General features: G+C 35.5%; 2 protein-coding genes across 2 annotated transcripts; both read left to right on the forward strand.

The window, feature by feature from the left end:
- The first annotated feature begins 10,773 nt into the window (after positions 1 to 10,773).
- LOC149780980 (uncharacterized) lies at positions 10,774 to 29,723 on the forward strand. The gene is made up of 3 exons (XM_089936257.1): positions 10,774 to 10,880; positions 29,123 to 29,581; positions 29,704 to 29,723. Exons 1-3 carry the CDS (start codon positions 10,808 to 10,810, stop codon positions 29,721 to 29,723), a joined length of 552 nt encoding a protein of 183 aa, XP_089792383.1. The 5' UTR covers positions 10,774 to 10,807.
- Positions 29,593 to 43,897, forward strand: LOC149780981 (uncharacterized). Its single transcript, XM_089936445.1, has 3 exons — positions 29,593 to 29,947; positions 37,645 to 38,715; positions 43,117 to 43,897. The coding sequence occupies exons 1-3, from the start codon at positions 29,764 to 29,766 to the stop codon at positions 43,851 to 43,853; spliced, it is 1,992 nt and encodes a 663-aa protein (XP_089792571.1). The 5' UTR covers positions 29,593 to 29,763; the 3' UTR covers positions 43,854 to 43,897.
- The last annotated feature ends 28,192 nt before the right edge of the window (positions 43,898 to 72,089 follow it).

Below are 72,089 nucleotides of genomic sequence, written 5' to 3' on the forward strand. Positions count from 1 at the left end.
TTAGCATCGGTGCCAGGATTATTTTGGTCTAAATATCGCGGAAACATCTTCCCGGATATAATTACTGTGGACCAGGAACACGATTAGATATTAGGCTCAATGATCAGGATCAACCAAATCCTGGTGAGGATCCAATAAATTTAATCGATCAGGCGTGTCTAGCTCATGATATTGCTTATCGAAGAAATGATTTACAACAACGACATATTGCGGATGTAAAATTAATTAATTCACTAAATTAAAAAATAAATCTATCAAAGAAAGATTAGCTAGTTGGATAATTAATGCTGCAATGAAAAGCAAATTAGTTTTAGGTGCGGGTAATTAAATATTATGGAAGCAATTTATTATTCTCCGGTTGGATTTTGGCGAGGTAAACCAGCGATTAAAAAACTCGCTAATGCTGCTCGGGTAAAACCGTCAATAGCCGCTGCGTGGTTAGCTAAACAGGCCGTTTGGAAAATTTATTTGCCACCACCTAAACGAATTGAATACGCTCATTTTGATGTTAGTGTTCCTAATGAAGTTCAGCAGGCCGATATTATGTTTTTACCGCATGATACCGTTAATGACCTCACTTACAAGTACGTGTTAACGATAGTTAATATCGCAAGCAGATACAAAGAAGCTGAACCGTTAATAACTAAAACAGCTACTGAAGTTGCTGACGTATTTAGAAGAATTTATCAGCGAGGACCGCTAACGTGGCCAAATTTACTTCAGGTTGATCCCGGAAGAGAGTTTCTTGGTGCGGTATCCTTTTTCATGAAACAAAATAATGGGAAAATAAGACGTGGAAAAGTTAATATTCATAACGACCAAGCAATTGTTGAACGATTCAATAAAACCCTTGCTGAACGATTATTTGGTTATCAGTACGCGAGAGAATTTATTCAGGATAAGGATCTCAAGAATGGGTCACAAGTTTGCCAAGTGTTATAGCAGCAATAAATAATGAACCAACAGAGCAATATCAATGAAACCAGTAATCGCTATCACAAAAAAAAGTATACCGATAGCGAGAAGAGACTTCTCAACACGACCAGTATTAGGTGATATTATTGTACGGTATTTATATAAACCAGGTGAGGCTGAGGGTGGCAGAAAAAGAGCAACAGATCCTATTTCGAGTACAACACATAAAATATCTACCGTGACAAGATCTTCAGGTAGACCAGCAATTTATGTACTTGATTCACTTGCTCCTCAGCGCGGATTTACTCGCGAACAACTGCAAGTAATTCCTGCTGATACTCAATTACCTCCTCAATCACTTAAGTAATCAATTCCACGTCGGTTACATTCTAAACACGCCAAAGTAACGTTTTCTCGTGTATGACCGAGTTGGTTATTTTTTCTGTCGACGGTAAATTGTCTTGAATCATAATTTTTTATAATTCCACGTCATAATACAATTACAGCCGAACAGCGATTATTTTGTTGTTGTCGAAGCGATATTATAAAATCTACATCCAGGTCAAACTCATAATTATTTTTTTTATCAAATTGTTTATAACTAAATAATTTTTTCTTTATCATGTAATCGTCATCGTCGCCGGTTACTGATCCATCTAAAACTATTCGTCCTAATTGAGATATTTTTCTAACCCTAGAAACAGCTAAATAAACTAAATTGGACCAGTCTATACGGTCATCAACAATCCAAACACGAGTATCAGTTATAGTTAATCCCTGCGAAGAGTGAATTGTCATGGCATATCCTAGCGTCCACGGAGATTTTTCTGGGTTAATTGTTTCTTCAACGAAATTAATGTCAACGGTAACAATATCATTTAACACTAAATTTTGTTTTTCTTGTCCTGGTACATCAACGTCAGTATTTTGTCGTCGAGTATCTGCTGGTCGATAACATAATGGTACCGGCAGCAACGGAAATTTTCCTTGATGTAACTGAAATAATTCCTGTTGGAGCGCATCACGAACAATTTTTATACTAGCAACTATTAAATCATTTGGCGTCCACGTTAATAAAAAATCTTTCACTCGTGTTTCTGGTATTATTTCACGCATTATTCCGCACTGAGTTTTATTTGACTGTAATCGAATTAATTTTTTTAATTCACTCAACCGCCCATCAAGAGAGCTGTAATCGGTATTAACTTCTTCATAATAATCAACAAAATTCTTTAACCGCTCATGAGGAGATTCCCCATCAATAGGTGATGGTTGACCGTGATCACTGCACATTATTACGGCAGTATTTTTCGTTGACAACCATTCAAGAAATACTTTTAATATATCAAATGAAACAGTACTAATCTCATCCCAAATAATAACTTTATTGATGTATTTATCGCCCATTCGTGAAGAATTCCACGTTCCACCGCTGTATTTGAAATAACTATGATACGTACACGAATTAACGCCACGTTGTTTCATTTCTCGTGATAATCAGTGCGTTGGCTTTAACACAGCAACATCAGAGTTTTTAAATAATTCTATCATTCTTGTTGTTTTACCTGATCCACCTGACCCGTTCACGTAAACGATTTTATACCTCGCGACGGGATCATGCACAGAGGGTTCTGTTGAAATTTCTAAAATACTATCAGAATAATATTTATCTTCCACGGCAACATCAGCTGGTATACAATAATTAAGGATAATTTCACTTTTATTCTCCACGCACCCCATGAACCATCTCCGGTTAATTTCGTTAACGCCGATAAATGTTTTCTGTCAACGTAAAACGAATCAGTAGCCACTCTAACTGCGTCATAAGGAAATTTATTTACCATCGAAAGTAAGTTTATACTCGTATACGCTAACATTGATGATCTTAAATGAGTATACCGTGGTGATTCTCCATCAATGTAACTGACAACGGTACCTAATTTTGTTCCGTCGCTGATATAAATATTTTCTCGGTTACAAAATATACCTTTGTCTGCGGTATCAGCGATTATAAAATCTAATTCGGCTTCATCCATGATTAATCTGCAGTAATGCCATTGATGATCATACGCGCCACCCTGAGTGAATTTACCAATTATTTTTCTACCTAAGTCCTTTGCGTCATCGTGTTCCGTTGGCAACCAAACTTCGGTTTCATTTTTATATGAAATAATTGATTCGCTAAACGTTAACATTGCAGAATCTAGCATGCATCGTAATAGCACTATTGGAGCCCATCTTTGTTCTGAAAAGTGTTTACCAAAACAAACATAACAAATTTTATGTAAATCATCAGCGAGTTTAAACGATACAACACGAGCAAATCCAGTCAAGGGAAAATCCGGCAACGGACCATTAATTGCTACACGGGTCATTTCGCCTGTAGGATGACCAAATTGTGTAAAGTATTTAGCGCACTCACCTGATCCTAAAAACTTCCAGGATAACACGCAGTCGTGTCAAATGATACCATATCAACGCAATTATATTCGGTATTCCATAATCCGCCGTGACCGTATTCGATACAACTCGATTGTACATCTTTGAGAAATTCCCACCGCGTCGGTTTCCATAAGTTTTTTTTCCCTAGCAGCGTGAGCAACAACTGATGGAACAGTAAAACAATTAATTGATAATTGTCCAGGATTTGTTGAATACTTCTCCGCTAATTCTTTCATTGTTTCATGCAATGATTCACTCCTGTACACGTCGCCGTTAGGTCGCACAAACTGATCATATTTTTCATCACTGGAAACTAACCAAACTGATACGGGATCGGATTTACTTATTTTATGAATAAAATAAAAAGTTTCTGCCGTAAAATTCTCTGCGGTAGAATTCTCTACGGTATAATTTTTTGTAGCAGAATTTACCGGATAAACTTTAACAGTACGATCTCGGAGAAATATTGTTACCGCGCTAGTCCACGCATGAGAATTAGGATCAACAATTACAATAGGTGCCCCTTTAGATCTGTACGCAGATGAATATAAAATCTCCCCCGATAGCGTTTTTACCACCATGGGAAATTTTAACCTCGTTGATAACGCAGCAACATCATTAACCGATGCACCAGCAGCAAACGACTCCTCCCACGCATTTATTTTTTATCTTCGTAAATCTGTTAGTCTGTTTCCGCGTTTAGCTTTTGTAAAATGTTCTATTACTCGTTTGGCTACACAATTTATTTTCACCGACATTTTCATCAATGAGAGTTTATCAACACCTGGTTTGTCACGAAATTGACAAATTCCGTAAACCACCGCGGTAACAGGATACGCGCGAATATAGTTTATCAATGCCAGTTAGTAACCCTTGTTTAGATTTTCCACTTACTACGACAGATTTTTTCCACCAATTACAGGATCTCGTTTATCACGTGTGATCCATACATCAATTTAATTATAAACAATAAATTTTATTCTGAATATAAATTTTTTATCACCTAACAAATTAATTATTTTTTTAGCTCGTATATCATTCATTGTGTTATCAACGGTGTTAGTTTTCCATGATGACCACACATGAGCCACACCGTCATCGTAAAATTCTTTCTTGGCATGACTTATTTCAGGTAAATCGTATTCGGCTTCATGAAGATCAAATAAACTCATTGTTATATTTTAAACAAATATCTAAATAATAATGAATCAATGCAAATGGTTCATGTTTGGTTCGTTTACTTGTTGCAATAAGTCATGTCGAGGTGAATTTTGTGGAGAACATTTAGCGTGTTTCGTAGAACCGGTCCAGGACCAACTAGATGCATCAAATGTAGTATCGGAATTCGTGGAAAAACACGAATATGCATACAACTCGGCGGAAAACGCTATCGAGAAATGAAAAGATACTATGATAAAAAATCACCTGATAGTGATATCGCTATCAGATGTGAAGAATATTATTTAAATAGGTTTTCAGACAAACTTTGATTTAGACAAATAAATAATTGTATATGGATACAGTATTCAACAAGCATCCAATCATTGACAGCTACGAAGCATCATGCAACGGTGTTGTCAGACATTGTAAATCGCAAAAACTTGTTGGTAACATTAGTAATGCTGGTTATCTTCGTGTTATAGCCGGAAAGAAAAATTATCTTAGTCATAGATTTGAATACGAGTGTTTTCACGGACCATTAAAGGATGGGTTCGTAATCGATCATATTGATGGAAACACACTTAATAATTCATAAATAATCTTCAAGCAGTAACACCAAGTGAAAATACTTTGAAAGGAAATGCTGGTTATAATGATAAAACAGCCAAGGGGATTAAATCGGTAAATCTAGATACCGGTGAAGAGATGATATTTCTTTCGATGTATTCTGCTGGTAAATATTTTAGTATTCACCGTGATTCAGTACGCAAAGAAGCAGAAGGAATGTATAATTCATCATTTTCATATAAATCTGGAGAGTGGATCAAATTTAGTTATGTTCCGATAACTAAATAATAACATAATTCTGCACCAAAATCAATTATATTTTAGAAAAGATTATCTATTTGGTATATATAATATACCAAATTCACATTTTTTTACTGTTAGAAATAAAAATTCAGTATAATGTATATACCGAATCATGAACGAAGAAAATATCAACGAAGTAACTAAATCCATTAGGTATTAAAAATTAAAGAAATATCGCTATCAGCCGAGTTAGATTCGGACAGGATCATTGAAGATTTTTATTTACTGGCACAAAACAAGCAAGAAGGTAGATATGTTTTATCGTCTGAATATAAATTTATAAAGAAAATTCAATCAGCAATGTATCAATCATTGCCTGACAACGATGAATCAGCGATAAAAGAATTTACAGCGCTAGCTAACCCTGTTGAAAAAATCCGATCGGAATTGTCTGACGAATACGAAGCTAAAAAAGTAATTAGTACTCGTGTGCGACAACTAAAAAAATGCTTAATGAAGAAAAGTAATAAATGTCATTTTTAATAAAACTAAAACAAAATGATAATTTGTCAGATTTTTATCGTTTTTTTTTTTTGTTCATTTTTTCAGGTATACAACTATGATATTCTTGCATGGGGGAACTTTCATTTTTCCTAATAATAATATTATTTACTGAAAGTTCCAACATGCAGTTATTTTTTTTATGATCGCACCAATAAGTTTATACCTAATGTTTCTCCGCGCAGATCAAGCAGATTTCCAGACTGATCCGATAGACGAAAATTTACTCTTGAAAATAAATTATTATGACACCGAAGATAAACCGGATTAATTGGCTCTTGTAGGATTAAAAACCCTGGTGGTATACCTTTTGGTGAAAATGACTAAATAAAACCTTGTTGTGCTTGATTTGACACCGACGCGTCCGCGCTGTAGCTGTTTTCGATGATATCGGAATTAAGATTAACTGCAACAACATTAGTTATATTTACAACTTCCGGTGAAATATGCCGGCCACCGCCAGATGGATCATTGTCACGCATTAAAATAGATGCTGGTGGTAGTGATTTTCTCCACGCATCATGTAATTTAGGAAATAATTCATCGATGGTGTCGGTGACGGAGTTTTTTTAGTTCATCTGCGTTATAACCAGGTAATATATAATTCACCAGCGTTGCCTCAGTTAGCGAATACTCCGTTAAAAATTTCTGTTTATTGTCTGATCTTTTATTAATTATCATTCGAATTAATTTTTCATTTAAATTTTTCATGTCGTATTCAAGCTGATTTAAAATCTTTACTTGTTCAATAATTTTATCGCATGAACCTGATAAGTTAAAAATACATTCCTGAAAATACTGCCGCAACAGCTGTAGTTGTTCCTTATGATACCGATTAATTCCTTTAAACCACTCAATAACATCATTTAGTTCAGCATCATCAATATATTCACTAGAGATCATCCATAGCATAACATCTTTTCCTCTGAAAATAAAATGTTTTGAATCTGATAATTCCATTTCGATTATAAAAACCATATATTCTCCAGCAGGACCAGAAGCTCTATTTCGTTCGTCCGTAACATAATCAGATTTTTTAGGTTCTGGTGGTACCGGTGGCTTTCTGGTTGAATTACTGGCCATCCTAATACGGTTCTTATTGAACTCGCATAAATATCAACGACGTAGTTAGAACTCACTTCGATTATTGAAGTTAACGTTGGTTTGTGCGCAGATATTTTTATTCCGGGTTCTTTATCTACGGTTATATTTTTTATTCTCAACGTTAATTCATTATTAATCTGTTCGATCTGGTAACTACCTGTTGGTAACCCAACAACGGTCCAATCGTGTTCTCCGTTGGCGTTATTTTTATTTGCAAAAACAAGAGAATTATTTGATAATAATCCACCGAATGATTTAGATCTGATATTGGGCCAAATGTAGTAAACTCGTAACTGTGCTAGCGCTATTAAGTCGATAGAAATAAGTATTGGGAAATTAATACTAAATTCTGGGTTAGTCGAACTCGCCGAGATCATCGTGGTTTTGTGTGGTGTGGTATTTGTTACGATCTGCTGAAGTAATTCGGTCATTATTATTATCTGTTACTTTAATCGTTTCGTAAATTTTTATCATCGTTACAAATTCAACGTCGGATATAATTCCGTCACTGAGACTTTCTGATAACAACGAAGATCATTTTGAATAAGCGGTTGTTGCCGTATTTAATTTATTTACCTAATCAGATAATTTTTCGCTGGTGCACGAAGATATTTTTCTGTGTGATCATATTAAGAACACCTGCAACAGTTGCAGCGCTGCTAACACAGATAGTTACTGTTATCGGTGCCATCATTGTTACCGCGGATAATGTTATTCCTGCACCAGCAACAGCCGCGGAAACCGAATAAACAACTACATCAATGATAACTAACCTGCGCTGATATTTTTTTTATTTTTATCGTGCATGTATCAATGATATTTTTCAGCGATAACTGCCACGCACGTGCCTGATTATACCTGCATTTGGATGCCATTTATTAATTTATACAGTAAATAATTGAGGTGTTTCGGAGATAAATTCCATAACCCACCAATATGGCATCGGTTGTGTTCGATCGTGTTCTAGCGTAAATATCTCTTCTTTGTCTTTATTCATCAAAATAGTTAAACATTCTGTTTGTCTGACGGCAGGACGTAGCCAATCATATTCTTTAGTTAAAATTCTGAATCTTGTTCTGGAGAATATATTTAACCTGTACACGCCAGTAACTGATGCGGTGCATTTGAAGGTATTATTTTCTGGTGTCCACGTTGCTGATCCTGTTGCAACGGTAAATACCATATTATTGATCTGCGATGAGGTTACTGTTGGTGGAACCTTAATGAAGCCCGTTTTCTCGATAATTCCAGGAATTAATACGCTGGTTCCTTCAAATAGATCAACGGTGGTTCTGATATCGGCTACTCTTTTATTAATTCCGGTTATTTTTTTATTTATTTCGGTGCCGTTTTCATTTATTTTTCTGGTATTTTCATCGGCCCGCGCGATTGTTTCTGTGGCTGTTATATTAATCTGTCTGATAGCAGCAGCTGTATCCTGGACAGCTTTGGCTGCATTTTCATTAATTCTTTTATCATCCTCGTTAGTTACTCAAATAGCTTCCTGAAGAGTATTAAAATTACCAACGTGAATGTCGTATTCGTTTCGTCGGATTATATCGGCTAGTTTAATATTACTCGTTTTTAGTCTTCCGTGTTGATCTTGAAAAATAACAACCTCGTCAGGATCTATTCCTGATATCGCTAAAGGATTATTGACGTCTTCTTTTGTTGCATACTTAGGTAAATCAACATCAACAGGAGATTTTTTAGCATCCGCGATAACAGAGTTCTTCCGTAAATGTCGACCATTACAATAACGATTGATTTAATTTATTAGAAGTGTTCTTAAGGACGGTTTTATGATACGGTTTATCTGATTTAGATATCGCTGCAAGAACATTAATTGCTTCACGGCCACATATCGGAGGATCAGTCAGTGTTTGTGTTGGTAACGTAGAATACCACGTTGGAATATTTAATTGTGATACATAATTTAAAAATTCACGAGGTGGAGCTAACCCGTATGAATCAGCGTAAATAATTTCACGCGGATTAATAGCGTAAGCAATCCAGTGGGTGCGAGGACCGACGCTGTCATCAAGATTTATAATTCCGGTTTCATATTTGTTTGGGCGCGCTGGTAACTGATCTCGCATAAATACTCCTCGGAAGAATTTTATTTTTAACTTTTTAGCGGCGTCAATTAAATCGAAATTGGACATCGGTGAAATATATTGTGTTTTTAAATTTTTCCATACCACGGAGGTGTTCCTGGTAATCTCAGGCCGCGTCCGTACCATGGTGGTGTTCCTGGCAGACGAAGACCGAATCCTTTTTTATTTACCATATTTTCCTCCTAGTGCTTTGTTTTTACCGCCATTCCTGATGTGGTTCCAACAGCACCTAACGCGGCTGCTTTTGCGATAGCAGGAGCAGCTGCAGATAACAACCTGGTAACGCAGCTAAAAACGAAAAGAAACCACCTATTTTAACCATATCTTTGATCGCACTCTGAGAAAGATCAATTTGAACACCAACATTAGCTGATTTAGCTTTACTTAATTGTTTATGTTGTGTTTTAGTTACTGATAATTTATTTGGTCCACCTTGAATCTGATTATATTTTAATGTTAATTTCACACCGCAGACTTTCGTGGTGTTCGATTGAAGTTATTTTTTATCTGACCTGGAGTCAGAGTTACACTCACGTGATCGTATGTCATTGTTTATAATAAACGTAATTGATCTAAATTCGGATTACATTTTTTCCACAGGAGCATCAATGATTCTCATTCTGCCAGCAACACCTTCAAGAAACATAGTTTTATCGCTAAGTATAACAGCAACCGCCCTAAAACTTTCATTACCTACGACCACTTTGGCTTTAAAATGTATATCAACGACTGATTGTCTCAATAAATTAAGATGTTCCAATGAAAAATAATTGATCGGATAATAATTTATAAAATCTAACTGCGATATTTGTAACCCGGTATCAATATTTTGATCTCGTCCCATATAACTTAACAGGCGATGATATCCACGTGCAACCGAATGAGTTGCAAAATTTAACGAGATTTCCTCAGATGGTTCCTGATGTCCGTTTATTCGCAACGATACAGTGCTGGCATTAAGATGATCAAATATCATATGATTAGTTTTTTGATTACCTAATCTGTCAGTTTTTTGAAGAGCAATAAAATATGTCTGGGTGCAGAAACACCTTGTTGTGATGCTATTTGCCAAGTAAAATTACCGTTGTTGATGACATTACTGATTTACCACCTTGATCCATGAAGGATATTAGTTTTTGTTCTTCAATGAGCGATGGTACCATTGATGGCATCCACAAAGTAAATTTAGATAAAATAACCTTACCGTTAGCAGCATTATCATTCTAGTGGTCATTGCTATAAGATGAACACCATCTTGAACAATATAACTTTTAGGATATTCACGCTCTCAGCCAATCACAGGTAAGAATGTTTCGACATATCGCTCATATTCAAACTCATCAGAGATTTCCAAGCTTATATAGTGACGTTGTCCACAATTTGTTAATAAATAACTAAGAATGACAAACATCGGACGACGGATGCAGTGCCGTCCCATCGGTATTTAGCTTTCGGCCAGGTGAGTTGCAAATGCGTAATATTTACTTACGACCTTTCTTTTTTCTCCTTTTTGTTGTTTAGAAACGTGCTGATATCTCCCAGCTAATTATTAAATTAAATAGTAGTTATGTATATGACATGAACTTTGACATGAAATTTTCTGTCTATCTTTTCCAGCCCAGTTCGCACGTCCTTATTGCTTACTGTGACAACTTAGAGTCAGTATTCTTTGGACAACCGTCCGTTAGAGCGAAACCATGGACACATCAGGAGCAAACGATGTTGTTTGTAATCTGATCCCAGCAGGGACTCTGGAATTAGAACATGAAGGTATTGATAGATGAGTCATAGATAACAAATTAGTTGCTCTAAAATCTAAAGAATGTATTTGATACACAAGTCATATATAAAACTTATACCTAGTATTTCCAAACGTACTAAAATGAAAAGAAGCAAAATGTAAGCCATAATTAAAATTTCCATAGATTTGAATCTACATAGCATAGTTCTATCTGTTTCGCTACATAAGGTATATCATACATAATGAATTATATTAACCTTACTGTATAATGATGTCACCAATGTTAACATGGGGCGCGGGAATCGGGGTTAAGGGTAGGCTTATAGCAATGACCTTTCACAACACTTTTCCGACCGTGCTTTTGGATGTAAATGAGAATAATTCTCAGCGTTATCCCAATACATATCTTGCGGATTGTTTGTTTAATATGCTTTGCATTAAATATCATGACCGAAATGGGTCCAAATAAAACTTGCATAAAAGAATGTTTTATTTTACAGTGAATTTTACTTCTTCTAAGTAGGAATTTCAATATATGTATACTTTTTCAGTATTCTGTCTCTAGTGTTAATAAAGGACCATATTGGAAACTAGTGCGTCCACGACATGACATGTACAAAAACTTATTAACATATTGTATGGACTGAGAAGGGTAGTTTTGAACAAATACAGCACAAGACAACTTCATTTGTACCATAAGCATCTTATGCTAAAAGTCATCTATACAATTAATTTCATGCATGCACGGTTTCCATAATTTGGAAACAAGAATGAAACGTTTTGTTTTCATGTTTATACACTACGAAGTAAGATACCTAACAGTCTCATTTGTTTCATATTTAAACAGATACTTGGTGTAAAACAGATCCCAAAGAAAATGCTTTGCATGTTCGATAATTCACTCCCTATGGAAATCGTGTCCATGTCCTATATAACCAGATATGTAGTCAGCCTAAATTTACGTTTATTTTGTCATTAATATCTAGGAACTTATAATATCATACATTATCTTAAATTCACATTTTCATATATTTCTTCAGCAGTGGCAAACTCAAAGGGGTGGAAGGCAAAGTTTTAGTAGACGTTAAAAATAGTTACCACTAGGCCCCAAAAATATCGTTATAAATGCGATTCAATTTGAGGCTTTCCTACAATATTTTATATTTAATTGACAGTTATTCTGACAGTCTAGTATATATTTCAATGACTGAGACAAGACAAACAGCTTCCTGAATTGGACAGTTTTATTATTTGTATATTGCTTCCCATTTCCAAGATAGCGCGATATAAATCGTATGCATAGAAAAATACAACTTGAAAGTGTTTAGGTAGGAAAATATTAAATATGTAGTTGACATGATCGCCTGTCGATATTTTCGGATTTGTCTGTGTGCCAATCCAACGTGAACGTTTCAGCTGCCGTACATTTTGAACATCTATCATTTCTTTGTTCTCTCTCTCTCTCTCTCTCTCTCTCTCTCTCTCATCGTAACCTGAAATTCATTACAGTCTTATTTTCGTAATGTATAGTTTTCTTTCATCGTTTATGTGTCGGATAGCACGATTAATGCAAGCACCTTTTAATGTCTATTTTTATGTCTGTAAGTATATTGTATATACCTGTGTACTTTATCTTTTTCCATGGTTGGGGATATAAGTTTGGTGCGAACCTGCTTTTTCTCTTCTTTTGTAAGTTAAAAGTTGTTTTTTGATATTTGAATTCAAGATCTAGCTTGTTTATAAAACAATATTAGGAAACAAACTTTTTACCCATATACTGAGCATTTTATTTCTTCTTAGATGTTGTTGTATACTCGCCCGCCAGTAATCATGCTACAACAAATCTGCATAATTGTATGAATCTTTATTAAAGTAGCACCGTAAGGATATATAGATTTTAAAAAATAATACACTATATCATCATGTAACAGTACGTTATATGCACACATGGAAAATACGGTGTCTTCAGAAAGCTGTTTGATACACTTGCAGTCGAATAGAATGTATGTATGTATGTATGTATGTATGTATGTTAAAATCGTATTTTATACTGTATGGAATGAGGTACTAACATTCAGCCGAGAAAGGCTTACTGGTGATTCATACATATGTAAGCCATGAAAAATAATGTAAGTGCGAAGTTATTAAAGTTTCGTGATTTATGATTATTAAGTGATTAGAAAAAATTGTTTATAGCATTTGCGCATTTAAGAACCTTTCTGTTGACAATGACTATTTTCTAGAGGTCCTTGGAAGTAGGGTAACATCGACTAGCATAGCCACACTTCCACAGAAATTGTTTGATTCGCTTATTAGTGAAACCCCTTGCGTGTAACGGTATCTATCCTGATCTAAACGTTACCTAGTAACCGCTTATAAAGTTTGGATGATGTTTGTTAGAGAGAAAATGATAAATCTGTCAAACATCTTGTCGACAATGTTACTCAGTCGAAACTGTAAACAATTAATGCAACTTGGACTGTCTGACATAATCCCATCGACGGTTCTCTGGTCCAAAAATAGTCATTTATTGAAGAAATGGCAATATCTGGTTATGGATCGACGGAGAATAGGAACATCGGTTGGCACATGAATCTAGATGGAAGGCACCACGAAAATCCAAATGTTGGGTGAAAGTGTAGTTTGCCACTCCTCACCACGTTGGTCACGGTCTGGATCCGCCAATGAAACCTTGCATCTTTATATCAGGAAAATAGTCATAAAGTTGCACCTCTAAACAGGTATAACCAGTTGCCTATTGAAAGAAGGGTAGATGTATCAGTTTTTATTTTTGGTAAGTGTTATGCATATTTAATTTAAATTGTATACTTGCGTTTTACCCTATACTGAGGGTAGACGTTTTGACTTACCTGACTTTTTCATATGTTTTCAGATATTTACTAAACTTTTAGTTCAAGGTCTAACATTGGTTACGATTCTAGAATATAATGGAATCGAGCTTGTTTACAATTTGATGGAATTTTCAACATTGTCAACATGTCTAGGGATTTTTAAAGCATTCTATTGCGTCTTAGGTCAAATAGATATTGGTATATGTAAATTGAATTTGGTAAACGAATTCCTTCATTCCTGTTTAATATCAGTCTTTGATCTGAGTTTATAGTTGTATATTAAACTTAACATTAAAGTATGACATTATCTAACTTGTTATTTTAGGATCATATATATTAGATCAAATTCAACAATAAGATCTGAGTGCGATTAATCGTCAGACGTTTCACTTTACATTTACTTGCCACATATGTATCTATGCCATTATGTATCCATACGAAGTAACATTTCCTGCTTTTATTAATATTAGGGTTTATTTTCGATGTCTATTGTATATGTCTTATTACGACATGTGCTACATTTGCAGACTTAGTTTGTTTATTGCAACCAATACTAATTTAAAAAAATTATCATATTATATTCTATTTACATGATGAAATTATATTTACTTTTTGTTGTATTACTGCGCACAGATTACATAATATTTGTAATTCCTTCATGGATGTTGTGCTCTTTTTACATACATGTATTGAAGGGCCAAAAGGCAAAACATTTTCATTTCTGCTACTATCTCTTCTCACATACATACAGCAACCTACACATTCTCAACAATTTTCTAAATGGATTCGTTTAATAATAATAATAATAATAATAATAATAATGATAATAATAATAATAATAAGAAGAAGAAGAAGAAGAAGAAGAAGAAGAAAAAGAAGAATGTACGGTACTACATTTTTATGGGAAACATGAAAGAGTTTTTTCGGTGTAATACTGTACGACCTTATGAGTACAGTATTACTCCGAAAAACGAGTTCAAAATTTCCCATACAAATGCAGAAATCTTTCATTATATACTAATTTCGTTTTCCTACCTAAGGCTTAATACTAAAGGAATACACTTCAGAAACACATTAATTGAATTTATGTTGAATTTCAAAATAAACGCACAACCGTAGATTCATCAATACATACTAACAATATTAATACGCGCATAGCAATCGCTCAGCGACGCGTTCGACATTAATTTCAAAATTTTCCTTTTGTTCTACTTAAAATTAAAATCTAGAGTCATATTTTGAATGAATGCGTATTGAAAAACGTTTTCCAGTTGGTCCGGAATGGATGGATTTTGTTTCTCTGCTGATCAAACTCAATTCTGCTTTTCAACTTGTGATGTATTGGATTTATTGGGTCAATTTAGTACGTCAAGGAGAACGTGATTTCAGCTCGAAATGTAGCCGAAATTATAGTACAATTTTGTCGTGTATCCGGTTTACCATGACATGCATCATGTCATTCGGATTTTCAGAACTTACTAAAAAGTACATTCTGGTGAAGTTCAATATGCATTAATGTACGTATATGTATTACCATTCTTTTTGCCAGCTAAAGATGACATTTGTATATCCTGTCACTTGCATGCTCTCTGTAGAGGAGACCCTAGTTATCTCCTGTATTATACAGTGTATGTTATCTATTAGTAGCCTAACAGTGTATCCAAATAGTTAAACGGGGAAAGCAGTTATTGTGTGAGAGTCCATTTAGCTAGCGGAAAAATAATTTTTCGCCGTCTTGGCTTATTGGCCTTGATGCTCTTAGTTTCGAACCAAAACCCTCAGTTGCAAAGTTGTCTCGAATCTTAGTGATTGACTAACTTACAAAATAGTATGTATCTGATAGATATGATATCCCTCTGCCTCAATATGCTTTTCTTCGCTATTTGTATAGACCCTAGAGAGTACTGGTCATACTGTGACAAATTCCTTTTGCTAATATTTTCCTAAATAACTTTTCAAATTATCAGAATGGTATTTTCAGTTACTGCGTCTCTCACTTTTGTTGTTGACGTTGCGAATAACAAGTTCAGTCGTTAGCTTGTTTCAAAATTATGTTTGTAACTCAGAACTCGTCTACATCGTTAACTATATCATGTCTACTTTCAAATGGACGAAACAGGTTGTTTAGTTCATTCATAAACTAATCTAATCAACCAAAAGCGTCTACGACATGAGTTTACATGATGCATAGTAGTTCCTAATACACGATGCGATTTTAGACACACGTGACTTGCAGTTTAACTGTATTCACTATCGAAAAATAGTACACGATTCTGACAATGTAAATTTAACGGAGAAAAATAATGAACATATAATAGTAGTAATAATAATAATAATAAAGAGCATGCTAATTTATAATCATATAACTCTGTTTATAACCAATATACATATCAAGACATTGTTTAACACTGATAAATTATTCTCAAAGCCATTATTTAAACTAGTGAGACAGAAAAGAGAAAGATATATTTGAAATAACCATATACTGAGTGAATATCTTTTCAGTTGAATCATAAACCGGATATAAAATACACAACATGGTGATCAACCAAGACTGAAACTACAAGAGACTGGACCCCCATTTTAAGAAAAGCGCACATTTCCTATTGAAGATAAGGATGCTGATATTCGAACTAACCTCGTAGAGTCTAATATATGGAGAATATATTTCAACATTAATTCCTTTTGCATGATACTTATCGTTCATTCCATTTTATCTCCAGTAATCATATGAGTTGTAAAAATACTAAACCTTTAAAATCGTAATCGTTATATGCGCAGATAAGCTTTAATTAGGAACATTATATTACCAAAAATTATATTTATTTATTTATTGTTGGCATTTTTTGTATGTCTTTTCACGTTTCAACGTCAAGGTGAACGTTAATAAAATAAAATTTGTCATGCGTTTCATTTTAAGATGCCAACCTCATTGTAACGTTTAATATTGATAGTTAATTAATCTGATGGCCTAAAAATACTAGGTCCCGAGAGAACTTTACAAACGTTACTATTTATTCTCTCTATATAACATTTTTGGGGTATAATAGCTGCGGAAGATGATCTCAGTTTCTTATTTCAGAGAAAACCTAGACATGTAAGAGATAATTATATTACTAAGGCTGCAACGTTAGTACAAAAGGTAGCGAAAGTGTGCATTATATAACACCCGAAACGATGGTTTAATGGAACTGATTCGAAACGCAGTCTTTTCTCTGATATAAACGTGAGGCTTGCAGTCAACAACTATTTATATGTAAGTAACAGACTGATCTATACACTCGTTATATGGAATATAATTATTTTTGAAGTTTTCCAAGTTACGTTTAATTGAAGTGAAACACAGAAATAACAATTCTACTGCATTATTATTATCGAGTGCAGTGTGCTCAGCCATTTAAAAACGTCATCATCAGCAAGTAGTAGAGCCTGCATTCCACCGGCGAACGTTATCAGTGGACAGCTGTTCACAGTGTATGACATAGTCTGTAGAGCTCCACAGCGTTTATGAAGAGTCAGTGGCCTCTCCCCATTGGACACGGTTGACCGCACAACGACCCTGTCCTGTCTAAAGCGGTTCCGCGTGGTCCGCAGATGACGTGGAAGGTTGAGGCCAGGAGGGAAGACAGATGGCTCAACTACGAGGGAGTGGTTTACAACATTTGTTGAAGACCACTTGACATTCCATGCCGAAATGGCTGTTATATCCTCCGGCAACGAACCTAACCAGATTGGGCGTCTTGATGTCAAGCGGACTGCTTGATGAGAGATAATGTCCATGTACAGTGGAAGTTTCTCACTGGCAGAGACTTTAGCCAACACTTTTGTGGTTGCTTTCTGGAGACGTAGATGTGGAGGAGGAATGTTGCTGAATACCGACAGCCATCTTAAAGGAGTAGGACGTAGAGTTCCAGAGATTATGCACATCGTTGTGTTGAGCTGGACATCAATTAACTTGGTGTGGGATGATCGAGCCCAGACAGGAGCGCAATACTCGGCTGTCCAATAAATTGCGCCCCAGGTTGAGCCAACCAGTTTGCGGAATATGTTTGTTTGAATGATACGTTTTGCTGCAGTTTACTTCAGGTGTAGAATGTCAGTGATATGTCCAGAGTCAAGTCAATATATGTTGGTGTCGAATGGTGTTTTTCTTGCTACCCATCGAGGAGGATGCAAAGCTAAGGGTTCGCATTTGCATTGTTAAGGTGCAAGACGCTCGAGACTGTCTTTATTGCGCTTTGATGTAGACGCCATTTCTTGAAGCAATCCTTGTTTAATACTCCCTCAAGCTCAGTAAATGAGCGACTTTGGATCTCAAGAGCAATGTCATCTGCATACTTGAACTTGCGCGATTGTGTTACAGGTAAATCATTGATATAGGCATTAAACAAACTTGGCGTAAAACGTACCCTTGTGGGAGATCATTATTCTGACGCCTCTACGAGCTGCAGCACTCTCTGATATGCACTCTGAAGCACCGGTCGTGAGAACTGTTTGGAATTTTTCAACAACAGCCCTGCATGCCAGACCGTGTCATATGCTGCTGTTAGATCACACAAAAAACCTCATTTTTAAGGTTCTTCTAAAAACCGTTTTAAGGTCAAGGACTTGCTCACAAGTACTTCCGTCAGGCCGGAAGCCTGCCTGCTCAACAGTTATGATATTTTCCAAGTCTAGACCAATTCTTTGGAGAATCTGGTGCTACGGTACCTTAAAACAAACTGAAAGCAAGGAGATCGGCCAATAATTCGCCGAATTGTGGGTATCTTTGCCAATCTTTGTATTACAATATAACGAGACATTGGTGTCGTATACATGGTTCTGCACAGATAACCAATGCATAATCCAGGTTTGACTAATAAATAAATGAATCTATCTTCTTCTTTCACCTTTCAAAGTGTCGATTTATATTGAAAGTTTGCTTCAAAGGAGATCAGAACATAGTTTTTGATATTTCTGTCGCAAAATATTAACAAGCGACACAAGGTCACTGAGTAAAACCGCCTTTACGTACTGACAAGGGGGCTGTGGTTTATTTACACATGTATTTGCCTTTGCGTGCGACAGCAATTCAAACTGCCGTGAGAGCTCCCTAAATAAGTTTACAGTAATTGTCTGGTCCGTATAAATATCCTTGCTAAAGGCGTTGATTATATTTGCACTTATCTTATTTGAACAAGCGAGCAGTTCAGTTGTGTTTTAATATCGTTCGTTCTATGGCTTGCAATGTAATTTCAATTGCAGAGGTTCGTTTTTAGAATATTTAATATAAGAAAGGTACGCGTTTCGCCAAGGAATCCTTTCATATACTTTATTTACTAATTATATTGAATGCAATTGAATTCAATGTTCGTTGCTATAATATTACCATGATTTGCCTGACCATAACATACACTGAATAAAGTAAATCTGCAGATTAAAGGAAAGCCGTTATAGAGAGTCTAACCAGTAATATAATAAGATGCTTCCTCTCCTCCTCATCCATAATATCTCCCCATATAGCTTTTTCAGTAACCGCTGTAATGGGTTTAAATAACTGTTCTGTACCTTTAGCAAATTCAGCTTGTGATTCTTGATGTTCTTGAAGTTTTTGTCTTACAGAATCACGAACAGGAAGATATTTCTTTATTGCCTCTAATCGCTCTCGAGCTAATCTATTGGCATATGCTTTCTTCGATGTTTGCCATTATTGATATAATAATGATTTATAGCAGCAGAGAGGGTGCTGCCTCCTACTTGGCACCGACGCGATCGCGTATTTTCCTGAGAAACATGTGAAGGAAGAATGTTGCTGAATACCTGCAGCCATGGTAAAGGAGTAGGACGTAGAGTTCCAGAGATTATGCGAATTGTGGTGTTGAGCTGGACTTCAGTTAACTTGGTGTGAGATGGTCGAGCCCAGACAGGAGCGCAATACTCGGCTGTCGAATAAATTCCGCCCCAGGTTGAGACAACCAATTTGCGGAGTAGGTTGTTTCGAATGGAAAATTTTGCTGCAGTTTTCTTCAGGTGGTTGTAGAATGTCAGTGATCTGTCCAGAGTCAAGTTCAATGGATGTTGTTGTCGAATCGTGTTTTATTTGCTACCCATCGAGGAGGATGCAAAGCTCACGGTTCGCGTTTGAACTGTTAAGGTGGAAGACGCTAGAGACTGTCTTTATTGCGCTTTGATGTAGACGCCATTTCTTGAAGCAAGCCTTGTTTAATACCCCCTCAAGCTCAGTAAATGAGAGACTTTGGGTCTCGAGTGCAATGTTATCTGCATGCTTGAACTTGCGCGACTGCGTTAGAGGTAAATCATTGATATAGGCATTGAACAAACTTGGCGAAAAACAGACCCTTGCGGGATTCCATTAGTCTGACGCCTCTACGAGCTGCAACACTATCTAATGTGCACTCTGAAGCGCCTGTCGCGAGAACAATTCGATAGTCTCAACTTTCCAGCGCGACAATGCTCTGGAATTTTTCAACAACAGCCCTGCATGCCAGACCGTGTCATGCTGCTGTTAGATCAAGAAAAAACAACTTCAGTTTTAATGTTCTTCTGAAAACCGTTTTCAACTAGCGTTTTCAGGGTAAGGACTTGATTACAAATGCTTCTCTCATGCCGGAAGCCTGCCTGCTCAACAGTTATGATAAGTCTAGACCAATTCTTTGGAGAATCAGGTGCTCCAGTACCTTAAAACAGACTGAAAGCAAGAAGATCGGCCGATAACTCGCCGCATCGTGGGTATCTTTGCCAGGCTTTGTATAACAATATAATGAGACATTGGTGTCGTATACATGACTCTGCATAGATAACTAATGCATAATCCAGGTTGACTAACAAAATAATAAATCTATCTTCTTTTTTCACCTTTTAAAGTGTCGATTTCTATTGAAAGTTTGCTTCAAAGGAGATCAGGACATAGTCTTTGATATTTATGTCGCAAAAAATATTGACAAGAGACGCTAGGTCACTGGGCACAATTTCCTGTACGTACCGTGAAGAGGGCTGGGGTTTATTTACAAATGTATTTGCCATTGCATGCGACAGCAATTCAAACTGACGTGAGAGCTCACCAAATAAGATTAATTGTCATGTCCGTATAAATATCATTGCAAAAGCGTTATCTTTGCACTTATCTTAGTTGAACAAGGGAGCAGTTCAGTTGTGTTTTAATCTCGTTTTATGGCTTGCAATGTAATTTCAAAATCAGAGGTTCGATTTTAGGATATTTAATATAAGAAAGGTACGCGTTTCTGCAGTGAATCCTTTCATATACTTTATTAACTAATTATAATGAATGCTTCGTTGCTATAATATTACCATGACTTACTTGACCATAACATTAATATTGAATAAAGTAAATATGCAGATTAAAGGAAAGCCGCGATAGCTCAGTTACGAGAGAGTCTAACCGTAATACAATAAGATGGGTTCGATATCCATGTATGCCAACCCAGTCCGCTGCCTCTGGTGTCCATTGGGGAGGGAATGAGGTCCCATTTCGACACATGGTAGAAGATATAGTCTTTATTCATTCCAATAGCCAAAATGAATTGTGATTACACATTTTTCAATCAATTGAATTGATTCTTATAGCAAAAACACAAGAAGATAACATTGTCTTTAACATAAATATCTCCTTAGGGAGAAACACATAATCGAAAATATTAAATGAAATAATATGAAGAGAAATTTAGAAAATATGAAATTTATATTAAAGTAGCAATTGGTCAAAATATTTAAAAGATGTCTAAATATAAGACGGTATTTCTTTAATTAAACGTTTTTTAAATGCAAGGAGACTAATTCTTGAAAATTCTAGTACTCTGGGTATTCACAAGTTCCTTGAAGATTTAATAGAGAAAAGAGTTAAGACTCTTTCCCGAACCTATGTAGTTCTCGAAGCTTCCCTTTTGAGACACGGTATTTTCATCACCACATCTTAAGCCACAGTCTAGGATTCAAATGTCATGTATCTATTGTCCTGTAGTGACATTTGGTTATTTCTTTGGAAAGGGTTATTAGATATTATCCTGGTTTGGGCTGGCTGCATGCCACATTTGCTTTTTGATGTCGATAATCTTACCCGTGAGCACGATTACTGGATTTTTTTGAGTGACATCATTTCTCGTAGGAGACCGGTATTCGGGTATGTTTATTTCTGAGTTTCTCGTGGATGACTGGTGTCCAGCAACATTTGCTGGTGCATTCGAGTAAAACACGGAATAAATTTCTGGCGTTGGTAATCTGTTTTCAGGTCGAGTGGTTGATGCAGTGTTTGTGTCAGATTTAGAAGAAACATCAACTTGTTTCTGGATAGACATATTGGCATTATGATTTGGTGGGGGCTTTTCCACGAACAGAATATTGTACTGGAGCGTTGTTGTCATTGTCTGTGACTTCCTTCACTAACATCATCACCAGTTCCGCACTACGGGAGTAGTAAGTTGCTGTGACGGGTATATCAAGGATGTTCGTGGCAACGCCGACCTGATAGCTGTCATTGATGTAGTTGGCTCTGTCAAACAGAGCCACGATAAAATTGTTGATGAGGGTGACCTTGGCCGCCTCTGAGTTTGCTGTTGTCGTCTGTTTCCTAGAAGATCCGGTAACACAAGTGCCTTTATGCAGAGGGCAGGCTTGCAAAGAGAAGGAGACTATTGTGTATGATACCCCTGGCCTATTTTACTCAGGTGAGTGGGATACCTTTCAATCAGGCACGTTTGACTGCATGGTCCGGTAGCTTCATCTCGCTGTCAAGACGACTTTTCTCCGCAAACCTTTTAACGCTTCTTGTTGCCGTGGGACAGTTGTTAGTCTATAAGTGCAGCAGTCCTTTTGTCGCTAAAGTCGTGCAAGACTATGGCTTCGACCATCGATACCGTTGTTCAATATAGTGCCACCGCCTACTTCGGGGCTGTGCTGATCAGACCTTGCAAAATGTCACCATGCCAGTCACCATATTGAGCAAAGCGTGTTGAGGATCATGTCCCCTCCATCGTACCGGTATTGTGCGCCTAGGGGACATCATGATAGGTAATTTTTGGCACTACTTCTATTACGTCAGCCGAGTGCAGGTTTGACGCTAATGTAGAGTCCATTGTTGAATGTTTTATCTAAGAGGTGGCTGTTTGGTTTGTCAGCATGAAGCGCATGCTGGCAGCCATGGTGAGGCAAAGGTCGGGAGCTCGCCGTGGTTCACGGCCGTGACAAATCTGTAATGCATATAGCTGGAAATGGCCCGTTTACTGGTGCTTGAGTTCACAAACGAGAAGCTCAAGTGAGGCTCATCACCGTAGTAAGAGTGAATTACGATGGCGCTATGTGGTTTTCTAGTGGAGGACGGTGTCTTAAGGCCCGACCTACTTACGCAACGAAAACTATGCGCAGGCTCGAGTGCGCGACACCATCATAGTAGGCTAACGTTGCGATCTGTTTGGCATCGGATGGTTACGATCCTTAGCGTGAAAGCTCACCTTGGTGTCATCGACATTAGGGCGGCGACATAGCGCTGAACTTCTTGCCGATGGCGTCAATATTGTAGGTACGTGACAAAGGTTTGCATCGCGATGACCTCCCAGGCGAATATGAACAGGTTGTTGACCAGGAGGCTGACAAATGTGTAAATATTGGGTCAATTTTAGTAGACTCACATTGAAGCCAGCGATATATTTAATCCGCGACCTCGAGGTAGGTCGATCATCATCCGAAAAATCACGTCAAACTCTTCTCACTTTTTAGAAACTTCAACCATCCGTTGCCGGTCGCCGGTTTTACTCCTGTGTACTCGTGGTACACCCACTGTTGCCTTTATTATTATGACAAAAGTTTTGGTGGGAGAGTCTCGTTGTGACCACCTCAACTCCAAATTCGATCATTTACTGTGGACTCCATGCTAGGAATTCTTGACATATATGCATGGCGGATTTTACTCATGGATAGAGGCAGTTTTGCCGCTCAGTACACCAACACCACGACAGTTTCTTCCATTCCCTCCTACACGGTGCTCTTCATGTCTTTGAGCTCTTCACGCGTCTTGTTTTCGGCGGACTTTGCCTCTGCCTTGTTTAGAGTGCAGTCTTTGTTTAAATATCGAAAACCGTGCTTGAGTCGCTTCGACCTGAGTATCTCACACTTTGTGGAATATATTCTAATCCACCAGGCCTATTTTGTCATCCGCGTTCGTTATAATAGTAAACAGTATTGTGACAAGTTGTACACACGCTGCAGAAAATTGCTAGGAAAGTTGTTGATAATAGGCATGCTCTAGTTATATATCCATGCTCGAAACTTTGCTAGGCATGTGCTGGTTCGTTTCATGGTGGCGAAGCTGTGGGATACTGGTAGAGTCTGAAACGTTATGCCAGTGTAACTTTAATATATTGGACTGAGTGAGCGGTAGTAAAGCTTTAGGTAATGTACACCGAACAGCTTACAATTTCCTATAAGAATATTTTGCTTACATAAATTGAACAGTGTCACTCTAAAGTTTGCTATTCACTAACTTTATAGTAACCAAAACTGATTTTAGTTGAAGAATATGCATAATCCAGTGGGAATAGTATTATGTCTTTATTGAATAAATATTGATCCCAAGAGTAATGTACAATATCCTTTTGGACTTACATCCCCTATAAATGTTGTGGATAGCAGAATAAAACGTTCATATAGTGTTACGATCTTATTGCTCTAGACTAAGTAATCAAAAAGTGTGAAAACGAAAACGTTTTGTAAAATTTAAAAAATATTTTATTTCCCCTTAATAAAGAGTGAAATTTTGAAAAGAACATAGAGTTTTGTGAACTAAATTCTAAATAGGCCTAACCGTTCTATCACTAGTCCTGACGTATGGAGTCCAGGCTGATACGAATGAATTCCAATTTTGAACGTGCTGACGTACTAGTAGATTTTCATGTCGCGATATGTTAACATTCTTGATGTATAAACTTGATATAATGCAAGATATCGTTTAACGAATTCGCAATCATCCCAAAATAATTATTTTAATCACAAATATATTGAGTACTTTGTAATTATATAGAATAATTAAATAAACAAATACTCTCAAATATTAACTAAAACACAAATTGTATTGATTACTCTAAGACTGATGTTAAGATGTGGAAGAACCAAACTCTGTTTATTTCATGATTGTACAAAAACGTTAAACACAATAACAGAACCGGGCTTTGAGGATAATTTTCCATCTAAATTCATTTCCAGAATATTATAAGTTGTAAATAGGATCAGGTCTCTTAAAATAACTTTAGCAAAGAACATATAAAACAGCAGGCACACAAGGAATTACCAATGTCCTAATTGAAACTCGTGCATATTTACCTTCATTATTAATGATCTGAATACGTAATCTAAATTCATAGAGAAATAATAACTATCTAATGCATTGTTTACAAAGTAACACAATTTCGTCAGGCACGCCTAAATGTCAGTTAATAATCTAGGCCACACACACACACGCATGCATGCACACACACACACACACACACACACACACACACACACATACATAGATACATACATACATACATACATAAATATATAACATATAATCATTCAGAAATACCAACACAGTACAAATTAAATATGCTATACACACCCTTTTGCAAAGAAAAAAAGAATGATCAATACAATAAAGCTGTCTTTTACATATTAGTCAAATATACATATAGTTCAAATTACATCAGGTGATATCTTATGAATGATACAAAATAAATAGAAATTAATATGATGTTTACATACATTTAAAAGTGTTTCTGTAATTAGATTACCGTGTCAGTTGGTGTGCCCGATGTCAACATTGTATTCTTGTAACACCAAACTCTATCTTAAGAATGTCTGATTTGTTTTTCATTTTCTGTACGAAAGTAAGGGAGTTGTGATGAATGAATGCAATAATCGGTGTAGGAGCTGATGTATTATACACTTTTACGTGTTTCAGAGCCAATAGCAATACCAAACATTCCTTCTTGATTCCTGGCTATTTTCTCTGATGCTTGCTTAATTGTTAAAAAAAAAAGGCACACTGCATGATCAACATCAGTTTTGTCATTTTGAATGAATAATACACCAATCCTTACATCACTTGCATCAACAAGCATTTTAAATGTTTGACGGAAATTTTGACCCCAAAGAACTATTGCATTCTTAAGCATGGTTTTTGATTTATTAAAAGTCTACTGGCATTTTTTAGACCAATGAAATTTGGTTTTCTAACATAACAAATCGATCCGGGTTATAGCAAATATGTAACAATTTGAGGGAAAAAAATCCCATAATATCGAGCCATATAAAAAATGGTATCTGTTACTTTCTTCTTATATGCATAGATAATTCAGAAATGGACTTGATCTTAACTATATCGGTTAAACTTGACCGTGTCCCACAATATGTACTAAAATGTAAGACAAGTCCGTAAAAACTCACTCTAAACTAAGTAAATGGTACAATGTGCATTACAGATGTGATCAAAAAATTTCCTATATATGTGACTTACAAACACCAACTTCATAGGGCACGGACCATTGGTCTGAAGTTGGTCTCAGTTTTCTAACAATAATCCCAAGTTTTACAAAATAAGAAACTGGAACTTCTGTGGCTTCAGTTTCGCTAATTATTCTCTGATGCAAATAAGATCTTATTCCTGTTGGACAATGAGGGAAAGTCGATGTCGCCCTGATTAAAATAATGAGAATAAATATTAAAATTACGATCACTGTGATCAGTATCAGGAGATCTAAAGCAATACTTTCCTGATCAACATCATTCGCACAAGCTCTTTTTGCCTTAGCTTTATTAACTGTACAATCAGCTCGATCTAGGTCATTGCCTACTAATGAACAAATACCCTCGGTGGATAAAGATGTCATTATACCGACCTTTAAGGGTCTTGAGCCCACGTAGGATGGCAAATTTACCTTATGGAGAGGAATATTAATAAGGCCACATTCTAATCCCTAAATAAGAACACTCTGAGTAGAAGAAGCCTTGTCAAATAAAGGCATAATATCTGATAATAAACGTATCTGGGAAGTTCATGTGTCCCTAAATATTTTAATTCAGATAAGCTTGGCATAATCACTATAAGAAACAGAACCTTTGGCCATGAACGGTTCATAATTTTCCATTATCAAATCAGGCTGGGGTTTGTTTGATCTAAAACATGTGATGCTTTCAATACGTCAGAGTGGCCTTGACGTCTTAGATATAAAATCATTCTAAAGCTCTTTCTCTTTTCTTGTGCCTTGTCTTCAATCTGTAGCAATAATAAATAGCATGCCCTTTCTCCTTGTAATATGCACTTAAAGGAAGAGAAGGAGATTTCTGATCATTGTTGTCAGACGTGGGATACTTAAAAGCTGGGCCAGAGTAAGATTCGGAAGTGTTCACATGAGACTGCGATTGTATTCGTTTTAGTAGAAACAGCCGAATGGAAGACTTTCTGACAATTGACATTTTGTGAGACTATGAATAGTCGTTCGCTGTACGAATAACATTTACTAACGTTTCGATGTTTTGCTCATCAAGATAGGCCTTAACATGAATATGGACGCAATTCTGAATCCCCTCTTATCGTCATTTTCATCAACCTTCATGGCGGAGCACCATCTATCAATTAACTTTCTTTTGTCATGCAAATTCAACATGGGTCTGTACCGTTTCTTTTTAATAGTTCCTTAACCACGTCATAATTAGTATTTTGTAGTACCAACAGTGAAGTGTAGTTTTCACGAGGTTTGTCAACTGTTAAGTGTAGTTTTCACAAAGTTTGCATAATAAGAGTCCAGTGTTCTCTTGAAAGCACTACACTGTAATGTCCTCAATATATTGTGATGCCTTTCACTTGCTTTGTTAAAGCATCATCAACACCATCAACTTTGTGCTCAACCACTGCAAGGAACGATTTTCTTACATTCTCATCCAATGTTTCTCGCGAAATCTTAACACAATGCACTAAAACTATTGAGAGGAAAAAGGTTGTAGCAATACCGTCTAAATCTAGTGTGATACAGTTACCAAAGCGTATGGTTTTATCATGTGGCATTTTCCCCAAGCAGTGTTCGGGCAGTAGTTAGTTAAACCAACGTGATGAGTATGACGAATAGGATACAATGTAGAATGTAGACGTTTACAGTACTTGAAAAACTCTGGGCATCACATACATTTAGGAATGTGACCTAAAGCTAAGACGGACATATACATATTAGGTGAAAGATCCGTTTTTATCTTTAATTTTTTTTCTTGATTGTATTTTTAATTGTGTAAATCGCAGATGTTTTATACCCCTACAAATTACATTCTGATTATTTGGACACGCAAAATGGATACAAAAATGTTTGCAAGAATGAGATAATTGTCTATATCGGGGTTGACTGCATTATATTTTCCATGAAAAATGTTTTACTGAATGTTTTCTCTTCACTTCCATGGAATGCTACTATAGATTTAATATTTCACACTCACTACTATATGTTTGTATCACAATTTATTTTGAAAATGAGAGAGGGACAGCATTATTTACATCATGGAATCGGTTACTAGAGTACAGTTAGTTTATTTGGACTCTGGACAGTATTGTTTTAATAAGCCATATGTAACGTCAAACTAAATATATTTTAATTTACTACAATACCGTACAGAACATGAGGACTATGTGATTACTGGTTCAATGTGACGTCCGTCATAAAAATCATCGTCTTCTTTTCTTTCAAATTCGTCTTATTTGGCTTCTTCTTATTCTTCTTCTTTTTCTAATAATAATAATAATAATAATAATTATAATAATTAATAATAATAATAATAATTATAATAATAATAATAATAATGATTATAATAATTAATAATAATAATAATAATAATAATGATAATAATAATTATAATAATTAATAATAATAATAATAATAATAATAATGATTATAATAATTAATAATAATAATAATAATAATAATAATAATAATAATATTAATTGATAATAATAATAATAATAATAATACTAATAATAATAATAATAATAATAATTAATAATAATAATAATAATAATAATATTAATAATAATTAATAATAATAATAATAATAATTAATAATAATAATAATAATAATAATAATAATTATAATAATTAATAATAATTATAATAATAATAATAATAATAATAATAATAATAATAATAATAATAGTGATAAGAAGAAGAACACGAATAGCAAGGAGAAGAAGAAGAAGAAGAAATTAAAGGACGATGACGACGCCAATGACGGATTTGGTGGTGGTTTAATTATTGTTTAAAATCAAAAATATAATGAAATGCATCATATTGTGTTATATAAGAGTCATTTTCTTACTTTAATATTTGCATTTTAGTATTTTGTGGTCCGTGCTGATAACGTACGTGTATTGATATTATATCTTATGTTCACAGACGACCCTTACCACGAGTACAGAGGTATTGTTGTGTCCGGCGACAAAATATTAATCGTAGATAAGAAGGCTTCCAATATCCGGCTTCACCGACGCCAGAATGGGAAACTACTGGCAACATCTGATAAACTCGAATCACGACCCCTTGGAATCTGTCTTATAAATGACGTGGACATCTGTGCAATTCTGTATAACAGGAATATTGAAATCATGTCATTACAGTGTACATGTGACAGAGAAGTGATAAGACGCGTCAGGACATTACATGTGAACCCAAGCTTTGATTACTGCCATGCAGCAGTCAAATACAGAGATAAACTTATCATCTGTGGTGTGAAACAGTCTGATATATGCTGGTGCAGTGTGTCCCTTATTGACGGACATGCTGACACAATATACCAGGTGTGTAAAGGGTTCTTGAGTTACTTGGCCACAAAAATCAACATGATTTATGTCTCCTGTTATGCTGGCTCCCCGGAAACTGGTGTATATGGAATAGATATTTGGGATCCTAGTAAACATACATTTATATACAAACATAATGACCTAAATTATCCCAATGGTATAACTGTGGATACAAAGGGATTTATATTTGTATGTAATTATAAGTACCCAATTCCTTTTCTGTCGGACCCGAAGAGCATGGAGGACCATCCCTGTATACATCATCTAACAGACAGAGGTCAACTAGTGACTATATACAAGAAGGAGATGCCATTAGATCTATGCAGCATATTCTGGGATCATGATCAAGAGCTTCTGTACGTCGCAGGCTTGGATAGTAATGTGATCACACGATACAAAACCGAGTATTCACATCAACAAGGTACTTCATGTTTCTAATTTGACCGAGACATATATTTACAGAATTATAACTTTATCATAGAAACAAACAAATGTACAATATATAAAAATAATTAAATTTCAAATCAAAATCTGAATGGAAATAACTACAAAATTGCATTCTCCCCCCTATTAATACGCTAGTATGATCATGCATATATGGTCGGTCTGGTGTCAGGATAACGTGACTGGTCGGAACAGCATGCCATATGTGTGCCCTAGACATCACAATAAACTGTCACACTGCAGACATCGTAGCTATATGACTGAACATTTGTTAAAGCTACATTGCAAATCCAAATCACATCACACACATAATCCCAAGTTCAGATTAAATCAATCATTTGTAATTCTAAATTTTATACTAATATAATTTTATCTAAGCATGTTCATTCCTAATTGCTTTGTGATCCGCATCTTAGCTATCATCAAAACATTCCAGACAAAAATATTAAGATTGGTACAATGACGGTTGGGCCAAGAAGCCATTACCAGTGCAGGTCGCGGAGCTTTCATTGTAACATCACAACACTCGACATTTTGTCTACTAGGACTCTTTCCTCGCAACATATAACACAGGACAATTGGAGAGTTCGGGACGAAAATAAAATGTTATTGAAACAAACAGGAAAGCATTGATAAACAGGCCATATTTCATTGAACGGAAATAACTCGAGCCTGTGGGTCTAAATCGATAAAGGTAGTTTAAACTATTGTTTCTCTGTTATGTTACAGAGAAGCAATGTTAAAATTCTTAGTAGCGAGGTAGTACAATCTTGGACATAAAACTCTCAAAATGAGGTGACTACAGTAAAAGGTATGCTTTTAACTGTACCAGGATGAAGTCAACCTTTCGATGGTAACCTTTGGAGGAAGTTATATCCCTTATTCGTAATTTTACGCATGAATAATATTAGCAGACAATCGATAAGAAGATACGCTTGTTATGAACGAAATTCAAATATGAACCTATTATCAGTATAGATTATTTAAGTGTAAAAGGAGAAAACGTACCATGTCATATAAAATCAGATAAAGGGAGAACCATGTGCTGTAGAAATGTTTTAACTTATCTTCCAAAAACTGAAGTTATTTGAAAAGAAAAATCACGTGACCTGTCAATTCAACGATTCTCACAATATGTGGAGAATGCTGGTTGCTAGCAGCAAGAGTTTCAATACATCATAAAGATGGATACGTTCGTCCCAGAATATCAAATTTAGGAGAAATAAAGAAGCTCAATTATACTGTTATTGTATAATTACCAGTTAAATTTGTACACAGCTGTTAACAGGGATAAGGAAAGTGTTTAATAAGTACCAGAACATCGGAATGTTTAAGAGATTTTCTAACATTCGGTATAACAAACAATGAAAATTTAAACTAATTCCTGTTAAAACATCAGAATATTTTTCTGCATCATCAAGTGACATGGCTCGTTCAATTGTGATAAAACATGAAATTGTAACAAGAGATGGAAAATCTGTTTAAAACAAAGGATCCCGCAGCATACCACATGCGAAATGACAAGTTGCTGAGAATAAAAATAAAAAAAAATGGCAGAAGATGGGGTTTATATCAAATGTCCATAAAGTAAACAAAATACTTTAAATGTAATGGTGACTTGAACTGATGATTGAATAAGGTTCTGTTGTGACTTTCGATAATTAAATGACTTCATTGTCAAAGATTCTCAACCACTACCCAGAATCGGCGATAGTTGTGGTGGTATAATTTGAATATGAAATCGGGCTACTACCAACCTGGGATTGAGGAAAACGACAGGCAAAAATCTCAATGCTACTTATTAGGCGGGGAACAATAGTGCAGATTAGCAATGATCCGGCCAGTCATATCCATCATGTCCACATTATATTTTCAGATCTCCTATTGGAAATGATCATTTTCTGCATTGGTGAAATCATTTGCTAATTTTTTAAAAAAAACTTGAAGACAACTTCGTATATTTGTAGATAGTTTTGCAAAGAATGAAAAATGATAACTAGAAACACAATCCTAAGAAATGCAAACTTTCAAAACGAGATCCCAATTCTAGGTCATGCTAAAATTGAAGCAATTGTGGGCACCAGTAAAGATAAAATCACAGTAGTCAGTATACAATGATACAGCAATGCCGGAGACAGAATATATGGATAGTTGTATTCAAAGCGCCACATAAAGCAACCAAAGGAATGTCAAAATCGTGCACGTTTAAAAGGTTTAAAGACAACCTGCATACGGATTGAAATACACATCCTAGCTGTTGATGATGTCCGGCTGGCCTGTTGATAATTCCTACATACAATTTGTCTCGTGTACAAAATTGTCGGAATGTTTCAAAGAATACGGAACTGAACAAACTCTCAACACCTTCTTACAGAAGCATTTTAGGAAAAGATTTTCACGCATAACCGCTTATGCAAGTAACAGGGTTGACCAGTGGCAGGCAGGTATTTTCATATACAAACCAAGAAAAACATATGTTTAGAAACGTGTAGATTTTGACAATGGTTTCAGCATATACGTTTGTTTCAAAAGCAAAACAAAATGTTTTAAAAGTAATAATGCATTAAAAGAAATTTTCAACGACAGAAAACCGAAGAAAGACAAAGCTTGAAGACGGAAAAGAGTTTTATAACAGTAGTATTTGGGATTTTGGTTGAATCTTGTTCAACTATTTCGATTTAAAAGCTAGTGTAGTAGAAACTTTAAGTAGAAGTCAAAAGACCACAATTTTGGAAGTATTTATTTTAAATGAATCCATACAATGGGGTAAGATTTTGTCAAAGCCACATTTATGAATACACTTACCTCCCTCACTGATCCATATACATGACTCCTGTATAAACGATTTGGTTATTGGCAACTTATAAATTTAGAACTCCTGATTCCAAATTGGTGAAAATGTATTTCAAAATATTCATCCATCTCTGCAAATTGATACATAACTAGCATTAGCAAGGAAATATTCAAAATGTTGTCAAGATATACCAGACGATCATGCTGTTCACAAATTAGCAGATTTAATGGTAGAACATATTTATGGCATGTTTAACAAAAAAGAGTTAGCTCTACACAGCAGGCAAGAAAACTAAATTGAATGACAAGATAATAATAAAAACAAACCAAAATTGAAAATAGTTTGCAGACCGACAGAATGAAAAATTAAATGAAAAATAATCCTCAGTAAGAACATTTTGATGAATTGTTCGACAGATAAGACCCAGCAGAACTAAAATCCATTAAAATAAATGATATCTCCACGGGGATAATGGAGAAGCTGCAATATTAACACTGTGAGCTTCTTCGCGATATCTGTTTTCTGGAATGCGCCCGATATGAAGAAAATAAAACAGACTTCTAAAATTGGGTTTAAATGTTTACATTTCGAAAAATTGTATTGCTAAAAGCAAGGAAAGTTAAAAAGTAAGAGTGTCCAGACACACTTGAAAGAACAAATTCGCTCTGAATTTTTCTTAGGGTGCGAATTTGTATCGTCACAGTACGAGAAGACGAGTAGTTTTCATGAGTCCTGCAATTATGCATTTTCCGAGACAAAACATTTGAATGAAGAGTTTAACTCATTCATAATACCTTGAATCTAAACAAATTCAAAACCAAAATAACCAAAATTAGTGATTTTACACCATTTAAATGAACTAAAACCCAGTATGCCTTTTATATGATATTTTTTGGGCATGTTGAAATTAGAAAACTGTCATATCATATTAAAATACTGAAATAAATGGTACACTCATATTCAAACGAGATGCTGTCCTTCTGCAATATGGTTGAGAATTTCGAAGGATAAACACTAGTTGTAAAACGTTACTAATGTAACAGAGAAAATCTGATGGAGGAAATGAAATATAAAAAAACGCAAAATGCCGGAGGTGTAACGAATGTGTATAAAAACCAAGAGTAATGTGTTAATACAACAGAGGAATTGAATAAATCATAAGATAAGAGAGACAACGAAAAACTAAAATTGCACTGCGAAAGCTAACATGTACTGGTCTTTGCTCTTGCTTGATGTGTATTCAAATAATTTACTCACTGTTATCGGGTTAACATATTCTGTTGATCAATAGATTTTGCTTCTATTTTGAAAGTGTGTATTTGAATCGGGAACTTCTACAGTTTCTTTTGGTTCTCTTTTGTATTGAAAATATACTTCCAATAATTTATTAGTCGGTTTTACTTTTAAATAAAAACTAAATGTTGTGTCTAATTACAACATAATTTACTAAATTCAGTATTTTTCTTGTCTTAACACACTTGTACTCAACAGTCAAAATTTATTCAGTTAATCTTGTAATGGCTGCCTGCCTAGATACTTATGTTGTATCTCTTGTGTTAGGCTGGAGTTTGTTACAACTCTACAGGCTTAAACTAAGTAACAGAAGAAGCGAAAACTAACAAGTTTAGCAACACTCAACAAATAATTTATTTCCCAAGAATACAAAGTCGAAATTTAAATGTAACGCATATTATTAGGATTAAATTCCAAATGATCTTAAATGCTATCACATATCCAAATGGATAGAGTGTTCCGAATGAATTCCAATAGTCTTATGAATGAAATCCAAATTTGAATATGCTGGTATACCTATTTGCCTCGAATGAGCTAATATACTAATAGTCTTGATATATTTCAATGATTTAATCCAGAATGTTATTGAATCAAGTAAAACTTATCCAAAAATAATGCTTTTGCCCAAAAGACAATGAGCAATTTGTAAGTCCATTGAAGAATTTAAATAAATAAATCCTTTCAGGTATAACTAAACACAACAAAAGGACTGATTGTACCTGACATGTTAAAATTGGAATGTACTGTTCTCATGTAAACAAACTTTTATAGACCCCACTTGACCTATGCCGCAATAACCATTTTTCTAAACATACACGGTCATCTTGATGAAAAGTTCCTTAAACTTTGTAAACAAGGTCAGATCTGTTTACTTAAATATTAGCAGCGAACCTGTCAGAAATCAAGTATATAATATTATCTCCAAACAGAAAAAACAATATCCTGTATTCAAATCCAAGTTAACGTGTTTTAGAAAAATGGCATTAGTTAGAAATGCACAGACTCCTAATTCAAACCTGGACAAAAATCGATAACACAATACAAATTGAATATACATAATCCCCCCTCCACCACCACTTCAGTCCCACAGCAGTATCACATTTCAGCAAACCCTTTTCGTTTGTATCAGATGCCAAATGTCATTAATTTACCTGGCAGGATTTTCGTTCATTTCATATAAAGGTGAAAATAAAATTTAAACTGCAGTCATAAAGAAGATGTGAGGAATGACTGAAATACATTATCATGTCCTATGGAAGCGACTATATATTCAAATTAAATGACCACAACATATTGCTGACACTTATTTTAGTTATCTGTATCGATTCGAACAAATAGGATTGAACAACATACCATATTATACTCTTTCAAAGTAAAAGAAAATGTACATGCGCGGAAACTACATTTACTTTATATCTGATGATCAGGTAATATTCAAAGCAATCAATTCAGATCAAATTAATTTTAGAAATGCAAAATGTTTCTGAATGATTTTCATAACAGGATAATTATATACTGAATAATTGTGGGAAAATATCGTTATAATTTTAAAAAATTATGAATCACTCTTTCTTGTGTTTATTTGCAACTTACCTTCATCCTTATCAGTCTAAAAGGAGAAACGTTTTCACTTAACCCACAAAACTTTCTTATTGATATTTCGTTTAGATATTCGTATAATAATCTAAAACATGTCTCTTGAGTGATATGTTACTTGTTGTTCTTGGGTAATTTTTACTTCAGATAAAAATTCGTTATTATTCTCCTATAGACATATCTTTGATGTAGACAGATCGTTTATTTCTTGTATAACAACACATGTATGTGTTAGCATTTACCGAGGTCGTTTCTACAGAAGATAGTATCTAATGATGTATTCGGTGCTAATGTGATAACACAAAAAATCTATACCTTTGTCCTTAGGTGAAATTGCACTATTTGATACGAAAGGTAAAATAGCACATACAAAAACAAAAATATATATTGTCAAGTCTACCTGTATTTCCATGAGAGTGCCCTTGCTGATTAGTTCCAATTTCATTAGTCTATACTCCTTATCTCCATTTTTCTTCTCTATTTCTTAATCTCTCTCTCTCTCTCTCTCTCTCTCTCTCTCTCTCTCTCTCTCTCTCTTGTAATTCCATTTGTATCTACTGCATTTGTATTTGTGTTTGGTCTTTCTGTATTTGCTTACCTTTCTCTTCCTGGTTATCTAGTCTTTCCATCTCTTCCTTTGCCTCTTGCCTTTCGTACTCAGTTTGTACCTTCTGTATTTCTGCATCTCTTTCCTCCTATCTTTCTTGCATTTCTCTGTTTTCACTTTCTCTTTCTCTTTCTCTATCCTCCTCGTAGAACTGCATTAGTTTCCGCTGAAGCTGAAGCGTCTCTAATTATACTTCCTTCGATACCAAACTAGACAGAAACTTTATCAATAAACCAAATAAAGTATTAAAATATTTCCGACCTCTTGCTTCACCAGGAAAGCCTTCGCCACAGCAAGATCATAATGCCTGGAAGGCTCAAGTAACTCACCCTTTTAAAGGACTCTAATTAATCGTGGGTAGGATCGACTATGAAATTCTTTATTTTGAAGGTCATGATGAAAGATGGTTTTTAACTATTAATTTCTCAGTTATCAAAATGCCAGAGATTACTAAAATTAAAAACCAATGAAATGTAAAGTTAAAAGATCTTTGAAATATTAAAATCTCTGATATATGAAAACTTCTAAAATATTTTATGAAAATTCAATTCCCGAAAATATTCAAATGGGGTTTAAATTCCGGACGATCAGGAATTACGTTACGTCTCGTGGCTTAAACTTAAGCAACAAGACAAAGTAAACCGAACAAGCATTCGATGTTCCAAAATATACATTTATTTATATAAAATATAAAATCAAACAGAGTGGAAGAACTAAAAATATCTTACAGTGTATGAATTCATATGATATAATAATAAATTATGCTTCCGATTTCGCACTAATCCGGGAACTCTCCAAAGGTATTCTGAATGAAGGTTCTAATATAGTTATGTGCTACCGTGCTAGCATACTGAAGAATCGCATTTCTAAATCCAAATATGTTTTACTTCAAGGTAATCCAGTGAAAGTTAAATATCACTACAGTAGTGAATAGATTCACATAATCTAATATAATTTTTAAATAATGATGTCCTTGACAAAATTCACAGATTGTATCTATATATACGCACCAAATCAACACTATCTGATTTACTAAACGATTCGCGAACATTATATCGTATGGTTTTGAAATATTTCTACAGTTATGTTATGAGTTTCTCAAGCTATTCAACTAATCAAAAACTAGGATGTGCATGATAGCTCTACAGAGCAAATGCATTCCTAATTTCACGTGATGTTTACCTGACCTCCATTTAAATTAATGTGTGGTGTATTTAACCTAATAAGTTGTTGACTTGACCTTAGCATTATGAATAAGACTCCTACAACGTAGTGTATATGTATTTTACTATAGTTGTAGCTTGCCATTGAATTATATAGTTTAAAATACAAATGACATAAACCCAAACATATATATGTATATATTCATTCTTCCACATTGCAGACATAGTTCATGATATGGACATCAGTAGAGAAGAAAAATGTAGTGGGATTGAAGAGATATTTCGAGAGAGAAGGTATTTAGCTAAAACTGTCATGATGTTTGCAGTAAAAGAATGTGGATACAATAAGGATGTTCAAAGTCGTCTGAGAGGGATGTCTAATCTGCTGAGCCAAGAAATCCCCCATGCAACAAGTGTATGGTGTGGATATAGAATGCATAACCCATATAATCCCTTGTTTGTTGTTAATCTCTGCAAACACACACGGATAACAGAGAAGTCAAACCTCCCCAGCTTATTTCATGACTACGAAATTGTCTATCGGTACGAACATACGCCCAACGACGAGGAAACATTTATTTCAGAGCGGTCTGAGTTATATATAAGTACCACACATGAGGCCATTGAACGTGTTCTGAATTGTATTGCAAGAAATACAGAGAGACTTATGCTGGAGCATAGTAATCTTAGCATTATCGCTGCATCCTCTGTTAAAGCAAAGGGCTTTAATGGCTGTAACTGTAGTCTGACATTGATGGAAACAATATGCATTGTCTTCTACGTTCCTGTCAAGGGAATCATCCCAATAGGCGAGAAGGAGTTGCCAACGGAAATTGATGGAATAGTCACGGATGTAAGAGAGGGTGAGTTTGTGTTTCATGGAGGAAAAAGAGCAGGTGATTGGCTTCCTAAGTTAAGAATGGGTTGCTGTATTTCACCAAATGGGCAACAATCTGGGACCCTTGGTGGGTTTGTTGAACTGCCTGGAAACAAAATCGGCTGCATTACAGCTGCCCATGTGGTCTTGAGTGAAAAGGAGAGACAGAAGTATGTCAAAATGAATGTAGGAAATAAACGTAAATATAACGATGACCTTGCATCTGGACATAGAATAATAAACATATACCAGCCTTCGCCAAACACTTCAGATGCATTTGGACGCGTCCGTCAGATAGTGTTTGAGGAGGGCAATGAATCTACAACTTCTGTTGATGTGGCGGTAATTGAAATCACTGATGATGCAAGAAGACCAGATGCGGGGCTTTTTCCTTTGGATAGCTCTACAGATATCGGTAAGGGTGAACAGAATGTACAACAGAAATAAAATAGTTTGCTTCTCTAGGCCTTTATGTTCTTTGGGCAATAATCTACAGTGAAAGATCAGTTATGTTTCTTCTAATTCGCCAGTTCCAGGAACTCAAAGTGAATTTAAAGTCAATTTCATGGAGGGTTTATTCAAGTAGCTGATTTTGATCCACCAACATGTATTCTAGAATTAATTTTAACAACTGTGTATGTGTCCATGAATACATAAATGATAATTTGTAACATTTTATGAGCTACCTAACACCTTCCGCTAAAAGCTATTGATCCCATATGCACTGCAGAAGATTGTAAACTGAACAATCGAGATTGAAGTAACCTAAGGTAAGGGTTTAAGTTTGCTAGGTTTGTTAATATCAAATTTGAAGGAAAAACATATTTGTTCTAACTTATGATAACAAAAATTGACTTTGTTGCAAGCGGAAGATGGTGACTACATTGAAATCTATTCATTTGTTTACCTCAAAATACATAATCTACCCATCTACACCCTTGAATCCGGTCAATGTTTGGACTTTCTTTGATAGATCTCATTATTTATGATTATTGTTTTTTAGCTAAATAAGAGACCTGCTAAATAAATGGAGTACCTTATGCTAGAATAAATGTCAGGACATCTGATATATGAGCACGGGATTAATGAACGTGTTGATACGAGGAAATCCAAATCAATATATTCACATTATTTCCATTCGTGAGGTTCTATTATCATGTTAGATAACATTCCCGTGTTGTCCTGGGCCCTGCGTGTATTATCTGGCATGTATAATATTTGGTAGTTACTATTACCTATTTGAAGCTTCTTATTAATAATCCCGGACAATTTTAGAACTAATTTTGGCCGGAATCGCCCTGAGATGAATGGTTTTAATCATTTACAGATCACGTGGTTTGGCATTAAGCATAATCAATGTGTCTAAAACTTTAAAGCAACTTCAAACAGCTGCATCACAAAAACATCACAACAACGTTCTTCCAAATTTGACAAAAATCGGGGGACTTTAGATGCTGTGCAGGAAATAATAATCCGCCATCCGATCGAGCCGCTTTTACTAAAAACTGAGAGATATTGCAACTATTTCTTTTTTTTAAAAAACGCTGAACAAAATTTTATTAAATATGGCAGAAAGCGTCCTTTCCAAGAGAACTTTCATGTCTGTGCAAATGATTCCGCTCCACATCATATATAGCCGCTATTGTTAAATATTAAAACAAATCTCGAAGCTACTTCTCAAAAACACAAAAAGATTTGCCTGAAAGGAACCTTTCAGTTCTGTACAATGACGCTGACTCACCATCAAGTATGGTCTTTATTATTAAAAATAAAAAAAAAATTGAATGAAATCTTATTAACAATTGTTCAACATAATTTCATTAAATTTGACAGAACTTCTCGTGTTAATAGGGGATGCATGTGTATACAAAATGACGTTGATCCACCATAACTATGAACGTTAATATTTTTGGAATTAATAGTCATTTAAACGGTATTTGTATGAAAAGCTGATCAAGAAAATCTGTGTAAATTTGATAAAAAGGGTAATTCCGATAAGATCTTTAAAAAGTATACAAAGATGCTAAAACGTCCACCAAAAATGTGTGTTGCCTCTACTAAAGCTACATAAACTTGAAACGGCTTCTTCAAACAATTGGCCAAATTTGATGGAAAGGATTCTAGTTATTACATTTATTAAAGTTATGCCAAGTCAAACATGGCTGCCGTTATTTAAATAAAAATACCTTAGAGTTACAAATTCCAGATATACTTTTATTAATCGATTCTGGAAAAGCATGTGAATATATTTCATGGAATGTATTCATAATGTCTAACTTTCTTTAATTTTGGACCAAGTATAAAGCACTGAGCTAAAACATCGTTGTAATATCTCATCGGCTATATCTGAGATATAAATAACAGGTACCTTGTTCACCCTACTAAGTTAGTTCATCCATAACTTTGTTTCTATAAGATCTTTTCCTGACCGGGGTTTATTTTGTCTATTTAAATTCGCCAAACCAATACAATATCCAACCAGAAAGTATTTTTCTGTCATTTTGGATCGGTATATTAAATTTCCATCTCCTAATAGGAACGGATAGATACTGTCACAGACTGCATACTCAAACAAGAATACAAATGTTCAGTTAGATGAAAGAACTGTACAAATCCATGTTCTTATCAAAGCTAATATAAACGTATCGATGTCTATCATGGACAAGTCACCATTAGAAAAAGAAAAAACTCTTTTTTTATCTTTCTCCACTCTTGACTGCAATATGAATATATTTAATAAACCCCTTCAACAGTACTGCAGATAAAGAAACCATGAAATAATTCTTGCCATTACGTATGCAATCCACAGGGTTTGAAGAAATGTCTACGGAATTCGTCCTGCTGCTGCAGATTTCACGATGACTGGTTCCTACATTTGGCTATTAGGCTCCTGCCAAATGGATGACTGATATAAGGCGATTTTGGGCAGTCATACATATAATTATACTGTTATAAAGGATATACAATATATCAATTTAAACAAAATATACAATTGTATATAGTGCATTGGCATTAACGCCATTAGAATACAAAGTAATTAACTTATCAATCCAATAAGTTTCTTTTATGAGTCTATTGATGTCACCATGTACAATATCTATTGGCATGAAAGAAAAATCGAGTAGAGAGTGACTGTAATACTTATTAATTACACGACCTGTAGTATGTAATGATTATATTGTATTGTGAAAGGAATTATATTTTTCTCTATTTTACATTCTGCTGTGTTTAAAGCATCATGTCTTTGTTGAGCCCTGGGGAGTCAAGATTTTTCGCTGTTGTTCATCATCTTGATTCTTGTTTGAAATTATACAATTCCTGTTTATGTTGAATCTTTGGTTTACTGATGTCTTGCTAGGTGCTATATCTGTATAGCTGTTCCTTGCTGTAGTTTCTTTGGGTTTTGAATACTTTTTTTCTTGTTGTTCATTTTTTTAAAGAACTGATATACTGTATATCTTTTATAACAATAGAATTATATGTATGACTGTTTGTCTCTATTTTGTTCTATTATTTTAATGATTCAGGTTTCATTAGAGGCTCGTGTATATTTTAGATCCTGTCATATATATATATATATATATATATATATATATATATATATATATATATATATATGTGTGTGTGTGTGTGTGTGTGTGTGTGTGTGTGTGTGATCTGTTTTCTTTCAAAACATTTCGTGTGCCTGAAGAAGCATAAATGCGAGACTAGTTGCACAGAATTTTGGGCGTTTGTGTTGTGTTTTATCCAGGATACTGAGAATTCTGCCAATAATTAGTTATGTATGAAATTTGTGTCATTGTCAATCATTTTGAAAAAGTCACTTTTTTTATAAAATTCATCTGCCAGAACGTGACGAATTCAATATTAATTATCTCCAAGTTAATTTGCTCTCCACGGAAAATTAGAAAATGAAAAAACAGTTCGTGATCATTATACGAAAAAAATTTCAGAAAGTCGACATTTTAAGGGGATATTGCCATCCATAACAGTATTCATGTTATAATATATAGAAGATATTTTCTTTTCGTACACTAATAACGGATATATTTCACCGTGTTATACGATCAACATGATATTGTAACTAGTGGCGAAGCCACGAGTTAAGATATATAGTTTTTCGTACCACAAGATGAAATATACCTAAAGTAGGAAAAGAAACTTCTTTTTATCATATACCAGACATGCTTTAGAATCGAAGTTTAAAAGATTAAACTCACTCTTCGAAACAACACGCGAACCGCCACCCCATTTTCGTAAAATCACCGCACTTTCAAAGGCTGATCATATAACTATACTTGACTTAAGAGAGTAGCAGGGTTGGGTGGACCTAATCTATTTCAGTAAATTACATTTTATGTCAATTTGTATAATATTTGAACCTATCTGAAAACAATGCAAGTCTGATTCAGCATGTCGTTGTCGTGAAGGGGAAATAGCTTCAGAGAGATGAGCACGGCATCTAGTCAAATTTCTTATCAAAGAATAATTCCCATTTCGGTAATGCAGGGCAGTTTCTACTTATTTATTTTAGCTCATAAAGTACTCGTTTCTGTTGCTTCAGGTATAATTTTTGGGGAATACTCAATAACGTGTCACATGGCGTAATGGGAAATCCTATATTTTCGCATGGGAAATATAAGAACATATGTTCACATATGAAAATATAAGGATATATTTTTGTCATGTGAAAATATAGGAATGAAATAAAATATGAATATTATTTCGCCAATAAGTTTCTATATTTTACACTTAAGTATACAATAAATAATGACATTTCTTCTCAAATTTAGCTACGATTTTTTTTTACATGCAGGCTTTACAAAAGAACAGCCAATGATGTATAATAGTGGAAAGATTCGAGAGGATTTAAATATTTCGAATAAAGGATGCATGGTGATCAAGTATGGGAGTGTTACGGGTATTACGCGTGGATTTATGGTGTGGGAAGGAGTATCAGTTCGGAAAATAAATATTATCGGTCAGCCAGGGAATGAAGTAGATAACATACCGAATGCAACATTTTTCAAACAGTTGGTGGTAAAACCTTGTGGCAAAACATTGGCAAAGCCAGGTGATTCAGGAGCATTGGTATTCATCTGTAATGAGGGAAATATTAGAGATCTTGAAGCAATTGGACTGCTTATTGGTGGAACTACCAATAGAAAATCAGGATGCATGCTTATATTTACGCCAATTAATGCTGTCTTTGAACCGCTTGGGCTCAGTAATAGGATGTTCAAGAGTTTTCCAGACATTGTTGAATCAGATCAAATCATTTATTCAAGGCAAAGTCAAGAAATTGATCTTATGAGAATGTCACAGAAAAATCTAGAGGAACAAATACTGGAACAGAAGCAGACACTCACAATGCTACAAGAAAATTTAGTAAACCTTACTGAAGAAACACGTGAGATAAAAGATGAAATTAAAGCGAACAACATGGCATTGGAGCAAAAAATAACAAAAGCAATTACCACTTCGTTGGAGCAAACTATGCAACAACTGACTGGAGTTATTTCAGCGCTTACAGAACGAAGTCACACAAGTTGAAATTACCTTGTTGATATACATACTAGTACACTCACACCCACTAACACATACTCCCATTATATATATATATATATATATATATATATATATATATATATATATATATATATATATATATATATATATATATATATATATATATATATATATATATCGAAATAACCTATATATAGTAATAAACTGCATCATTGGAATGAAATATACATTCATGTATACATTTATAGTAAACGTCCCACGGGTCATGTACATGCATTTACTGATATAAATTTAAAAATTAATTTTAGTCTTACACTTTGATCGTTATGTGGTTATAAAGTTTAATCAATAGTGATTTTTGAGTGATCTGCACATTAATTGCAATAAAAAATTAAATTCGAAAATTATCGATCGCTATGGACTTTTACAATGGCAGTTCAGCATCAAGAAAGTTGGTGTTGGATTGAACTATTTCTGTTGCAGGGGGAATCAAGGTACAGTCGCGTGCAGAAGAAGTCGCGCTCATTTTCCTTTATCTCTTGTATGGATATTCAGCTCTGATTGGGGTAGATGAGTGACATACATTTTTTTTAACATTTTGTTTTTAACTTGTACATATAACACTTCTTAAAAATTATAATTTAGCAGAATGTAAAATTTTACTAAAATAATTCTGAATTGAACGCCGCGTTTCCACTGTCTTTTCCGTGTACGAAGGAAGATAATTGTATGGAATAATTTACAATATAGAGTATATGTGTAGTATGTACGCTGTATCAATGATATACCAGGAGATGTATAAATGTTTCATTAAAAGGAAACCATTCTTGACGAATTTCCTTTTAATGAAAAATGTATACGAGTATAAAATAAATATATACAACGAGTATAAAATAAATATGGTTTATTTATATCACATGCAAATACACATATTTTCACTTTGAATGGAGTTACGATATGCTCCTGGCAACCGTGTATTGACCGAGTGAATAAAATTCTCATGTCCCAAGCAGCAGAAAGGGTGAACAGACCATAGAATTCCGACAAAACAAATAAAACAAACAAATAAATCATCTCGTAGAAAGGTCAAGATTTTACAAATGAACTTTTCCTTGAGATGTTTTATTTCTGTAATGGACGATTGTACTAATAAAACCTCAGTTTGAAATAGTAGCTGAAAAAATAAAGTACTCTACGTGTTTATTTATTTCTTGTTTATTTTTTTGACGACCAACGTTGGTAGGTACCCTCTCTGCTGCTCCCCCTGTTACCCAAATATTTTATCAATACCCACACGATATCTTGTTCTTGGATCATGTAAATTTATTGTTATAAATCCATGCGGAGTAGCTTGCGCTCGTGAGAAGAAATTTTTGAATTTAATTATATCCATGTCACCACCACACCAAGTTTGATGAATATTTCGCAACGTGTGGGTGTCTACGCCATTAAACACAACTAAAATGTTGCAGTTGTCTCTGATCACCTTCGGAATTTGTGTATATCGTTGAGTAACATAGATCACGTCTGTATTTTTGTGTCTACCTCGGGAAAATATTCTGGCTGGATTTGATTGTTTATCTAGCATCACATCGTCGTATACAACTAAATTATTAATAAATCCGTCTATGGAATCTACGGATGGTGCTTCATCAATATCGGTTATAAACTCTATAACATCATTATCTTCATCCAGTAATCGCGCGTTTTCATTAAAATCTTTAAGTACATCATAACATCGTTGATCATCAACGGATGGTGCTACTAAATACAACTTATCCCATTTCAACCATCTCATTATCAGATTAAGTAATAATTGCGTCTTACCCGATCCAGATGGTCCTATGATAATCATTCTGATGGAGTTCGGTAGCGCAGGATGATGCTTAACTGGCTCTCGTTGCCGAGTTGCTGAGAAATCAATTATATCCATATATATTATAACATGAATTTATATTGTTTACGCTGTAGAGTTAAAACTCCAACTACTGATTTAGCCACGGTTACAACAAAAAATAAAAAAATAGCGTACGGTGGAAAATGTTCTGTGTGCGGTAGAAAGAAATTTTCATTTTTACCTAATAAGCGCGGTGGTGATATTGCTAATTTGATGTCAAAGTTTCCAGGTGCTTCATGGGCTAAATATAGTGGAGAAAAACATCTACCAGGATATAATTATTGCGGTCCTGGTACTCGACTCGATATCAGGCTCGATGATCAAGATCAACCAAAACCAGGCGAGGAACCAATAAACGCTATTGATCGAGCTTGTCATGCTCATGATGTAGCTTATAAAATCAAAATCTACAAGATAGGCATATTGCAGATGTAAAATTAATTCATGCATTAAATTCTATAAAAAATAAAAATATTAGAGAATCATTAGCTAATTGGTTAGTAAGATCCTCGATGAAAGGTAAATTAGCGATTGGGGCTGGTAATTAATAATGGAATCAATTTATTATTCACCGAGAGGATACTGGAGAGGCAAAGCAGCAATTGGTAAACTCGCTGATGCAGCGGCGGTTAAACATTCTACTGCTAGCGCGTGGTTGTCCAAACAAGCAATATGGCAAATTTATCTACCACGTCCTAAACAAATTCAGTACTCGTATTTCGATGTCAGTGTTCCTAATGAAGTTCATCAAGCTGATATTCTGTTTTTACCGCATGATACTGTGCGTGGAAAAACGTACAAATACGCGCTAACCGTAGTTGATGTTGCAAGTAGATATAAAGAAGCAGAGCCGCTATCAGCAAAAACATCATCTGAAGTAGCCGATGCGTTTGAACGAATTTATCAACGAGGTGGTGGACCACAAGGTGGTGGACCACGAGGTGGTCTGCGATGGCCACAGCTACTACAGGTTGATCCTGGTAAGGAATTTCTTGGTCCAGTATCATCGTTGATGAAACAACATAATACCAAAATACGACGAGGACATACTGCAATTCACCGTGATCAAGCAATTGTTGAGCGATTTAATCGAACACTTGCTGAACGGTTATTTGGATATCAATACGCGAGGGAATTTATTCAGGATAAAAGATCTCGCGAATGGGTGGCAAGATTACCAGGCGTGATAGCTGCATTAAATAATGAGATCACACGAACAACCAACATGAAACCCATTAGCGCGGTCACAAAAAAAATATACCAACACAACGAAAAGATGCTGGAAAACAAAAAATATTAGGTGATGTCACAGTCAGATATTTATATGAGCCTGGTGAACTTGAAGGTGGTAAAGCGAGAGCAACTGATCCTATTTGGAGTGTTACCACACACAAAATATCTACCGTGACAAGATCCACCGGGAGAAACGTAGGCGTTTCCAGACCTGCAATCTACAGATTAGATTCGGCCGCTCCTCAACGTGGATTTACACGTGAACAACTACAAATAATTTCCGCGGATACACAACTACCACCGCGATCACTCCGGTGATTTCGATCACTTAACTAGCGCCAAGGGTGCCTGCACCCCGACGTCGATTACACTCGAGACAGGTCAACATGGTATTTTCTCGTGTATGACCGCGACTATTATCTTTTCTATCTACGGTGAATTGTCTTGAATCATTACTCGAATACCGCCATAACATTATACAATTATAACTGGTGCAATGATTATTCTGCTGCTGTTTTAACTCAATAATAAATTCAACATCAAGATCAAAGTCGCGTTTATTTTTTTTGTCAGATTGTTTGTATCCGATTAATTTTTTTCTTATTATATCATCATCGATGATGTTAAATTTATCAACGATTTCAGGAATTATAATTCTACGTAATTGAGATATATTTCTGACCCTCGATACCGCCAAATAAACTAAATTTGACCACTCGATGCGATCGTCTACAATCCAGACTCGTGTATCAGAAATAGTTAATCCCTGAGACGAGTGGATCGTCATAGCGTATCCCAACATCCATGGAGATTTGTCAGCGTGTATTGCATCTTCGACCACACTGATATCAACGGCGACAATATCATTTAATACGAGATTCTGTTTCCTTGACTCTGTCAAGGGTCCTGGAATATCAACATTAATATTCTGTTTTCGTGTATCTGATGGTCTATAACACAACGGAACGGGTAGTTCTGAATATTGTTCTTTATGCAGCTGAAATAACTGTTGTTGTAAATCGTCTCTGATTATTTTTCTACTTGCTACGATCAAATCGGTGGGTCTCCATGAGTTCAAAAAATCACTCATTGAGGTCTCTGAGATCACTCCACGTATTATTTCACACTGAATTTTGTTTGATTGTAATCTGATTAATTTTTTAAACTCCTTCAAATTTGCATCAAGAGCTCTATGATCATCATCTATTTCTTCATAATAATCAACGAAATTTTTTAACCAATCATGTGGAGATGGTCCAACAAAGGGCGGAGGTTGACCATGATCGCCACACATTATTATGGCGGTATTTTTCGTCAACAACCAATCAAGAAACATTTTTAATGTATCCAATGACACCGTGCATATCTCATCCCAAATAATTATTTTAGGTATATATTTTTCTCCCATCCGTTCAGGAGTCCATGTATCCCCGCGCCACCGAAAGAAACTATGATACGTACACGATTGTACTTGCCGCTGTTTCATCTCACGTGCAAGTCTATGTGTGGGTGTCAGCACGATTATATCTGAATTTCTAAAAACATTAATCGTTCGAGTTGTTTTGCCGCATCCACCAGGTCCATTGAGATATACTGTCTTATATCTGGTTATTGGATCACTCAACGATGGTGCCTTCGACATTTCTGATATTTTATTACCCTTACGATAAAAATCTCTCACTGGAACATCTGCTGATTCTACATAATTGTGTAATAGTTCCTTTTTTATTCTCCACGAACCCCATCGTTCATCATTACTTGTAAATTTCATAACAGGTTCTAAATATTTACTTGAAATATAAAACGAATCTGTTGCGACTCTGACTGCGGTCTCAGAAAATCTATTAATCATCGATAATAAATTTATAGAAACATAAGCCAACATGGAAGATCTTAGATGAGTATATTGCGGGGATACGTCATTTATGTAACTAACGATCGTACCTAATTTTGTTCCGTCGGATAAATAAACACTCTCTCGATTTACAAACGTATTTTTCGCCGTTGTATCAGCGATTATAAAATCGTACTCGGCATCATCTAGAATTAATCGTGCGTGATGTCTTTTATAATCATATGCACCACCTTGAGTAAATTTTCCTATAATTTTTCTACCGAGATCTTTTGCGGTTTTGAGTTTATTAGGAATATCATCTTCGGAAATATCAGGATATTTTTCCTTAAACTCGCTGATAACTTCAGAATCTGACATGGGCAACCAAACTTTGGTCTGTGCATGATATGATATAATTGCCTCACTGACCACCAACGATGTCAGTATCATACAATCTAGCATATATCGCAACAGAACTATAGGTGCCCAACGTTTTTCACAAAAATGTCTGCCAAACCAAACATAACAAATCTTGTGAAGATTTTCGTTAAGCTCGAATGATTCAATACAGGCGAATCCAGTCAGATCAAAATCAGGTAATGGTCCATTAATTGCCACTCGCGTCATCTCGTTTGTTGGGTGACCAAATCTTTCAAAGTACACAGAACAATCTCCGTATCCCAGAAAACTTCCTGGATAACATGCAACCATATCAACCGAAATAACATCATTGTAATTATATTTGGTATTCCATAATCCGCCATGTCCATATTCGACGCAACTTGCGCGTACGTCCTCGAGTAAATCAAATCGTGTTGGTTTCCATGAATTTCGTTCTCTGGCGAAATGAGCCGCAACAGATGGAACGGTAAAACAATTAGTTAGTAATTTTTCAGTATTTTCCGCGTGCTTGCACTGTAAAAACGTCGCAAGATTTTTCATCTCGTCATGGAGGGATTCTGTGCGATATATTTCACCGTTCGGTTTGACAAACTGATCAAATTCACCCTCCTCATTACTTTTAAATAACTATACCGATACAGGATCGGTTTTACTTATTTCGTTGATAAAATCAAACATACTATCTGTGGGGTAAAATCTAACAGTTCGATCACGTGGAAATATTGTTACTGCGTTAGTCCATGCGTGTGCGTTATGATCGATAATATTTATTGGAGCTCCTTTCGATTTATATTTCGACTGGTACAGTACTTCTCCCGTTATTGTCGCTACGGCTATTGGAAATTTTAATATTTTTCCTAACTCAGCAACATCTTTTATTGTAGCACCGGTATCCTTAACTGAATCAGCCCACGAGTTTATTTTTTCACGCCTTAAATCAGTTAATCCATTTCCACGCATCGCGTTTGTAAAGTGTTCTATTACTCGTTCAGCCACACAATTTAACCTTGAAAATTTCATCGGCGCTAGTTTATCAACGTTAGGTTTTTTATTTATCTCATAGATTCCATAAATAAGCGCCGTTACAGGATATGCTCGCTCATAATACGGTTTGTCAATACCTGTCAGTAGACCCGGTCTGGAATTTTTACTTAATATGATAGTTTTATTATTACCAAGGACAGGATCATATTTGTCACGGATAATCCAACTATCTGTTTCTGTTAATACAATAAATTTTACTCTGAAGAAATATTTTTGATTGCCCTCGTATTCAGCGATGTAGTTAATGATAGTTGCCGCTCGTTTGTCGTTCATTGTGGCGTCCGTGACTTTGTCGACACTGACTTTGTCAAGGCGTATAATCTTGAACGTTGACCATGTATGAGATGCACCATCCGTGTAAAATTCTTTCTTGGCGTCGTGAATTTTCGAGATCAAACTTTTATTTTTCGGATCAACCAAATCTCGTACTGGCAAGTCAGAAGATAATCTGTCAAGGTTGAATTTATATTTAACAGGCCTAGTTTGGGATAATCTCTCAAACTCGTTCATATAATTAAAACAAATATTTAAATAAAGAAAATTATATATATATATACAATGTCTCAATGTAGATGGTTGATGATCGGCTCGGTAAATCGATGCAACAAATCCTGTAGAAAGGAATTTTGTTGGATGCACTCACAAAACATACGACGAGGAAGTCTAGGAACAATACCATGTCTACGGTGTGGTATTGGAGTGCGAGGAAAGACAGAATTATGTGGGAAGTGCGGCGGAAAACGGTTCAGAGAACTCAAAAGATATTATGACAAAAAAAATAATAGCGGTGAAAACGCTATAAAATCCGTGAGGGATTATATATCAAGATTTCAGACAAACAATGATTTAAACGTATAATATTATTATAATGGAGCAAAATATATTTGTCCCACATCCTGTCATAACAAACTATGAATCAAATATTAATGGTATCATCAGACACTGCAAGTTGAAGAGACAAGTTGGTTATATTACTAATGTTGGTTATCTAATGTTCACATGCGGGGGGGAAAAGAAACATTATCTGTGTCATAGATTTACGTATGAATGTTTCTTCGGAGTGATCAAAGACGGTCTTGTTATTGATCATATTGACGGGGATACTCAAAACAATAATTTATCCAATTTACAAGCTATCTCTCACAGCGAGAATAATACACGTGGAAATACAGGAAGATGTAAGACAATCGGAAAGAGGGCGGTAATTTCCTCAAACATAGAAACTGGCAAAGAAATTATGTTTCGTTCATTATCTTCTGCTGCGAAATATTTTGATATTCACCCGCATTCAGTACAAAAAGTAGCAGAAAATATGTATAAAACCACTTTCTCGAAAAAATATAAGCAGAAAATTATCTTTAAGTATCAATAACTATCATCACCACATTATTAACTATCATCACCACATTATTAACTATCATCACCACATTGAATTAATTTTTTTAATTTATGTCACAGTAGGTCCTCCATACACTACTGAATTTTTGATTATATAAGGGGAGATTACTTTGTAATATATAGGTTTCTTCGTAGATGGTTGTTTTTTTATGATCGTAATTAGTCAGTTTAACTAATTACATCGTAACTAATTACATCGTAACTAATTACTCGTAGAAGTATTATTTATGTTTTTTAAATATTTCCCCATCATACAACATTACGAGAGATCATGATAATGTTATTGATCCGTAGGAAGCTGTGTGTGAAACAGAAACCGTTGTCATGGTAATCGACCTGCAGTTGTGTGTTCATGCCACTGTTATTATTGATTCTCAGTCTGCTTAGGAAAACCGCTACAAATACAGAAACTGTTGTTATTGATTCTCAGTCTGCTTAGGAAAACCGCTACAAATACAGAAACTATTATTCAGAAACTGTTTATAAATACAGAAACTGTTATTATTCAGAAACCGCTACAAATACAGAAACTGTATTTATTCAGAAACCGCTACAAATACAGAAACTGTTAAATACAGAAACTGTTATTATTCAGAAACCGCTGTTTAGTGTAAATATTGGTTCCTTAGCTATATAGCTAGCTATATAGCTAGCTATATATTAACTTCCGAAACATATGTTCGTAACAATGTTTGATAGCTCGATCAGTATGGTATTGGACTGTGACGCTTGCGGTCCAGGATCAAACCCCCATGGCTGACAATTTGTCGGTGGTGTACGCATAATTGCGATTTTTATAATAGTGGGGGGAACCGCAAAACCTCCCCCCCCGCTCAGCAAATTCCCAACCACAATATTGACTTGTGGTTGATACATATTTTCGTATCACCCGCTGGATTAATTATTGTGGGTGGGTTTTTGCTGAGCGTACATGTTTGTACTGTCCTTAGTTAGTGCCGTTTCATTCATAATCTGAGCTCGCTAATACACTCGATAGGGGCTCTTCATTCATTGTATATAACCATTTCATTGTATATATGTTATATGTATATCCTCTAAACTTGGTAGATTGCGGTGGCAAGCTACGAGTTTAATGAGGATTGTGCTGTCCTTGTGCCGTCCTTAGTTAGTTATATGTTATATGTATATCCTCTAAACTTGGTAGATTGCGGTGGCAAGCTACGAGTTTAATGAGGACTGTGCTGTCCTTGTGCTGTCCTTAGTTAGTTATATGTATATCCTCTAAACTTGGTAGATTGCGGTGGCAAGCTACGAGTTTAATGAGGACTGTGCTGTCCTTAGTTAGTTATATGCATATCCTCTAAACTTGGTAGATTGCGGTGGCAAGCTACGAGTTTAATGAGGATTGTGCTGTCCTTAGTTAGTTATATGTTATATGTATATCCTCTAAACTTGGTAGATTGCGGTGGCAAGCTACGAGTTTAATGAGGATTGTGCTGTCCTTGTGCCGTCCTTAGTTAGTTATATGTTATGTGTATATCCTCTAAACTTGGTAGATTGCGGTGGCAAGCTACGAGTTTAATGAGGATTGTGCTGTCCTCCCTCTTGGGCCTCTAGACCGTTGTTTGGCGGGTTAGGGGCTCTCGTAGAGGGAATATTTGCCTAATGAACTTGGTAGATTGCGGTGGCAAGCTACGAGTTCTTGGTTGTGCTGTCCCTGAAACATCCCGACGAACTCGCTAATACACTCGATAGGTGTTCTAGGGATATTTTTTTTTTATTTTAAAGATTCATATATTATATAATGAACCATGAAAATATCAATGATGTAATTGTCGCTATTAAAAAATTGAAAAAAGATGGAATCAATATATCTGATGAACTTAATCCTGAAAAAATAGTTTCTGACTTTGAGATTTTACAAGAACGTAAAACCATGGGGACACACACACTATCATCTGAATACAGGCTCATGAAACGGATTCAATCGGCAATGTTTCAGTCGCTAGCTACCGTAGAAGATGATCATGTGAAGGAGTTCGTTCCTCTTTCTACCGCCGTAGAAAGAATTAAGTCGTTATTATCCCACGAGTATGAGGAAAAGAAAACGATTAGTACTCGCATAAGACTATTAAGAAAAATTATGTCAGATCGTGAAACGATCCAAAGTAACCTCGTTACTGGTGAAACGATCCAAAGTAACCTCGTTACTGGTGAAACGATCCAGAGTAGTAATTTTGAAGATGACTGAGATCTTTGATCAGAAATATTATTTCTGAATTTGATGGGTTAGTAATTTGTTTTTTTTACTGAAATTTAACAAATTTGTACAAATTTCTTAATTTTGACTACCATTTACCCCATCAAAAGCATAAAATTGTACAAATTTCTTAATTTGAGTACCATTTACCCCATCAAAAACATAAAATTGTACAAATTTCTTAATTTGACTACCATTTACCCCATCAAAAACATAAAATTGTACAAATTTCTTAATTTTACAAATTATTTATTTCTGAATTAATTTATTTATTTACTGAATTAATTTTTTTTTTTTTACTAAAATCAAGAAAAATGCACGAATTACTTGATTCTGACGGGGTAGTTGGTAGTCAAAATCAAAGAAAAATGCACGAATTACTTGATTTCTGACGGGGTAGTTGGTAGTCAAAATCAGGAAAATTGAGCAATTTCGTTGTATTTTAGTAAAAAAAAATAAAAATCTCAGTAAAAATAATATTAATAAATAAAATTAATTTATAATAAATAAAATTTATTAGGAACAATTTGACAAGGTTAGAACTTTCTTGATTTTGACGGGGTAGTTGGTAGTCAAAATCAAGTAATTCGTGCATTTTTATGTTTCTGAGGGGGTAGTTGGTAGTCAAAATCAAGTAATTTGTACAATTTCAGTAAAAATCAGGAAAATTAATAAATCCTATTTTTTTTTGTGATAGAAATTTTAATTTTACTTACATCGACCAGCTTTTTTAGTTGCCTGGGCCGATTAATTTGTACCAAACACAAATTTGTGCCAGTAATAATAAAATATTTTTTTATTTATTTTTTTAAGTTGATCGAATTTGATTCTGATCTCTGTTACAAATGTTCTTCTAACTGTTAAGAAATCCTCGCGTGTAAAAACCCTCCATTACATGAAGATCTACGATAAAAGTCCTTAGACAGAAATCCTTAAGATTTCACATACAGATTTATTACAAGCTCTTCTTCACGTATGTCAATTAAGCGATTAAGGTGGTCTGTGAGCTTAAAATTGATTCGCGTTAACATATTATTGTGACACCGCAAATACACGGGATTAGTTGGTTCTTGCACGATTAAACTTCCAGGGGGAACTTGTGGTGTGAACGTGTACAGGATGTATCCTTGTTGAGCCTGATTTGATCTTCCGAGATCTATTTGATAGCTGCCATCGATTACGTCACAAACCAGATTGACCGCGACCGTCGGTGTTATATTAACGATTCCCGGAGATACGTGTCTTCCGCCGCCGTGTGGATCATTATCATATCTGAGAACGGTTGGAGGTGGTGCTAGTTTTTTCCACGCATCGAGTATTTTAGGGAAGTTTTCGTTGATAAGATCGTTTAATAATTTTACTAGTTCTCCAGCATCAATCCCCGGTATTACAAATGTTGGTAATTGTTGTTCAGTTATTTTGTAATGATTGAGAAACCATGGTTTAGCTTTATAATTATCAATATTTTCATCACCGTATTTAACCATGTTCACAATGATAGTTTTATTAACGTATCTAATATCTGATATGACCTGATTTAGATGTTTTATCGTCTCAATGATTTTTTGTTTTACGTCATCGCTGTAGCTATCAGTAAAGAAATTTCGTAGTTTGTTGATTGATTGTTTAAATTCAAAAATAACAGGATCAGAATATGATTTAATAAATTCTTCATCAACGAGTGGATATACTCTAGTACCTGAACGAGCATTACGTACATTATCTATTATTCTAGGAATGTTTTCACCATCAGGAGCACTTATAAAAAAGGAAATGCCGTCCCCCCAGCTCCACGGATATTTACCTCTATATTCAGGAACTATCATAAATTTTCTTTCATCTGTGATAAAATCAGCCCGAGTTGGTTCTGGTGGTATCGGTGTTATCGGTGGTGATATTTCAGGCCAACCTAGTACGGATCTGATTGAAGATTGATAAATATCAACGGCATAATCAGGCGAGTTTATTTCAACCGTCGAGGACAGGGTGGGTTCATGAACATTAATTTATATTTTTGATTCTTTTCCCGTTATTGATTTTATTCTACGCGCAAATTCCTCACTGATCTCTTCAATCTCATAACTGCCAGTTGGTATTCCAACAACAACCCAGTCAGGTGTTCCATCGGGTTTGTTCTTGTTAGTAAATACGAGCGAATTATTTGCTGGTGTACCATTAAATGATTTTGATCTGATATTTGGCCAGCTGTAATATACTCGTAATTGTGCTAGTGCTATTTCCTTCACTGGAATTGCAGTAGGAAAATTAACACTAAATTCAGGATTAATTGAACTTACCGAGATCATCGTTATCTTTGGCGGAGTTGTGTTGGTCACGATCTGCTGGAGTAATTCTGTCATTATTGATACTTGTATCTTTAATACCGATACCTTCGTCGTACATTTTGGTTATCATTGAAAATTCGAAATCAGATATAATTCCATCACTGAGACTCGCTGATAACAACGAGGATAATTTCGAGTATGCTACCGTCGCTGTATGTAATTTTATTTTGTAATCGGATAATTTTTCGTTCGTACAAGTACATATTTTTTTTGTGATGATACCAAGCACACCTGCAATAGTTGTTGCTGCTGAAATACAGATAGTTACAGCTACTGGTGCCATCGTTGTCAACGCTGATAATATTACACCGGTTCCACCAACAACAGCGGATACTGAATAAACAATCACATCAACGATAACCAATCGTCGTCGATATTTTTTTACTTTTACTGTATATTGATCAACTTGATCTTTTAGCGCCGCCTGCCATTCACGCGCTTGATTGTATCTGTATTGTGCACCGTCCATATATATTTTTATACAGTAACCAATTGATGTGCTTCAGCTACAAATTCCAAACACCACCAGTAAGATGTTGCGGTTAATGTCCTATCAGCTGCTTCCAGAATAAATATTTCCTCGGCTCCGATATTTAATATAACAGATACAACCCCGGAAAACCTGTCGGTGGAATGACGCCATGGAAACGTTGTAAATATTTCAAATTTTGCAGCACTAAACACAGACAGCCTGTACACGCCAGTGCTTGTTGCGGTATATTTGATGGTATTATTTTGTTTTGACCATGTTGCAAATCCCGATGATACCGTGCATACGATGTTTGTGATATGCCCGGGAGTTATTTCAGCTGAAATTTTAATCAGATTGGTTTTATTGATAATCTCAGGAATTCCCGCTACGATGTCTAGCTGTGTTCGTTTGATCGTGTCTAGGTTACTTTTGATATCAACGAGTTTTATATCGATGACGGAAGGATTTCCAAAGAACTTATTTATGGCATCATCGGTTTTCTGAAAATTTCTTCGAAGCCTTGTAAAACCGGTTACGTGAACATCATATTCGGCCCGTAGCGTGGATAGTTTTCCATCCACGTCGTCGACGTATAGTTTGTTTGCGACGTCGTTGTCAGATTTTGGAGCTGTTACAGCTACTATTTTGTTCCCGTTCATGCTAAGTTCACTTGTCATTGTGTCACCGGTGTTTCTCACGCGATTAGCAACACTTTTTGCAATTTCATCTCTGATGGTTTTAAGTGACATACTTGAATCTCTGATTCTACCACCGTCAGTAAACACGGGAATATTATCCGTAACTGCACCGAGTACTCGCCGGACTATATCATTCCATTTGATATTGCTGGTTTTTAGTTTACCATATCGATCTTGAAAAATAACAACCTCATCTGGATCAACTCCAGCAAGGTTCATAATATCAGCGAGGTCATCTTTAGTCGCATACTTTGACAGATCAACGTCGGATTTTATTTTCTTACTAGTAGAAGATCTTCCGTAAATGTCAACCATTATAATAAGATCCGTTGTTTAAAATGCTTTACGCGCAACAAATCGGTTGCTTGTATAATCGTGCACGACTTTATGTGGCGGCCTGGATGATTTTGATATAGCGTCGAGTACATTAATTACTTCACGGCCGCATATTGGCGGATCTGTCATTGTTTGTGTGGGTAGCGTTGAATACCAAACTTTGGAACCTCTAGTTGTTGCGTGGAGTGGTGCGACATACTTGATAAATTCAACAGGTGGAGCTAACCCGTACGAATCAAAATAAACAATTCCACGCGGATCAACCGCGTATGATACCCAATGAGTACCAGGTCCGGAACGTTTGTCAAGATTAATAATACCTGTTTCTAGTTTGTTTGGTTGTTTCGGTAATTGATCTCGCATAAAAACACCTCTAAAGGCAGATATTTTTAATTTTTTAGCAGCATCAAGTAAATCAAAATTTGATGCTGGAACGTCTAACGAAATGACCCTGGAAGCCTTAGGCCTCTCCCCCAACGAGATCCCGGTAATCTTAGACCGCGTCCCTTTTTTTTTGTATCCTCGCCCTGTTGCCTTCTTTAGTGCCATTCCAGCGGCTGTTCCAACAGCACCTAACGCGGCCGCTTTTGCTACGGCTGGAGCAGCTGCAGCTATTAATGCCGGAATGGCCGCAAGTAGTGGGAATATACCACCCGTTTTAACCATGTCTTTGATGGCGCTCGGGGAGAGATGAAATTGAACTCCAGTTTTTGATTCTAGGGCTTTATTGAAATGTTTAATCTGATTATTTGTCAACGATAATTTGTTTGGACCACCACTAATATGATCTCGTTTTAGTGATATTTTAGTTCCGCATTTGTTGGCGGTTTTTGATTGAAGCTTTTTTACCTGACCCGGGGTCAGAGTAACATTAACATGACTATACGACATTTTTATATAAATAATATTTTTCTAAATAACACGATTAAATATTTTCCACCGGTGCATCAACGACCCTCATTCGACCACTGCCACCTTCAAGTAACATGGCCTTGTCGCTAAGTATGACCGCGATCGCTCTGTAAAAGGCACCACCAGCTGGTGGGTTAGTAACATGAGCTCGAAAGTGTATATCAACAACAGATTGTTTGGATAAATCAAGATGTTTTAGTGAAAAATAATAAATCGGATATAGACCTGTAAAATCTAATTGTGATATTTGCAAACCAGTATCTATATTTTGATCACGTCCCATGAATGACATTAAACGATGATATGCGCGCGCTACATGATTTTGTGCATAATTTAGTTGTATATCCTCGGTTGGTTCTTGATGTCCATTTATCCGTAAAGAAACTTCACTAACTCCAAGGTTATCAAATATCATATGTGATTGTTCTTGATCATTTATCCGGTTAATATTTTGTAATGCAATAAAAATATGTCGTGGTGCAGAAACACCCTGTTGTGATGCTATATGCCATGTAAATAAACCATTAATATTGCTTTGAGCAGCATCTGTGGTTACTGTTAACCATGATAGCAATGATTTACCGCCTTGATCCATAAAAGATAGTAATTTTTGTTCCTCAGTAATAGATGGAGTCATTACTGGCATCCACAATGAAAGTTTTGATATATTTACTTTACCAGCAGCAACAGCACCAGCACCTCGCCAGATTGCATCATTATCATCACCCTTTCTTACGAGCACAATTGTGTGTTTAGCTCCAAAGATGACTTTTCTAACATTTCTGCAAAATCCAAAGATGTGAGATAATGGAATTGCACACGAAAAATTTCTATCATTTCCCGACAGCGCTGATCGGCGTGCTGCAAACCCTAAGTTGTAAGTCGGGGCAATATCTTTTATGATTTCAAATTCAGCAGCTGGTCTAGCTTCACGATCGGGGTTGGCAGCTTCTGCCTGTGGATCAACTGCAGAAGCCCTTGGAGTGAGTACCTTGGTATACTGATTATGGTTAGCGTTGTCGGTGATATCTTTAGCGAACATCATTGTTGGACCAGCTGATCTTGTAAAGTCGTCAGAATATCTCGCCAGACCAATTATTGTTGTAGCAACATCAACATCCTTCTGAATTGATTCAATATTTTTTCCATCAATCATGTATGTGGCGCTATCAAACAGTGCCATAATTCCGTTGTTGACAAAACCAACACGCAAATTAGCAGCATATGCCGTATCAGCTGCAACATTCGTCACAAGTTTACCTTCTACTTCAATAAACGCTTCAGCGGGCAAGAAATATCTACTTGTATCATGAACCTGTAATTCGATTCTCCCCCGCTGATTTGGTAGTCTTGCGTCATAAGAATAAAATTGATAATCACGTACTGACTCGTACTTAAGGACAGGTGCCTCCATATCAAATGCTGGGTCTGATTCGCGCCTGAACATTTTTATTATAGTTACCATTTTTCCAAATGATGATCATCGTCGACGAAGACCGCTTCCTGCTATTAAATTTGCTGTTATATTTTTTTCTGCTTCTTCAGATATCGCCGCAGTTTTTGATTTGCAGCCTGATTTATTATTTTACTAACATCTGCAGGCATCACCTCAGTACTTGCCAGTTTCACCGGTGGTTGTTGTTTTCGTCGCAATAATCGTGCTAGTCTTTCTTTGATCGCCGAGAACGCCTTACCAGCAACATTGACAATTGCACCAGGAGCTTTATCACGAACAATATCAATAGCCTTCATCGATAATTGTTTTGCAACAGGCGCTACTTTTGGAGCTATCCTCGTGAATAATCCCCGAATGACATCACCAAGTCCATCTCCGTAAATAACACTATAGATTGGTAATCGTGAGTTTACCGCTCTGACCTGTGTGGGTTTACGATGATTATTATGTATTATCATCTTATTTTATTTACCATTTATCTAACAACTAGTCATCAACGAGCTCATCAATAAGTTCTCGGTAAACGCCAATATCCATGATACCACCTTGAAATAGTCGCCGACAAATATCAGCTGCTTCATTGGTTATTTCTGGTGAATTATTTCCAGCTCGTTTTCCTCCTATGAGAACTTCTAACCGTGATACGTCATTGATGATATTATCAGGACATAAACCATGTCCCGTTTTAGGTTCATCTTGGGGTGTTTTAAATACTGGTGGTTGCATTACCGGAGTAAGTACTTCAGTGGTGGCCGGGGGTGAGTCACCTTCTCGAAATCCATGTGGTGAACCTGTCGGTGTAAATGTTACATCCGGTGCAGAAATTTTATGTAAAGGCGAAGAATATTGTTGTTGTTCTGGTTGTTCCCGTCTCTCTCTATAAAGTCTTTTTACTTCTTCTTTAAGTCTTTTAAATTCTTCACCTCTAGCTTGTTTTTTATTGTAATATACGCGATATATCCATTTAATGAAATTATCATCATTTGTTTTTTCATGACCGGGTTTTAAAATACTAGATTTATTAGATATATTATCTAATATCATCTCAGGTAAATTCTCTCTTTCAGTTTTTCTAATTTCCTCAACAACTCCTTCGTTAAATCTTGCAATTAATTTTAAGCTTTCTTCTGCTGATTTGGGTCCAGATGCAAGTTTTTTTCTCACATCGGCGACTTCAGTACGAAGTTCTCCAATACCTTCAAGTATTTCCTCACCAACAGGTGGAGGCTGAGCTGCAGCTATGTCAGTTGGAAGGTCTCGTAAAATCTTCTTTGCCTGTTTAGTTCTTCTTGCTATTTTTTCTGATACCGGAAGAAGATCTTCTTTGATGACAGTTGCAACTTGTTCAGTAGCTGCGGTGACGGGCTTAAACAGTTTTTTAGTGTCTTCTTCAAACTCAAATCGTGCTTCTTGCCGCGCTTGCAGATTTTTTCTGAATGAATCTTTGACAGGAAGAAATTTTTTAATTGCTTCTAATCGTTCTCGAGCTGTTCTTGCAGTATGAGATTCTGGATGTATCATTTTATTATAACATAATAATTTAATTAATATCAGCAGAAGAGGAGCAGCAGAGAGGGTACCTACCAACGTTGGTCGTCAAAAAAATAAACAAGAAATAAATAAACACGTAGAGTACTTTATTTTTTCAGCTACTATTTCAAACTGAGGTTTTATTAGTACAATCGTCCATTACAGAAATAAAACATCTCAAGGAAAAGTTCATTTGTAAAATCTTGACCTTTCTACGAGATGATTTATTTGTTTGTTTTATTTGTTTTGTCGGAATTCTATGGTCTGTTCACCCTCTCTGCTGCTTCCCATTATTGATAATATCGAATATTATTAGTGCCTACTTTATGTTTAAATAACATGTTGATATTGTTTTCTTTTTATGCAAGTGTTTTGTCTCAAATAATAATTACCTAATTCTATTCTGATTCTAAATTATATTAATAATTTTGATTACAGGTGCCGCAGAACTTTTCTCATTATAAATGTTCGCTTTATGTTTCAACATGACATATCTTACTAAGGGTTTGTGTTGTGTCTCGTAGTTTAACCTGCTGAGAACAAATTGAAAGATCAGCCCCTACATCTTCAGGTCTAACCTGGTGGTAAATGCATTTTGTAATAGGCTTCAGGCTTTATTATCACCATTTATTGTCTTCAGACCTCAACCCATCATCATATGTTTTTCAGGCCTAGACTCGAAGGTAAAAGTCATTTTAGGGTCTTCAGGCCTAGTAGCGAGGGCAAAAACAAATTAAGTGTTTTCACTCAGATTCAAAGAATTTGCTCAGACTCAAGATTGTTGACAATAAATACAATTATAGTGAAGAAACGTTCCGGATTGAGATAACGCTGACTCGTTTTTGATGTTGCTTAATATCAAAGAAAATATTAATTCGTGACTTCAGTATAAATAAGTTTTTTTGGTGTGTTTTCTTTGGAATTCATGATCACACAGATTTATGTTATCAGGTCCTGGAAGGTATAATACGTGGAGGAACTCACGGAATGTCCATTTGAGTTGTAGTGGTTGGCGACTTTCGCGTTGATTTTGCTGCGAAATGTGGCTTTTATGATTATTCATTCGCTTTCTGAAATCAATACATTGTATTATTGATTCGACATCCTAACTTCTGACTGATAGGTATCGGGCATATGTTTGTAAATTATGCAGCGGTATGTGTCTTAATCTGCTGTCATGTTTTGACCATACCCTGGTACTTACCAGATAGTCCTTGGGGCCTTTAGGTCTACAGTAAGCAACCATAGGACCTTCGTGAAATATACCCTCGAGACGTTCGGACGATTCAGAATGCGAGCGATGCTTGCGTATGAACTCTTGTAAGTTTGCGTCATCGGGTTGGAAAGTTTGCGCGAAAGGGACACACTTGTTGGTTTTCTTAGTTTTTATTTCAGGAGGGTTCCTCTGTCGAGTAATACTGTTTTGTAATTAACCTGCTCAATGTAGCTTGTTTTGTACTTTCTCTTTCTATGGAAGCCTTCGAGCTTGACGAGTCACTCTCTAAAGGTGACAGGATTATAACATACACGTTTGTTTCAAATACACATATCGTATAGGAGGTTTTTTAATCACGTCCTGGGGGTGGCAGCTGGACGGGAGCAGAATCAGTAGGTCAGTGTCTATGTTTTCCTCTAGATGGGTAGATTTTATATGCGTGTGTGTAAATTAACTTCGTGGGAGAATGAAAACCTGAGGATACGATTTTATTTTCAAATCTGATGGAAGACTCGGAGCTACTTATATTATTAACCTTGTTACAAAAAACGAAACGATTCTGATTAATCGAGTTGATTCGACGCTCAGCCTTTCCTTCGATCTGCACCTCAGGATTACAGATGACAGCTATTTATATGGAACCCACTGATTGATATGTACACTCAAAACTTTGAAAACAAGTATAAATGCAGTTTTCCAAGTTCACCAAAGACACTGAATACACCTTAAATTTCAAGTGAAACAAAGAATAATTCTACTCTGGCTTAAAATTCGTGTGGCATATATGACTGTGGCATTTCACGTATATAACATATACATTCAATTAACAGATTAATACATGCTTTTCCTTTTTTAACTTTCAAAGTGTCGACATATTGTAACAAACAATCCAACGTATTTCTTGGCCATGCGATGCTAAACCCTGGCGCGATTCCGCTAGAAGTTATAAGTTTCCCCTAATTCCAAAGACTTCTATACAAATTCTGTTGTAAACTGGATAGTCCAACGTGTAAATTCTATAAAACTACTTACACTCGCGTAAGAATATTTATAGGAGTTGTAATTGGGTCTACCATTTCCCGCCAGATTTTTCGTGTAACCCGCTGTCAAGGGCCAATGTATTTAAAGTTTTGAATCGCGTGTTCTGCCCAGCCAATCGCAATGCCTTCGCACCGGCTATGCGAAGAGGGATTCTTTCTGATAAGGACATTAGCGTCAGTTGAGAGACGTTTTGTTTTTTCTGTAGAAACGTTTCCCACCTCCACTTCATCATAACTCCCTGTATATAATTATTATATGCGATCTTGTTGTTAATGATATGATTTTTTCTACATTTGTTCAGATTTTAGGCGGTTGCATGCGATGTAACATTTTGCAAGGATATTCGGCTTCTACAGTCTCGTTTTATAATGTCGCTTGTCTCAGTGTTTCAAGTTTTAGCACCTTTACTTGATATATTTTGTTTGAACAGTGATATTGCTATAAATACCTAGTTTAGGTCTGAGTCTGCTAAGTATATAGCATTCTTGTTTACGGTGGTTGCAGCCACAAACATTTTTGTATTATACGTTATTTCTCATTGTTTAATTTCTTAGCACGATTTCTCTATGGACTTTGTCCAAATAGTTATGTTATGCTGTAAATACTAAACAAATTGTTGGTTCACTTCATATCATTCATGTCCAATACGAAGTCACGAAAGTGGCCAGCATCAAATACAACGTTTGTATTTGTTTTAAATATGTACCCATATATTTTGACTTTGTAATATTTGCACGTTTGACCCTGCGAATTCTGTCTTTTCACTCTCTATCTTCATTTCGACTCTATCAATGACGTAAAGAGTAGACTGGTGTGAGCACATTTAGTTTTACAATTTCATCAACACGTTAATAATACAGAACCCTGTATTTTCATTCATTTTCTTTATGACAATAACTTGAACCCTTCTTCTACATGCATAAGAACACATCACATAAATAATTTTACTCTGATTAATACAAGATCACAGATCTCACAACTTCCCAATTCTCAACCGCACAACTGCATGGTTTCGTTCATTAACTTTCCGTAACGTAACGTCAGCATTTCACGCCCTAAAACTATGCTACTCAACCTACTAATACAGTAAGTAATTTTACTACGTCATCTTAGGCAAGTCAAATCATGGTCTTGAGCTACATTGCACCTGTAACTTTGCATCACTTCTGCCACCATGCCAACAATAAACGGCGACTGACGACGACTGAACAGCCCCTCCTCGTTTATTCCATTGTGTAATATAACAGTCTCCAATAATTAATACTGCACCCGGAGTCACACGACCAATGTACACAACTTGATATTAATAGGGACTATCGAACGCCAGGGACACTCATATGTATCTGACCTAAATTCACCGAAAGCAAACCATGGCATCATGGAAACTCACTCGCACTTCACTCCGTATGTTTCCTCCTAATAAATGGCTAATTATTTCGGGCTGAGGAAATTATTCTCAGCACCGACTTCCCATAATCAATTAAGTAATCACAAACATCTAAGAAGTCCTTAAAACGGAGCACTATAAATAAATGCGCATACTTCAAATTTATTACAATATATTAAACGTTTACTTGAAAGGAGACTAGTCTCGTCCGGATGGAATTTTCTGAAAAAAGGGCCAGTGGAGACAAACATCGACCTTTCGTACTATTTACATTAGTCTGCAGTCATTGTAGAAAATACAAATTCTGCAGTGGGATGTGCTCACACAGACAAGTCTATAGTAGCGATCAGTATACGCTCTGCCAAGCTTAGTACAACGAATGAATGAATGTACATATTGCAGCCTCTGTCGTGTTTTGAATTTATCCACAGTGTGTTATAGTCTCTATAACCATTGATATGTGTACAATGATAACTTTGTCCTGGCAATAGATGAAAATATAGCTGATCTATGGATATTCTCATACTGAAGTCTTTTTATATATAAATGCTGAGTGGCATCGAAACCATTGATTGGCAAACTATTCAGAATGAATTCATGGAAGGGAGGCGTAAATATTCCAATAGAATGGAAAGTCAAGAATGTAACCAATATATTGAGAATGCCGTATCATTTGTATGAAGTATACAGGTCCTTGAAGAAGCACTAAAGGTGTTGCATTAATTTTGACCACATTATACGTTAGTGAATCTGGGAATGACTTCATAAAAAGACATGGACAGATTTTTGATGCAAATAATACTTATAGATTCTTAAGAATATTATGAGTGAAAGAGTACATCCTCAAAAGAAACAGACCTCGCTCACTACCTCTAAAGCGAGTGACTCTTGAGGTCAGTGGCGAAGATGTTCAAGAACCGGCTAATTAGACAAATGCTTTCGGACCATACGCATAAGAATGGCATCCAAACTAAATTATACATACGACAAATATTACACCAACGCAGAAGAGGAGAGAGACAAGTATCCAGCAATTATTTGATGTTATTGTTAAATGGAACGAAGCAAAACCAATTGAGGAAACTGAGTAAATTTATCAGTGTTTTAAAAAAAATTGAAGTCATTGGATTTCAAGAGTCTGGTAGTCCTAGAGCTGGCGTAGTATTCACTGATGTTTACTTTGAGCTCCGTGATGGGTGGTTTTGTCTCATTTGGGCCGATGTGGGACTGGAATATAACTTAATTGCGTATGCAGATGAGTTTTATGAAGACTTTCATAAAAACGAGGTATGTTACCCAAGAAAACCTGATCTGAAATTTCGATACGCTCTCGTGTTTGCAAAAGAACCCCCCTAGCATTGGAACGCAACAAATGCAAACCTACCTGCCTTGTAAAATACAAACGCTGTGGCAGAACCTTTCATTATGAGAACTGTAAATCACACACGCAGGTGTTACCTGATGGTCCAGGTGCACAATCCTGCCTAAAATGTGGGTCCCGCCAAGGTGAGTTATCCACGTGAAAAACTGTGATGATCGTTTAGAATGGGAATTTTGACGGCGCTAGACCCATTCAGGGATCTCGAAGACATGCTTAAATATAACATATATATATATATATATATATATATATATATATATATATATATATATATATATATATATATATAACACTCATATTCTTCGATGGAAATTCTACACATAATCTGTCAGTAGAACAGACATCTTCTGGCATGGGAATTCTACACATGATCCGACAGCAGAACAGGCATATTCTTGCATAGAAATTCTACACATAATCTGTCATTAGAACAGCCATCTTCTTGCATGGAAATTCTACACATAATATGTCATTAGAACAGGCATCTTCTTGCATGTAAATTCTACACATAATCTGTCAGTAGAACAGGCATCTTCTGGCATGGAAATTCTACACATAATCTGTCATAAGCACCATATAGTGCTACTAAGTACCCCCCCCCCAACACAAATGCGAATAAGAACAGAAGTTCATCATATTGTTAAATATTAAGCAACTGTAAACTTCCATATATCTCCACAATTGTAATTTGGTGTCTAAAGCGAATGAAATTACCACTGATGTAAGGTAAAGCCGAGAAGGACACAATTTTTCTGGTATTTTTCCAGACAAAAATATCAGAATGTGTTGGTATTCTCCAAAGTACATATTTGGTCAGTAAACCCTGATTATTTAAGGATTGATATTATAAACTCCGCATCGTCGGGTACCAATTAACACGTGTTATTTTAGCAAATGACGTAGGGCTTCAGACGGCTATACATACATCGCATATACAATTCCATGTATGACACAAGCACAAAATAGCGCCAGTCCACAAGACTTTGCGTAACTCCGACGATTTTTATTTTCCATATCTTCATGACCTGATGCTCTTTAGATGTTACTCTTCAATCCGCATCAAGCACAGCAATCCCCATATCAACGGAACAAGCTATAGTATCTTTTTATCTAGGAACCAAAGCACTCTTTTCAAGTTCACGCCTCAACATTTTTCAGTTTTATGCTTAAATTCCTCTCGTCAAAACGGCAAGTCTACATATGTTATACCTAACCCGACTCGAGGGCTGGACCAGTGGTAATAAATGCTTGGCTCGCCGATATGAGACCACTCTATGCGCGGATAATCAAAGTAATGTGTCCGGTGAAATCTTGAAAAAGTTAAAGAGTGCATAGGTCCACGCACAACCCGATACGAGTGATGAACAAGTATTTATTCTTGTCTAAACAACATTCAAGCCAACTGCAGACACTATTCTAAGATTTATCAACTATCTATAAATAGTGTTGATGCATTTAAGGCTCGAAAATATCGGATATAACCAACTTTCGTTTTGCTTCCGTAAGTTTCCTAAATCTTTATTTAATGTCGAATTACCAAGAATTACACACCCAAAACAAACCAATTACTACTGAAATAATTTATTATGGTCATAGACCCAGACACGTGCGAATAATAACTCTACTTGTATTATCCCATTTCGTTCCTTTCTTGCAAGGGAGAGCTTACTAATCTAGGTAAATGTTTTAGAATCAGACATGTCACAGAAATAAATAAGTGATGATTTGGCCTATGGTGCATAGTTGGCGTGACATATGTACATACATACATACATACATGAAACAGAACGGAGCGTACTATCACAGGATTCTGCAAGAGAGTGGTTTATAACATTAAGATAATTTTATAACTACGATTAAATATTATTATTATACAAATTAGATAATTTTAAGTCGTTTTTTACGGAGATTCGAATCCGGTTCCGGTAAAAGGCTCGCATCTCTTTGCCTGTAAGCACCAACACTTATAATATCTCGACTATGACCACATCACCAAAACATGATGTGATACAGTCAGGGGTATAGGCATTCATGCGTAGCAGACACGCCCATAAAACGACCTAGTAATTAATTCAAATAATAGAAATTTATATAAATACGAGTAAATAGCATTAAATAAAGATACACACAAGTTTGAAAAGGATATAGTCGATGCTATATTTGTATGTTTGGTATAATTCGGAACAGAGTTATAAATATATGTGTGTCATGCTCTTACGATGTTACAACCTAACATCGGAGAATGTACTTCCCATTGTGATATTAATATTTGTATGCTGGCAAATTCCTGTATTCAACAGAAAGTTAGAACTAAATATTACCATGTCGTCAGCCTTTTTCCAATTCAGGGGCTATATAAACGACTTCGTTTTTCCAATCCTTACAGATAAAATTATACAGGGATAACGATAGACAGGAAAGCAGTCCGTCTAAGATATATGAATTTAATCTATCTCGTTCTATGTAGATGTCTGTATATAAGTGAACTTGAACTTACAACGTTATTGATTTCTTTCAGCTGTTTGATCTGGTAGGCATGAACCATACGACTGTTTAATATTCATAGTCTGTGATTTAGAATGAGGGTTCATGGTCATGTGCGTCTTCTCTTCAGAGCAGTGTAGTACGAGTATAATATTGAATCAAATCATGTAGATACAGGACAAACTCTTACATGCATTATTATCTCACAAAATGTATGGATGGTTCTTTAGCAGCATAGAGGTTGAACAGACCACTTGCTGGAAGGTCCATTTTTGGAAAAAAAGCTTCCTACGAAAACGCATACAATAAGGTGAAGAACGCCAAACCGAAGCCTCTAACTTACCGAGAGTTTCTCTAATTGGGTTACTTTATCTTTGTCGTTTGTGTTTTTCAAAATTTGTGTTTACCTGTCGGGGCACTTATTTGTGGTCGCTCCCTCTCTGTTGCTGTAATTAACTCATTATTATATCAATAATGGAATCTTAGACAAATAGAGTAGCTCGAGAATGATTAGAAGCAATTAGACAATATCTTCCTGTTCGTGACTCTCTCAAACAAAAACTGCAAGAATGTCAAAAAGCACAAGTTGAATATGCAAAAGAAAAAGAACAATTTTATTTTAAACCTGTTATAAAGGCTACTGAAAAATTTGCAGAAGTTACTGAGAATCTTCTACAGGCATTCAAACAAACTGTTGAGCAAATTGAACAAATATCAAGATGAACAATACAGACAAAAAAGATTTTAAGAGATCTTCCAACTGAAATAGCTGCCGCGCAACATCCATCTGCTCCTCAACTTGAAGAAGAACTTGAAGACGCTGTTGGTGAAGAACCAAAAACAAGAACAAAGAAAGAAAAAGTTGAAGTACTTGATACATTTACTGAAGAAGCTATTAAGACCATAGGAAAAAGGCAAACATCAGCAGATTTAGTTGCATTTGGTGCTGAGAGTTATAGATTTTATTTTAAACCCTGGATATGCTAATAAGCCAGTTTCAAGAGACACTTGGTATAATTGGATATTTCGAATAAAGAAAGTAGGTAAGAAGCAAGCTAGGACAAGTGATTTTAATTATATTGCATATAATAGTGAAATAAATAATTATTTAGCGATAGGTCAACAACTTGAAAGATAAATTGACGAAGAAAGGTTTTAATGCTATCGTAAATGCAAAATCAGAAGAAGTTTATGATATTGGAAAACCTCCTGAACGAAAAGCCAGAACTGGAATAGGAATTTGTCGTGACAGTGTTCTTGTCGATGTTGACCGACTGGAAGTTTTGATCGGAAGAAAACGCGCAGGAAATAATTCTCCAGAAATTACTATTGAAATATCTGATATTTGTCGAAGATTATTTACAGGTGGCGTTATGGATAATAATGTTTATCATTCTCTCATTATTGAAATTGTAGATGATTATTACAGCGAATGAAATTAATTAATCAACATGTAATGTGAAAAATGATTATACACAATGTTCAACGTGGGCCTGTACTAATTAGGGTAGTAAACTCACGATTGCCAACTTACAAAGTGATGTACGGAGATGGACTTGGCGAATTTTTTCAAGGTTTATTTAAGAGAATAATTCCAAAAGCAATACAGATTGCAAAACAATTAGGACTGAAAGCTGTTGACGTTATTCGCGATAAAGGTAGCATTACTTTTGGTAATGTTGCCGGTAAAGCATTTTCACCAGTCAAAGAAAGATTAGCTCGAATAGTACGAAGGATATCACGGCCAGTAAAATTATGTAGCACTACAGTTATGCCTGCCAAAATCAGTAAAATAATAAATCAAGCTGCAAACAAAAACCTAACAGAGATGGCTAATATACCCCAGTCAGAAAAGGAAAAATATAACAGCAAGTTTAATAGCAGGAAGTGGTCTTCTTCTTAGACGATAATAATTAGAATAAACATGTTTAAGCGTATATCCGATCCAGCGTTTGATATGATCAAACCAGTTCTTAGGAATGAATCTTAAGGTGATTATTAGTATGACGCATGATAACCAGATCAACGTGGTTGAATTGAATTACATGTTCAATATATGTTTTTATACCTGCTGAAGCGTTTATTGAAGTAGAAGGTAGAATTGTTCAAGATTATGGTGCAGGAGTTTAGATTGGTGATATATTTGGTTTTGTTAACAATGGTATTATAACGTTGTTTGACGGCGCTACGTACATAATAGCCTGAAAAAATATTGAAACAATTCAAAAGGACGTTGATGTTGCTGGAACAATACTTGGTATTACAAGATATACACATGATTATATAAGATCAGCCGGCCTATCAATGATGTCTGCTAAAGATACATCTAATCATCCTGAACATTTAAACATAATAATAAATGCAACTGGGGACCAGTTGTATCGATGAACGAAAATTTCAATGTTGAATGACGAAGAAGCTTTTTCATGCGCCATTCCACTATCACATATATTTGTATCCTGTATAAATGTCAGAAAAGTTATATTGGGAGCTAAACATACATTTGTACTTGTAAGAAAAGCCACTGATAATGATGCAATCTGGCGTCCTACTGCTGTTGCCAATTGTATGGTAATACTAACAAAACTTTCACTGTGGATGCCAGTAATGACTCCAACAATTGTTGAAGAAGAAAAGTTAAATAATTTTATAAATTCAGGTGGAAAAGCATTGCTATCATGGTTGACAATGATCACAGATAGCACTCAAAGTAATTTTGTTGGGTTATTTGCATGGCATATTGCATCAAAACAATGAGTTTCTGTACCGAGGCATATATTTATCGCTTTACAAAATGCTAATCGACTAGGTTCACAAGAACGCAGTCATATGATATTTGGCACACTTGCAGTTAGTGAAGTTTCTTTACGCGTAAATAGACATCAAGAACCATCTGAAGACATATTGTTAAATTTTGACCGAAATCATGTAGCGCGTGCATATCTTTCTTTAATGACATTTGTGGGACGTGAT

The sequence above is a fragment of the Sinohyriopsis cumingii genome, chromosome 16, assembly GCF_028554795.1.
Source record: "Sinohyriopsis cumingii isolate HCF-2022 chromosome 16, ASM2855479v2, whole genome shotgun sequence".
Classification (NCBI taxonomy): Eukaryota; Metazoa; Mollusca; class Bivalvia; order Unionida; family Unionidae; genus Sinohyriopsis; species Sinohyriopsis cumingii.

Excerpts from the sequence above, each read along its gene's own strand:
- LOC149780981 (XM_089936445.1), top strand. The coding sequence starts at position 29,764 with ATGGAGGACCATCCCTGTATACATCATCTAACAGACAGAGGTCAACTA. Across the intron at positions 29,948-37,644 it reads CGAGTATTCACATCAACAAG|ACATAGTTCATGATATGGAC; the intron begins GTACTTCATGTT and ends TCCACATTGCAG. Across the intron at positions 38,716-43,116 it reads GGATAGCTCTACAGATATCG|GCTTTACAAAAGAACAGCCA; the intron begins GTAAGGGTGAAC and ends TTTTACATGCAG.
- LOC149780980 (XM_089936257.1), top strand. The coding sequence starts at position 10,808 with ATGGACACATCAGGAGCAAACGATGTTGTTTGTAATCTGATCCCAGCA. Across the intron at positions 10,881-29,122 it reads TCTGGAATTAGAACATGAAG|ACGACCCTTACCACGAGTAC; the intron begins GTATTGATAGAT and ends TTATGTTCACAG. Across the intron at positions 29,582-29,703 it reads CAACATGATTTATGTCTCCT|GGATTTATATTTGTATGTAA; the intron begins GTTATGCTGGCT and ends GTGGATACAAAG.